This window comes from Solanum lycopersicum, chromosome 4, assembly GCF_036512215.1.
Source record: "Solanum lycopersicum chromosome 4, SLM_r2.1".
Classification (NCBI taxonomy): domain Eukaryota; kingdom Viridiplantae; phylum Streptophyta; class Magnoliopsida; order Solanales; family Solanaceae; genus Solanum; species Solanum lycopersicum.
The window spans coordinates 60,792,922-60,853,662 of NC_090803.1; the positions used below are offsets into that span (position 1 = coordinate 60,792,922).

Below are 60,741 nucleotides of genomic sequence, written 5' to 3' on the forward strand. Positions count from 1 at the left end.
ACAATTGAACACAAAAGAAAATTGGGCAGGGGAAGATCCTATTTGTATAATCAAAAATATATAGGACGAAAATATATGCATTTTCATATACAATTTTCTCTCAAAATATACATTTGTGTTTGTATAAAGTGAGAGTGGAGAGCAAGATATGGGAGTGGAGAACGAAAATATATGTTTATATTCAATTTTCTCTCGCTTTATACAAACACAAACACATTTTATACATATGTTTTTGTATAAAAGCGAGACTACCACCTCAATGAGAGTTGAGAGCGAGATTCCACCAGGGAGACAGGCAAAAATAATAATATTTTATTATAATATACAATTAAATCAAACTATATTTATGACATTTAATTTGAATTAATAGTTTGCTATTATATACAATTTTATTTTTTTAACCAACATAATATGTTAGCGGCCCAACACTTCGTCGGCCCATTTGTGTGTCTGTGGAGTGTTCAAAAATATCAAAGGCAAACTGTAAACAGATAACGAAACAAGCGGGAGCAGACATGCCACTTCTTCTTCTTCCATGTAAATCTTTCTCTATTTTCAATCCAATTTTGCCCCTCAACACCTCTGTTATTTACAACACAGCTATCCAATTCTCAGGTTTTTCCCTTTCTCCAAAATACCCACTTCCTAGAACCCCAAAATCTTCCAAGAATTTGTCAATCCATTGGAATTATCAAATAAATTTGCCTACCCATGTCTTGTTTTGCTCTAAAAATGAAATCTTTGAAGAATTTAGGACTACCCAGTTGGCTGAATTGCCTGAAAGTGAAGAGCTTGAATTGCATAATAAGCCATATTTAAAGCAAATAGATAATGGGGTTGTCTCAGATGTAGAGGAGGACCAGAAAAAAGTTAGTAAAGATGAAGTTTTGGAGCCATTTTATAAGTTATTTAAGCCTATAGAGTCTAATGAAGAAGAAAGTGATATAGAACAGGAGGAAGAGGTTCATCCAGTTGTAGAAGAGAGTAAGAAGGTTAGTGTAGAGTATTACGAACCGAAACCGGGTGATTTGGTGGTAGGTGTTGTGGTTTCGGGGAATGAGAATAAGCTTGATGTGAGTATTGGTGCTGACCTATTGGGTACAATGTTAACTAAGGATGTTTTGCCTTTGTATGACAAAGAGATAGGCTATTTGCTGTGTGATTTAGAGAAGGATGCTGAGGAATTCTTGGTGAGAGGGAAAATGGGAATTCTGAGCTATGATGATGCAGTGAGTGGGGAATCAACGCCGGGGAAGCCCGTTGTGGAGCCTGGGACTGTTCTTTTTGCTGAGGTTCTTGGAAGAACTCTCAGTGGTCGACCACTGCTTTCAACAAGAAGGCTCTTTAGACGCATTGCTTGGCATCGAGTGAGGCAGGTTCTTTTCTCACTTTCTGTTCTCTTATAATATGCAAAGTTGTTTAGATTTTCATCGATAGGGGACTTGATTGTTACCTAGTCCAATGTAAGTTGGGATTAGCTTTATGTTTTACCTTATTAATGGAACTACTAAAGTACTCTATGTTTTATTAACTGGATCTTACCACAAATTCTTCTAGATAATTGTTATTTCCATACTATTATTTCTTCACTTGAATTGCTTAAGGTGTAATCTTGCCCTGCAATTTCATCTTGGAGATATTAGAAACTTGTTCGAAAATGTACTTAAAGCTTAAAATTAGATCACTCTGTCCATTCTGAGAACGATTATACTTTGATCTTTATTGCTTAGTTGTCCTTTTTGTTAAACTGCTAACTCGAGGAGGCACCTATTATTCGTTCAGGAATTGTTTTTCCTTAACAACTATTACAAAAGGTCATGTTTTATTCTCCTAAGTTTTGAGCCTGAGTAGTCATCAATCAGTCAATTTGCGTCAATTCCAAATTGGTTGAGGTTGATTATATGATATAATCCTCTGTATCCATTGCGCTCTATTCAGGTCCATTGCATTCCTATAGTAAATAGAGCCATAAACTCTATGAACGTTCTGAATGTTGTAAAAAGAACACTTAAATCTGGCTCTAACATATGCTATTGATAATATTATTCCTCAGAAGCACTAAATGTCATCATCATATATTCTTTATTTCTAAATTCGGGACCTAAAAATCAGCATATCCTATTCACTAATCTCTAATAGTTTTCGATTTTAGATAGTGAATTGGGAGAATATTTTTGGGTACTGTCGTTTGAACAACTTGAGTTGCTCTATAATTGATCTGTTTGCATGTGCAACTTATGCTGATAAATAATATAGCTCTAGGAAAATTGGTTCCGGTTATACTTTGAACAAAAAATGGGGCTGGTGGAAGATCAAACATAAGGAGGAATGATGAGAAAATATTGAAATTGAAGGATGAGTGGGCTCTGACAGAGAAGATGTAAAAATACATACTATTGCTATGAAAGACTGAGGAAGTTCTGTGTCACGAAGTACTGGCTCAAATTTGATGATACTACTTAGTTCTCAGTTCTTTTAGGTGTTCCTATTCTAGTTTTTTTTAATCCTAGTTTATTAGCACAATAACTTAGCATTTTAACTAATTTATGCCACAGATTAAACAACTAAATGAACCTATTGAGGTGAAGATAACAGAGTGGAATATTGGTGGTCTTCTTACAAGAATAGAGGTAATCCAGTCACCCCTTTCCTCCATGACTTCACTGCAGTTCTACTTTTCTGTGTTAAACAGGTTGAATGTTGTTATGCAGGGCTTACGGGCTTTTCTTCCAAAGGCTGAATTGATGAACAGAGTTAATAGCTACACCGAGCTGAAGGAGAATGTAAGTTGGAACCTTTATACGATTGATCTGTATCTTTGAACTTCATTATGAATTTCTTCTTCTGCATTTAAAACAAGCGACATTCTATCCTCTCTCACAATTTAACTACTAAAATAAAGTGCTTTGAAGTGCTGCTTTTTTTGGTAGCAAATGAAATCACATTTATTAAGTTGTAACAATAGATATGTAGGAAGCAGTGTGACTGAATCTGTTGCTGGCCACATTCTTGTAAAGCTCACTGCGTGCATACCAAACTGTAAATGGCAAAGTGCTGCTTCTTTGGCACCTTTCCCAAAAATATAAAATTGTTATAAAATACAAATAAAGGAAACATGCAATTTTTTTGGTGGCCAGAATGTGCTCTGCTCTATGTAGACATTTTGTGAATCTCCACTGTATGCATCTTCTGCTCCCATCATGACATGGATTGCTTTTATATTTATGTCTGCTTGTTATATCTATTTTTTTGTTATTTCAGGTGGGGCGTCGAATTAATGTGCTTATTACCAGAATAAATGAAGAAACTAATGACTTGATACTTAGTGAGAAGGAAGCTTGGGTTAGTTCTTCTCACCATGACAACCTGGTTTCTTGTGCATCATGCTTTCATTGTTTTTGCTATTTATTCTCTTTATCACTTTTTTCTTTTGGTTGGGATGGGTTCCTTTCTTCCGTTGCCTTTTCCTCTATCAAGATTTTCCCCCTCGAATTATTTATTGTTTGAGAACCTCTCTTGATTATTTTCTTTTCTTACTTTATTTCTTTTCCTTTTGAATGTTGGATTCCACAGCAAATGTTAAATCTGCAAGAGGGGACTCTTGTGGAAGGAACAGTGAAAAGACTTTTTCCCTTTGGCGCACAGATAAGGCTTGGTGAAACAAACCGAAGGTAATTTACACTACTCTTTCCAGTGGAGAAAGTCGGGCTTAGCTGTGGTTACTGGCATGTAAAATTAAGAAACTTAATAACTATTGTCTAGAATGACTTTGAATTTGTGCATAATGTGATGGACATGTATTTTCTCATTTTTATGCACAAATAGGTAAATACAAGGATGCAGAGTAATGTAAACCACTATAGTTGTTCAAAATCATGTAGAAATTAAATTGTTTCAAGGGAAGAGGTCCTAATATTGCCCATGTACAGCATGAAATTGCCCAACTTTGTCCTCCATTACACTTTTGGTTCGTCTTTAGCAAATTGTCCATATTTACTCTTGCCATTAATGGGAACTCCAGTGTGCAATGGGTGGCCTCACGTGTCCAAATTCTCTGAGAAAAAAAGGTTCAATTTTACCCCTCAACTATGCAAAGGTTTAAAATTACCATTAGGTTGTAGCTCCATTGAGGTCAAGGCAAAAATGAGACTTTTCCTAGTGTGGCAATATTGGGCCAAATTTTAACGTAGCTCGGAGGGTAAAGTTGCTCAATTTTGGATAATACAGGGGCACATTTGACCCTTTCCTTGTTTCAACTAAGAGAATCTATTATTTCTATATCGCGATTAAAGAAAAAAGAAGCTATTCTTGTTTGGTGTTTTGAATCTTATATGCTCGTCTTACTTTCAATTGATTGAGGTGTAGAGTTGTTTTTTTATCATGAATTTGAAGAAAAAAAAACTAGCAGGATAAATATCTTCGGGTTGCTAAGCTTTCTGATGATTTGTATATTTCTATTAGTAAAGATTTTGGATCACAATATTTTATGTCAGATCTATACTTGTATTGGATTATTATATCTATTTCTTTAGTGTCCTTACGATGGAACTCTAGATGCATCATGCATGTGCATATGTCTACCTCCTGTGTTAATCAATTAAATATCATTTATTTGTTGCTCAGATACTTTATGGTGCCATTCAGGTGTTTTAGTTCATGATATGTTTAGGTAGTAAGAGGAAATAAAGTTTTGTACATTCTTGGACAAGCGAGCCATGCTCCTTGTTCCACCAGAAAAAGAAAGTAACTTGCTCAAATTTTTATATGGTTTTCCTTTTCAATTCTCAGTGGCTTGCTACACATCTCAAATGTCACCCAAGCCAAGGTTACTTCCATGAGTAACTTGTTAGCAGTTGATGAGAAGGTGAAAGTTATGGTTGTGAAGTCAATGTTTCCTGATAAAATATCTCTCAGGTATGTGGTAACGATAATTTGCTTGATTATGCCCTATTTAATGGTAGGGATAAATTGCACCTATATGCTGATATCAGTTGTGGCTCGAAGGATTACCTTAATACATTTTTTATGCATGCCCTACTATGATTGTTTATGTTTCAACTTTTTGAAATTTTGAAATGGGAAGTTTTCAACTAGTGGCGTGTTGCTTGTATTTAGATCTTCTAAAACTATTTTCAACTACCTAATTTATCCATGCCCTATTAACTTCAAATTAATATATGTTACAAACTGTAAGGAAATAGATTTTGGGCTTAACTCAAGTCTCAACCCCAAAATGTAGCTTATGAGGGGTGGATTGTCCAAGTCCATAAAAGGACTCCAACTTTTCCTGATCCCACCGATGTGGGACTTAACAACCAGTCTCACATCAAGATTGGACATTTGGTGTATGAACAATTTAATATGGTGTCCCAACATCAGTTAAATTGGGATGAACCTAACTCTAATACCATGTAAAGAGGATCTTGGGCCTAACTCAACCCCAAATCTAGTGACGAGGGGAGAATTGCTCAAGTCCATATAAGGATTCCACTTCACCAAAAAAAAAGTCCATATAAGGAGTCCAACTTTTTTCAATATCAGATGAAAAGTATATGAGTTAGTTTCCCTTTAATGATTTTTTTTTGGAGATCCTAGGCTTATCTCATTCACCCCAGTTCTAGAGCCCAAACTACTGTCCCTCCCCCGGACATACAACAGGCGAAAAAATACAATGGAACAACTGTGCCTTAAGTCTTTTTAGTTAGGGTCGCTATACAAGTATTCAGTATCCATTTCGCTCCATTTGGAATGAGGCAGCCCTTGAAGTCCACTACTTGGTGGCCATAATAAATCATAATAACTCTTAGCTCAAACCTTGCTCATTATGTACGTTGGGTCGTTGAACAGCTTTCATTGTTTTTAATATCCTTTGCCAGGTTACTTACCTAGCTTAGCTAGAAATAAAATTTGTGACTCAAATTTTGAACTGGGGTAAAAACATGTGTTATAATTCTCATGTGAGTTAAGACTGCGCATGGTAATGAATGTGCACGGTAATCCAGTTCAGTTCAAAAAAACAATTTCAGAATTTCCAACTCAAGCTCCATTTTTGTCCCACCTCGACTAATTTCATGGCTTACTTGCTACCTCCCACCAGTTCAGCTACATGATAATCTGTCCACCAAGACTAACAAATTGAAAAGAGATCATCTAGTGTGTTTGCTTCTGCTGAATTTGAACCTGAAAAAATCCTCATTGTTCTCGAACTATTTCATTGACCACTGTGGCCACCACCTTTGGTGCTTGGACTAGACAATCTATAACACAATTGATATCATATGGCTCCAAAGGTTTTACGGCATGGAACATGATATTTTATTGTTTAGTTTCCAATTCCTTGTTCATGTGCGCATCTCGTTGTAGAAGCCTGTCCTACTTAGCATGTTGCTAACAAGACCTGGCTAGATAATTTTGTAGTGGTGAGATGCTAAGGCTCTTGCCAATGGATTTACTATTTTCCTGCTTATTCTCAGTTCCACTCCTCGCTTTCCATATTAAATTTCTGAACGAAAATCACACCAAGGAATTGTTATCTTGATTTCCTGTGTAACAAGCAAATTGTTTGTCAATTTGATATCCTCTTGTTTTTGTCAAATGCAGTATAGCAAACCTTGAAAGCGAGCCAGGGTTATTTTTATCGGACAAGGAGGTTTGTCTCTCTTAAATATTGCTCACCTCATAGCTAGTTATAATCAGCCATCTTTGCTTGTATTAAACACTACCATCTTAATGGACCATTTTAGACTCCACATAACGTTATAAATTACAGATACAATTGCATAACAAGTGTACTTTCTTCACTGCAGAGAGTATTTTCTGAAGCAAAACAGATGGCGAAGAAGTTCAGACAGAACCTACCAACTGTTTCAGCAACAAAGAAACCGGAACCCCTTCCAACCGACAGGCTACCATTTGAAGATGAAGAAAATATGTATGCTAATTGGAAATGGTTCAAGTTTGATAGGGATAATGTAAACATGGAATAACCCTCATCACTAAAAATGTATCGAACTGTATATCCTTTCGGCACGTCTTTAGGTCATTAGATAGCATCCATGACAAAGTACCATTGTTCAAAATCCCAGTTATGTTCTTTACTGAACTGTGTAAAAACTAATAATTCACATTTTGTTACTCAACTTTCAATTTTGACACAATTTTTAAGTTTCACATCCCTTTTTGACATATCATGCTTTCATAAATGAACTCTGTTTATAAAGTTTGGGCATTCAATCAGTTGGCTCATATAATTTCATTGGCCTCCAATATGCTTTGAAGCCAATTTGTAACCTGTGTAATTTTTTTAATTTTTTTTTTCAATTTCTTGTAGGAGTAAGGCTGCTAAATGCAACCAATTGAATTATGATGGGATTTTTACACAAATAGCCGATTAGATTAACTGTTAAATTTTCTTAGTTGGTATACATAAATTATATATCGCCTCCGTCCTACTTTTACGGACACCTTTTTCTTTTTAGTCCGTCTGAAAAGAATGTCACCTTACTATAATTAAAAATAATTCAACTTTGACATACTCAATATACTGGGGTTTAAGGAAGGTAGGTTGTATGTTGACTTTATCTCTATCTCAAATAAGTTGTTTTTGATAGACTCTCGACTTTTCAGATTTCGAATGACTCTCAAAATTTTCATTACTGAAAAATAATAGTACTACCTAATTGAATTAATCCAATTTAGAATTACAATATTTGAATATAGTTTGAATCTGGGATCTTGAAGTATCTCATCACAACTTTATTTATTATTTACCAATCTTTTCTTTGATTTGCAAGCAAATGCTTTAAAGTCCATAAAGCCTGGAGCCTCAAATGGGATACAAATATCATCTACAATTAATAGATCCCATAATACATGGTGTGTGTATCACTTAAATTTTACTCCATATCAACAAATGTAATGTAATTCACATCTAACAGCTTGCAAAAAAGTCATATAATTTACTTGGCTCAATGCAGATTCCCATAAAAGATGCCTCCTTCATTTAAGTGAACCCTTTTATCTTGTCTTATTTGATTGTAAAATTAGGGTAAAATAATAATAATAAGAAAACAGGATAGTCCTTCGAGGTGGCTCAGCTGATTTGGAGGATCGTTATCCACACAAATGGCCCATGATCGATCCCCCTCAATGTGTTCTGAGTCAAATCTGTCGCATAGGGCCTATCTAGTGTAGTTTACATTCCCTGTATACGATCTGTCTAGTGCAGTTTAAATCCCTTGTATGATTTGCAGGCTATTAAATAATAGGACAAAAATTGTGACAGAGATTGTAACGGCTGCGAATTATTATGTAATTTAACAAAGAAGCTAAGTAAAATAAACTATAAATTTAAATGCATGCATATATTAGTTTGGTGTAAACAACCGTTGCTTACCTGTTATAAAGAGAAAAGAGGATAGTGTAATTTATACACCTCATAGTCCTAGCACAAACTATATTTTTTTTTCTTTTTTGCAAATATAAGGAAAATTTTGAGCTTATGGTTAAAATTATATATAACTATTTGTCCTTTTCATGTCTGCTTGAATGATTTTGTCTGAATGTACTTTATCCAATTCTGTTTAGAAAATTAATTTATAGTAGTCTAATGGAATTTAATTAAGTGTGTAATGAGTTGGGTCAGTAGTGTACCTATTTCCCTAATGAAATTAGGTTTGGGGCTCCATGAATACAAACCAAAATTAAATATAGGACTATGGTGACCTAAAGTCAGTGTATAATAAATTAATAATACATTAGGCTATGTTTTGGCTGCTGGAATTTGGGTCACTAATCATTTCACGTTATGTAGAGTTTGGAGAAGAATCGCACCTCTAAAAGATATAATATAAACAGTCTATTTTGATACAAATCAACTTCAAAAGGAGAGAAGAGAAACATATTTTTCCTTTTTTTTTTTCAAAAAAAATAAATTAAACAAGAACTTAATTAAAAGAGTTGTTTTGTGTTCCAAAAAAAATAGAGAAACCATTTCTAGTTCATTTATAAAATATGAAGAAAAAAAATGTAGTGCTTTATTAAGGCTGTATAAAACCAAAGACATTTGAGAAAATTAAGGTCGAAGCAACAATTGTTTACCTATATGTCAATAAGTATAACTAGTATATTAGAAGCAATGAGATCAAGTAGCCAGCTCAGAGTTACTGTTATTATATATATAGCGCACATCAGAAAAGAGAGTATCTTTTTGTTATAAGCTATAAGCACTCACGTTAAAACGTTGATTGTTACAATTCGTGTGCTTGCTTACTCGTCTTTCACAAGTCAAAGTATCCGATATATTATTCATTTTAAGATAAAGATCATTTTTCATTATTGATTAATTAAGATTTGATTTTTTCTTTTCACATCGTTGTTGTTGTTCCCCACAAGTATGTGCAAATATTTTCGAGAAGCTTGTAAACCAAATTACTCATTAGAACGTGGTCATCATGATTAAGGAGTTACTTAGACCCAAATTATTTTTAGGGAACTTCCATAAATATATTACAAATAAAAAATATTTACCATTTATAGCAATAACTTTCTTTTTTTCACTTTATCACTTTTAGTATATTGATAGTAATATATACACTTTTAATTCATATTGCAAAAAAAAAATATTTTTCACATATAATACAAATTTTATTGATGGATAATACATTTATCACACATTTTAATACACTTATAATACAATGTGTCAACTTCTTACCAAACAAACATAATATATTTTTAATTAGTTATAATACATATAGATTGCATACTTAATTCACTCTTAATACTTATTGCAGATTTAATATAGTATTGCTATAAATGATAATAAATAAAAAATATCGATAAAATTAACATTTATTTATTAAAAGGCATTCATCCATAATTTTTCCATATTTTTATTACTACTTTATTCATACAATCATGAAATGATCAACCCTCAAGGAGAAAATAAAATGAAGAGACAAAGGAACTTGTTTTGAGAACCCATATAACACCTTTTCAATCAAAATAATAATAATAATAATGCTAATTGATTTTTAAATAAATTTTCTAATATATAGATAACATATAGTACTAATAAACTAGGCATCTAATAATAAAAGCATGACCAACATAGAATTAAAGAGACCTATTTTCCGGTTCATCAGCCTAAAAGTTGATTTTTTTTTTTAATTATTAGGATATTAGACTTAACAAATGTATCAGGCTTGAATTTTAAAATAAATAATATTCTAATTGAAACTTTTTTTTTATAACTATAATTTCATCTAATCAGATTAGTAAATTTCAAATATTATATATGAAAATAAAAAAAATAAAAAATTTAATTCGAAAAAAATAAAAATAATGTCACACATGTAAAAAATCAACAAATTAACAAGTAGTGGGAGTATATGTAAGTTGGTGCCGTTTTGAACCCCTACTATCCGACTTTTGTACCCTTCTAAGGGAACTTGTTGGATTTATATTAATAAATAAAAGACACACCAACTGTATATTTTATATTTTAATTTGATTTATCTAATCATTATAAATATCAAATCTATTTTAAATTGAATTGAGGTTTACGTTTTACAAAAGGAACTCTAATTAATGAATGTATAGAACTATCATTATATATTTTGATTTTGATGATATTATATTATATTTACTACTATATACGTCAAGCTTAAAAAATGCAGATCCATTTTATCTGAATCTTCCAAGACCATTATAATTTGTTGACATTCTTTTAGGCTCATTTTGACTTGTTGATTGAGTCCAATTTACTCAATTTAGCTATTGCCCCTGCTAATGACTATCATGTGACTAAATTTTAAACTTTACTATAGTTTTTCCTTAGCTTTTTCATAGAGTGGACCAATCAGAAACTTGTACGCGTGAAAGTAATATAAATGAGAATATTGAGATGGTTGTGAGATATATTATAGAGAGAAAATTAAGAATGAAGATATTCAGGATAAAGTGGGAGTGGTTCCATAGTGGACAAGATGCAAGAGGTAAGAGTCATACGTGATGCTTTAGATATGTGAAGAGAAGATGCATTAGTGAGGACGTATGAACGGTTGGCGATGAGAGATATTAGACGGAAAAAGTATTGTTGAGAGTGATTAGATAAGACTTGATAGCTTACTAAAAACACGACTCAAGATATGATCAAGACATATATAGAGGTGAATGATTAGAGTAGAAAATTAATTAGTACACGGTCAAACATTATCTAGCTAATTTCACTTATAGTTACTCATATGTTATCTTGTTTTTCGATATTTAAACATGCCCGCTTCATTGTTATATTTTTTTTTCCACACTAATTCTTTTATCATGCTTTACTTAGCCAAATAATCTATCGAAACATTATTTTCAATCTTAGTAGCAAATTTCAAAATAAAAATAGTAAATCACCACTCGTAATTTAATTTTTCTTTTTGAATCCGCTACACTAATTTACAGTGCAGTAAACTTTTAGATAGTGTTATAGGCTGTTACCATAACAATTATAATTAATTGAAACAAATAATAACATTAACTATTATCCCAATCCTCAAAATATTACTAGTGAATTAGCTATAAACAATATGTTCAATCATATATACCTGATATATGCATATTCTTATCGTTAAATAAATATATAAAGTATTACATACGTAGTAATTATAATTAAACTTTGATTTACAAACCATAATCAATAACATTAATTTAGTAAAAAAACAAATTCCTAATAAATTATATATCGAGAAAAATAATTACGAAGAAACAGAAGGAATATTAAAGCTTTTCCCACAACAACATATATATACCCCGTAGATTTGATTTCAGCATGCAAGATTTAAGAAGTGAAATCTACGAGACAAAAAAGTTATTTTTGATTATCCTCAATTTAACGTTAAAAGAAATCTAGTGTGAGTGAAGAGTAAAAAGCAGAAGCAAAGACTGTAAAAATAAAAACCCTAATCGTTACTTGTGCCTTAATATATTTATTGTGTGTGTCATGTGATTACATTTTTCTTTATCTCTACTCCCAAAACACACCCACTACAACTTCCTCGATAACAAAATCACTCTTATCTTTTACTACATATTTTCACCACGTAGACATGTAAAAAACAATTAAAATTTGAACTTACTGCCTTAAAATAAATATAAATAAAAAGGGTAGGAATAAGATATATAACAACCCTAAAGAAAAGAGATGCTCTAATTAAAATTTCCTCTAATTAAGTACACGCCCTTTACTTAAATCATAGTCATCATATTAATATTTGAATATTCATTTGACGTGGGAGAAGTACATAGTAAAAAATTTTTACCTAAAAAGTGTTAGTAATATATGTTTTTCTCGTTTTAATTTATTTGTTTGATTTTTAATTTAACTATTGAATTTAAAAATAAGTAAAAAAGATATTTTTAAATCTTAATGATTTTTGAAATTAAAAATATACTAAAATATTTTTTTACCTTTGTGTCATTAAACATATCATGTGTAAAGTTAAAATTACAAAATTATCAATAAATAAAAAATATTTTAAGCAAATTAAAGAGAAAATAAGACAAAACACATTCAGATAGAGTAACTAATTAACTATAGTAGTATTATTTTTGTTTAAAGAAAATACACAAATTATTGCATAATCCAATTTCCCCTCTTCAACCTTTCGTAAAGATTTGTGTTGGTTGTGAAGAAATTGTTTGTATTATGTCAAAAAGTTATATAAAAAATAAATCAGTTACTACGACTATTGAAAATATATATTATTTAACATATTAAAATTATATATATATATATCATAATTATTAATTTGTATCTTATTTTTATTAATACTTTGAAGGAAATATTGAATATTTCTAGCATGTCAACAAAGTAGGATATTTTCCATTTAAAAGGGAATTTCAAGAAGTATCAAAAAGAGAAACAGGTCCATAATAATATGCCTACAGCAAATGATCTTAGAGAATAATTAAGCAACATTAATCCATCTCTAAATAGCAATTTTATAAATTAAACTTTTATTGTTATCAATTCAATCCTCTTTGGAATTTAGTCCAAAACCAAAAAATTAAAAAATAAACAAGTACAAATTATTTTGGTATTCATAAATTATTGTGGCGCTACAAATCACTTTGTTCAATAGAAACATATTAAAAAATAAACTCTTACCTATTTAAATGTATAGTTTCATTTGATTGCTCTTTAGTTTCTCAAGAACTGTCACTCTCACCAAAACCTCTCCGCCACCGTCCACCGCCGTCAACCACCGTCCACCGCCGTCATGAAAAAATGCAAAATGACAAATGTGTTTGGTTCATGATAGTGACCATTTATCTTCACCTCCTTCATTAGTAAGCTACTAGCTAGCGCCGCCGTGTACGGCGGAGCAAGGAGGTGCTGATTTTCTCCGGTAAGAGAACTTTAGTAGTTGCAGTTTAGTAAATGTTTCAGTAAAGATAAACAAGAACTTTTTAGTTCACATGCATGGTAAGTAAATTTTTTGAGTTGGTGTGAGTTTGAAGCAAACCTCCATTAACACCCCCACATGTATGTTGTCTTGTTAGAGTGAACTTTCAAACACTATTACTATTTTTTCTACAACCCCATTTGTTGATTTTAGTTTTCACTCTGTAATGGAGAAGAAAAGCTTCCATTTTTACACTCCCCCTTCATGTTATTTCTTGTTTTTGTTGATTTCTTGGTTAAGTTTAAGTCCAAAGATTGTATTTTTAGTGAGCTCTGTTTCTTCTGATGGTCAAGCTTTGCTTTCTCTGCTTAAAGCAGCTGACCCTTATACTAAATCATCATCTTCTGTGCTTTCTTCTTGGAACCCTTCAAGTTTAACTCCATGTTCTTGGCAAGGGATTACTTGTTCTCCTCAAGAAAGGGTTATTTCCCTTTCTATCCCAAATACATTCCTAAATCTCTCTTATTTGCCTTCTGAACTCTCTTCCCTTTCATATTTGCAGCTTCTTAATCTTTCTTCTACTAATATTTCTGGCACAATCCCTCCATCTTTTGGTTCTTTTTCTCATCTTAGGCTTTTGGACCTTTCTTCTAATTCACTTTCAGGTTCTATTCCATCAGAACTTGGTGGGCTTAGTTCACTTCAGTTTTTGTTCTTGAATTCAAACAGATTGACTGGTAAGATTCCACCAGAGTTAGCTAATCTTTCTTCATTAGAAATCTTTTGTCTTCAAGATAATCTCCTTAATGGGTCAATTCCATCACAGTTAGGGTCCTTAGTGTCACTCCAGCAGTTCAGGATTGGTGGAAATCCATATTTGAGTGGTGAAATTCCTGCACAGTTAGGCCTGCTCACCAATCTTACCATGTTTGGTGTTGCGGCGACTGGTCTTTCGGGTGTTATTCCGCCATCGTTTGGGAATTTGATCAATCTTCAAACACTGGCAATTTATGATACTGAAGTATTTGGCTCGATACCTCCTGAACTTGGGATGATTTCGGAGCTTAGGTACTTGTATCTGCACATGAATAAGCTCACTGGTTCGATACCTCCTCAGTTGGGTAAGTTGCAAAAGCTTACTAGCTTGCTTTTATGGGGAAATTCATTAACTGGACCTATACCAGCTGAGGTTTCGAATTGTTCGTCCCTTGTGATTCTTGATGTTTCTGCAAATGAATTGTCTGGTGAAATTCCTCGTGATTTGGGCAAGCTATTGGTTCTTGAACAGCTTCATTTGTCTGATAATGCACTTACCAGTTCTATACCGTGGCAGTTAAGTAATTGCACTAGCCTGACAGCTCTTCAGCTAGATAAGAACCAATTATCAGGGCAAATTCCTTGGCAAGTTGGTAAGTTGAAGTACTTGCAGAGTTTTTTCTTGTGGGGGAATTCGGTTTCAGGAACCATTCCGGCTGCTTTTGGAAACTGTACTGAGCTATATGCACTTGATCTTTCGAGGAACAAGCTCACCGGATCAATCCCTGAGGAGATATTTGATTTGAAGCAGCTGAGTAAATTGTTGCTTCTTGGGAATTCGTTAACTGGACGATTGCCTCGAAGTGTTGCGAGATGCCAGTCTCTGGTGAGGCTGAGGCTTGGTGAGAACCAGCTTTCGGGACAGATTCCTAAGGAGATTGGTCAATTGCAGAACCTCGTGTTTCTTGATTTGTACATGAACCATTTCTCTGGCGGCTTGCCTTCTGAAATTGCCAACATTACAGTTCTTGAGCTGTTGGATGTGCACAACAATTACCTAACTGGGGAAATACCACACCAGATGGGGGAGCTTGTGAATTTAGAGCAACTTGATCTTAGCCGGAACAGCTTTACCGGTGAGATCCCTTCGAGTTTTGGCAATCTCAGTTACTTGAACAAACTTATTCTCAGTAACAATCTGCTTACTGGTCCAATTCCAAAGTCTTTTAAAAACTTGCAGAAGTTAACTCTACTTGATTTGAGCTCAAATACTCTTTCTGGTGAGATTCCATCTGAGCTTGGCTACGTCACAAGCTTAACAATTGGTTTGGATTTGAGCTCGAATCGTTTCACGGGTGAACTTCCTGAAACATTGTGCAGTTTGTCACAGTTGCAATCCCTTGATATTTCTCATAATTTGTTGAGTGGAAGGATCGCAATTCTAAGCTCCCTGACCAGCCTTACTTCCCTGAATGTTTCAGACAACAATTTCTCGGGGCCTATTCCTGTCACACCATTCTTTAGAACTCTCACTTCAGATTCTTTTCTGGAGAATTCACTCTGTCAATCAGTTGATGGTTATAGTTGTTCTTCACATATAATGGGAAGGAATGGGTTGAAGTCACCGAAAACCATAGCTCTGGTTGCGGTGATTCTGACTTCTGTAGCCATAGCAGTCGTGGCTATATGGATTCTTGTGACGCGAAACCACAGATACGTGTTTCAGAAGTCCCAAGGCCTGTCAGCCTCTTCTGTAGGGGCAGAAGACTTTTCCTACCCTTGGACTTTCATCCCCTTTCAAAAGTTCAATTTCACTATAGACAACATCTTGGATTGCTTGAAAGATGAAAACATCATCGGGAAAGGATGTTCTGGTGTTGTATACAAGGCAGAAATGCCTAACGGTGAGGTAATTGCAGTGAAGAAACTTTGGAAAACAAAGAAAGACGAGGAGCCAGTAGATTCTTTTGCAGCAGAAATTCAAATTCTCGGACATATTAGGCATCGAAACATTCTGAAGTTATTGGGATATTGTTCAAACAAAAGCGTTAAGCTTCTGCTCTACAACTACATTTCAAATGGCAATCTCCATCAGCTCTTGCAAAGTAACAGAAATTTGGACTGGGAAATTAGGTACAAAATCGCCATTGGATCAGCTCAAGGCCTTGCTTATCTTCACCATGACTGTGTTCCAGCCATTCTTCATAGAGATGTCAAATGCAACAATATACTGATCGACTCCAAGTTTGACGCATATATCGCAGACTTTGGACTTGCAAAGCTAATGAATTCGCCAAACTATCACCACGCTATGTCCAGTGTAGCAGGATCTTATGGATATATTGCTCCAGGTATGCAGACACTTAGAATATTTTCAATTACTAATATTTCAGCATAAAAGCCAAAATCAATCATAACATCTTTTGGATATTTACTTTATGAATCATAGTTCGGTGAGTGTGACACAAATATTTGTTAACTATGGATGCAGAATATGGGTATACAGCGAATATAACAGAAAAGAGTGATGTCTATAGTTATGGAGTGGTGCTGCTGGAAATACTTAGTGGACGTAGCGCTGTTGATTCTCAGATAGGTGATGGGCTTCACATCGTCGAGTGGGTAAAGAAGAAAATGGGAAGCTTTGAACCAGCTGTTACAGTTCTCGACACTAAGCTACAAGGTTTACCGGATCAAGTGGTCCAAGAAATGCTGCAAACGCTTGGAATAGCGATGTTCTGTGTCAACTCATCGCCAGTTGAAAGGCCAACGATGAAGGAAGTTGTGGCACTTCTTATGGAAGTAAAGAGTTCACCTGATCAAGAATTTGGGAAAACTTCTCAGCCTCTAATAAAACAGTCCTCAACTCAAAGTTGATTAATTTTGTAATGTTTTTTGCTTTTGACTAAGATGAGTAGGAATTAATTTTCTTTAGTTCCCAAGATATGATCAAGCCAACTCATAGTTCCAAGCATTGGATAATGTCTTGAGGTCCATTGTGTACATATTTCAGAAACATTTATGTAGTTTTTCTGCTTCTTCATTTCTTCATATCCATCCCTGTGCTGAGATTTTAGCTTTCAAAATGCTTGTTGTGTACACCATATGTTATATTAGTTTACCATAGTTTCAAAAAAGAGAAATATAGTTTTGACCTATTCAGAAAAATTGTAATGTGGTTTCAAAACCTTCTGGTGATTGTAGTTTCAGAAAAGAAAAATATCGATAGAAGAGTATCATATAAGAGGAATTTTGGAGTAGCGATAAAGTTATTTTCAGGGTTCAAAACGTGGATGCAGACATTAATGCATTAAATTAAATTGTCTACAATCATAACCTTTGAATGCTTTGTGCACTTAAACTTTCCGTAGTAAAAAGAAAACAGTCAACTCTGAAAATCAGATATAATACTCGTGTGTAATGCTTTAGTGACTTTTACCATCGGATATTAGTCTAGTGGTTAAAGTGTAGCGTGTAATGCATGGATTAGTTGTGCCTCATGGCTTTCATCTAGTCGTAGACATAAGTCTGGTATTTAATCGCCGAATGATGGAGAGGAAGGAAGATGAATTTTCTTTATAAAAACTTAGATAAAAAAAGATAATGCCTACTTATTTTTCATGATTTTTTTATCTATAAAACAAAAAATCTACAAGATAGTAGCCATGGGTACCTTAGGTGACCCATATTTTTTGTTTTTGTTGAAATTTTAAGGCAGGATTTATGGCATAGTTCATTGAAAGGTACTCAAAGTCAAGATTCTGTAAACAAATGAACACTCCATCATTTGGACACATACTAAACTGTCTAATAGTTGTCACTATAGAGACAAAGCAAAAAAAAAAAAAAAAAAGGAACAAAAAAGCCATGTTATGTGAAGGAAAAAGTGGAGGGAGCATTTAGACCACTCTACCATTTGACCTTGTCATTTCATGAGTCTTTTTCTTTTTGCGTATCGCATCGTCACTCTTTTTGGTGATATCTGCTAATAGTTTTAATACAAAAATAACTTACATTACCAATGATTTTTTATGCAAATTCCCAAGAAGTCCTGCAAAATAATTTTTTTTGAATCATGCCAAAAAAAAAACATCATAACCTTGATTTCCTCCTTTTAGATTTAACTTTTGGAACTCGTATAACTAGTATGTGAATAAAAAAAAAGTTATTTAATAAAACATAATTGGTTAAGGAATCGTTATTGCTACTAATTGAATCAAATGGTGCTTATTTGTAGAACATAATTGAGTTTTAGAGAACCTATATAATTAAATGACTCTTAATATTATTGTGTTTTAAACTTAGTATAACTAGTATCTAAACCAAATGTCGTCTTTTAGTAGAACATAATTGAGTTTTGGAGAATCGACATATTAGTATGTGAACCAAATGACAACTACTAAAAGCACATGACAGAGTTTTAGAGAATCAATATAACTAGTATGAGAACCAACTGACGCCTATTAATAGAACATAATAGAGGTTTAGAGACTCAATATAACTGGTATATAAATCAAATGACGCCTACCAATACAACATAATTGAGTTTTAGCGAATCAATATAACTAGAATGTGAATTAAATAAAACATTTTAAAGTTTTAGGGAATCAGTATAACTAGTATGTGAATCAAACAACGCCTACTAATAAAACATCTTTAAGTTTTAGGAAAAATCGGTATATAACACCTACTAACAAAACATAATTGAGTTTTGGAGAACCGATATTAACTATATGTGAACCAAATAACGCGGACATAACTGGAGTTTCAAGAAATCAATATAAATAGTATGTGAACCAAATGACACCTGCTAATAAAATATTATTGAATTTTAGAAAGTCTATAGTATTGAAACCACTAATATAACATTATTAACACAAAAATGATTCTTATAAACAACCACAACTAATTTGCATATGGAGTTTAGTTGATTAATTGTAATATCTCGAATCCATTCCACCCTACTCATCAATAGTTAAGTAGGCCCAAGTGAGCACAAACAAGGGGGGAACAAACATATGTAGACCATGCCTTCAGACTTGAAGATAGGATATATATATATATATATATATATATATATATATATATATATATATATATATATATATATATATGGTAAAAATATTTTTTAAAAAAATTGGTCAAAACCAAATCTATAATAAGATCCTGGAATTCAGTTTTAGCTTCTTATTTTATTTTGTCATCTTCTCCCCCCATCACCTCTTTCATAATGACATTGTCCATATGCAATGTATATACTTGTGGAAACAAAAATGAGATGACAATAATTATAATTCTAGTAAAAGGGAAATATACTTCAACAGAGACAAGTATCATCCGCATTGGCTTCATCATTCATACAAATTCATCACTAGTTCAATATGGCAATGGATAAAAATGCTTCAAGACACGAAAATGATGATTCTCTTATGATCACTTACAAATTGAATAGAAAGAAAACGACATTTTCAAATCTCTGATGTGTAAACATGAAGATCTCTCGTAAAAAAACACTATCAATACTCTTATCTATATGACATTGCACAAAATTGGAAGATTATACTGCCTCTGATTCACACAGAACACACACACATCTGAAAGACTTTCGCAGTTTCATATATTTCATGTTAGGTGGTTGTTTTGCTGGTTTCTAATACCGAGATACCTAACAAGAATCTGCAAATCTAACAAAGGAATGAAGTTAAAATGACTCTGGTTACCATTTATAATGAATATATCGATCCCAACAACCTCAGTACAGCAGTGATTGTAAGACTAACAAATCAGCTCCTATGTTCATATAATTTTAGCACTTGGGAAACAAGCTTCAGATGTTGATCACAGCTTTGGGATATTCAGAAAAGAGACGAACATCCATCTTCATCGACTGCATCATTCATACAAATTTGCTTGCTCAATTCAGCAAAGAAAGGAAGAAGTACAAAAATCTAGGTCAATGAATGATATTTCTAGGACAAGCTGATGGCAATTATTAAGATTTTGACAGACAGAAGACGAGTGCCTTGGCATAAAGTAGCTCGTAGACTTGAAACAGTTGCAAGCTCATACGGTTATGCTGAAGGCTCTTCACTTATTTAGCACGCTAACATTAATCCTGCAAAGAAAATGATTTGTCTTATATCAACTCATTCAAATCACCTTGCAAAATTTGTGACACTCCGTTTAAAAGGAATATATATCTCAATTCTCAAGATGCAAGCATAGCTTCTAACAGAACTAATGAGCGATGGAAGTTCAATTTCAGGAGGAATCTGAATGTCAGGGAGATGAGGGAATTTTTTGCTGAACTTTTGCTGATTCTAGAACGCTTCCAAGGTTTGACTCAATACCAGATAAGCCTATTTGGAAAATCAATAGCAAATGCCTATTCACTGTTAATGCAGCGAGAATAGCTCTTCTAGCATCAGCATGGATTGACTTCCTGTAATGTTTACATGAATTTGCTGCAGAATTGTTCTTGGCCTTCGTGACAGATCTTGAAAACATATGCTCCCTACAGAGCGATGTGTTTCCCATGGTTGGTGGCTACAACTACAAGGGCTTTCTTAACACAGGAGAATTTTGATTATGCTCTAGATGTTGTTGTTTTTTTGTAATGTCAAGCCAGAAAGCGTAAATCATTTGTTTTTACATTGTTGAATCGCCGATAAGTTATCACAATTGTTTCTAAATATGGTGGGACTCAAACGGTGCATGCCAAATGAAACTGGATACTTAAGGTAATGGAACATAAGGGCAAGAAATAAGCAGCAAAAGAAATAGTGGTACACCATACCTACCAGTATTTGGTGGACAATCTGGAGGAGAAGGATTGTGAGATATTTTGAAGACAATGGAAGCTATATTTATTATGCAGAAGATTAAGAAACTTACCTTTTCTTAAAAAAGAAACCTCAGTGAAGTAGTGAATATCAGTAGCCTACTATAGATCATCAGAAACCAAGAAATAGGAGGTCATGATGAACTAATTCTGCTCCTAGGAACTCATAATCACTTGAGCCAAGATAGAGAAGAAGAATGTAGCACATTCGAGTTAAAAAAACAGACTGTTTTATCATTCATCATCTATTTTTATTTCTGATAGTACTGCATTACATATAATCAATTGTAATGCCCAATAAGTGCATGACAAATAAACGTTTCGGTTCTGTCGGTTGTGTTGTCTGCCAGTGTGTAGGGTGTTGATCTTTTCTGAATGAAGTATCAGGATACAACTAATGTTTTCTTTGACTTATATGGTGAAATAAAATGAAGCCCTAGAGATGCATGAAAGTTTCTGACTAAAGGGGATATGACATGACTACTTCCATCGGACTATCTTTTTAATTTAAAGAAGCAAGTAGATATACCAACGTCAAACGATATAGCTAGACTGCAATACAGGGGCTTCCATAAACATTAACAGAAGTACAATGAATCAGATGATTCCCTTCCTGTGATTCTACATATATGGTAGGAAAACCCAAAGTTTAAGTTGTCTGTCCATATTATTGTCATTGTGTTCATTAATGAAATACTTACACATGCAACTAACTAGGTATGAGCTTCAGCTGAGAGTACAGCATATTCTTGTCAAAATTGACAACCAAAGAAGAAAGGGCATACGTTCCTCCAGTTATATGTAGAGACAGTACATACAACCGATATATAAACACTACATGAACATCAATGTACCGGAACTCATAAGAGCATTGCAAAATTACTCTATCAGATTCATATTGAATAGGAATTTGGTATGCAAATTTATCCACCATGAAAAATTGCTTCAGAAACGCACGTCTTACAACAATCTTCACAACAATCAAACAAAATTCATACTGACAAGTCATAGACCATCATCCAGTTACACACGATTCCAATTATAAGCATTTGCATTTTTTATTGCTAACAATGAAGTTATTGTAGTCATACATTGATCAAATAAACTAAAATTAAGAAAAATAAACTGTAACCAAACTAAACACTGCTCACCTCTCATTCATTCATTCAATTGCTCAAGCTCAGCCTTCAATTGCTCAATCTTAAGCCCCATAGACCTTTGAATCACCCCCTTTTCACTCTCTGTCACCTTTCCCAACAACCCTTGATACAAATCAAGAACTTCCTTAACAGCATCACGAGCACATTCAGCTTCTTCATTAAAATACACAGTCTCTTTAGACTCCATAGCTGATTCAATCTCCTCTCTTGCCTCTGCAAACTTGAGATTGATTTTATCAACTTCCCTGTCAGTGTCAACACTATATCGCCTTAAATTCTGAAAGTTTACGAGCTGGGTTGATGAATTTGAACTCGTCGGACCAAGAAAATGTCGGGTTTTCGTGAGGTTGAAGGATGAATTTGAGAGAGATGTACGAGTTCTTATGGAAAAATAAGATTTGGGTATTGTTGATTTCTCAAAAGGGTGTCTGAGAAGCGATTTACAGAGAGAAATTGATGAACGTCGATGCATTTTGATTGAACAAGCAAGAAAATGGTTTCTGGAAGAAAATGCAGAACCCTTCCTTTTGCTGTACTTGGTGGTTAAACCCCCATATTTGGGCCGTGATCTAGAAGCTAAACGAGGAAAGCCCAACACACTTGTAAAGTCACTTTAGTTATAATTTGTATATTTACGGGTTATAATTACGATTTAAGTTGTCTTATTTATGTAATTTGTGGATATATTTTTATAATTTAATTATTTTTGTATAAACTCAAAATAATAAATTAATACAATTACAAACATCTGAAGTGTAAACAACTATAGAAATTATGAATTATACAAATTCTAAATTATACAAGCTAAAAAATTAAGCCCCTTAATTATAACTAAAAGTATGTCGCGAATTTTAATTAAGCAAAACGATAGCTATGTTAACTAATTAACTGATATATATTTGCTTATACACGTAATTTTTTTAAATATAATACTCCCGTCTCCCTTGATCCCTTTTATACGACTTAGTTTGAGTATAAGAAAAAAAATAAAGAAACACTTTGAATTTTTTATTTATAATAAGTGATATGTATTTACATGATTATAAATTATTTCATTAAATGATAAAATTAATATTTTTAAATTAATTTGTTATTTAATATAGATATGTATCATTTCTTTTAAAAATCGACCAAAAAGTAAAATGAATCTTAAAAACTGGGACAAAGGAAATACTTGCTATGAAAAATACTTTTTAATGTTAGGAAATATTTTCTATAAAAGTAATCATAAATTAAATATAAGTATTTGTCTTTTTAAAAAACTTTTGGCCAAACATGTTATTATTAGACAACTGAACCACACCTAGTTAAACTTCAAAGTGTATTTGAGAGTTGAAAACAATGAACTACATTTAAATGGAATTAAAAAAATTAAAACATGTGAAAGATATTATTTCAATTAGAATTGTCAACATTTAACCAATATTACGAATATTAAATTTTAATATCAGTATATTGCATAGTAGGTGAACTTTAAGGGTATAGAGCCGTCTTTCAATGTGAGATTTTTTGACGCGTATTTGAATTTGATCGGACTTAAATATGAATATCAAATATCAGGTGGGAAACAAAAAAAGCTATCAAATACTTAGAATATTTTTTCGATATAAAGGGAAAACGATAATCATGGATTTATTAAAAGAACTATAAAATTAATATATCTTTTTTTATTTACGTTTTTTCTCTTTACATAGGGTTAATTACGGAAAGATCTTATTCACTTGGATAACTACAGGGTTTGATTAGCCACATACCAACTTGTATAATGATAAAATTAATTTATCGATATTTATATTCAATTAATAGAAATATAATATATATATATATATATCACATGATTGGTTAACTTATATATTCTTTTATTTTATTAAACTACTTAATAATAGTTGGTTGAATCAGTCCTCTTCTCATCTTGCTTCTATTTAGTAGTAAAAGTAAAAGTAATAATATTTAGTATATCTGCAGTATCTTAATCTTTTATTTTTATCACTACTCATTGCATCATTTTATCCATTTATCTTACTATTTTACCGTCGTTATTTTCTAATCCACAAAAATACCGCTAAAATCTGCGTAAATCTTACTATATCCTCAACCGTTTTGCATAATATTATGATTTGTAAGATTGGACAAGTTTAACTGAAACCACAAACTAAAAAAAATCATAACTAATAAATCTCACCAAAACCACTACACTTAATCAACTATTGCAATAAATTACTCCAAATCTTGGACAAAACTACAGTTGATGCAACTGATCTCCAAATTAGTCAACAAACCCCATCTTACCCTGCCATTTATATAAAGCACACACCATATCCCCATAAACCTGAATTTAATACCAGTAAAAAATCTCACCAAGATAGAGTTTAACTATACTTCCTTCATGGCTCGCGCATTATTACTACTCACACAAAATAAGTTCACTAGCGTATCTCAAGTAGGTTTTGCCACAGGAACGTTGCTCCTGTGTGCACTGGCGCTCTTCATGTGCGCCAGCCATTCGAGGAAGTGGAAGCGCAAGTGGAGAGGCTATGGTGATCAACATGACCCTATTATTCACATCAATCATGAAAAGATTGATGAGGATTACCATTTTGAAGGTGATGATCCAAGCACCTGTAGTGGTGAAGTTGCTATTTGGAAGAAGAATATAATCATGGGAGGAAAATGTCAGCTTCCTGAATTTTCTGGTGTCATAATATATGATACTGCTGGGAATTTAGTTGATCCCAAAACTCCAAGACCTCTTGCTCTTACATGGAAAGAATAGTGTTTCTTTTACTTCTATTAATTGTTCTTATAATATATTGAAAATCAAGTGGGCAATTAATAATGATATATGATTCTTCTACCAATGTTTTGATTTTCTTTTAAAAGTCATCTGGTATTTGAAACTCACTAGTCCAGGAACTTCTTCAATTCTAAAGTTGTAAAACCTGAGACCTATGGTTAAGCAAGACCTGACAATGTTACCACAAAATGAACAGGAAGATCCAAGGCAAAAAAGTATGTCTCCCCTTTACCTACTTGACCAAAGTGAACAAACTTTTATGTCATATCAGTAATTCAATTGTCTTGTCAATACTTTCTTAGAGTTGCATCAAATTTCATATCTTGTTATCTTTGTATATATGTCAGTTAGAATAGACTAGAAGAACACAAATTCTAACCATACAGATAAAAGAAGCCACAAAGACAGGAAAAGTAATGAACAAAATTTAGGAAAACATGAGTTCAATTCATAGGAATCTGAGAGTAGCCACATATATAGCTGTAAGTATATTACAAAATAGCTGGAGTATGCCCACCGGAGAGGACGGGAGTGGGGGGGGGGGGGGGAGGGTAAAAAAAATGCTGGCAAATCTTGATCAGCAAAAGGCTGTTTGTATCCAAGAACATCAAGAGCTTTCATTGTATGGAATAATTATTTGCGCCAAAGCAATCAACTGTACATCTCAGGTTTCAAGATCCCCACGTAAGGTAAGTTCCTATAAACCTCAGCAAAATCTAACCCGTAGCCAACCACAAAATAATCTGGACACTGCAGGCAAAGTAAAACAAGAATAAACAAAAGGCTACTTATATGCACCAAGATTCTCACAAGTTAAACCTTTACAACTAGAAAATATGAGTTTCGATAATCTTTCTCTGCTTGAGGAGAAGGGGAGATGCAGGAGCTTTAAAAATACAAGCTACAACATTTTGCTTTCTCGGCGTGTTGTTATTATAAACTGACTATACATTAGAACTAGTAATGGGCCATCTCTAATCTATCATAATGCAATATCTCAAAATTGGATTTGCCAATAGTATCTTTCTCTGAAGTCGATTAGTGCAAATGCGGAGAAATCTCATATTCTCAATTTAGTTATGAGGCAAGAAAACTAAAATGTTGTGATCAATTTACAAAACCCATGCTAGGTTTGCCTTTATTGCATAAATGATCACGAACCAATGTACTACCCGGACCTGACCTCTTTCTCATTTGCAACTACTGGTTACTATTAACAACAATAAATAACTTCAAGTCTTTGTTAAGTTTGACACAGTAAAAGAAAAACTCAAAAACAATCGCAATCTAATATGAGGTAATGAAATATATAACTACACATTAGATGAATAATGCTTAACATGATTCAAAATGCAGCCAGAATGGAAGAGTTTCCTTAGAGCAAAGAGAATGTTAAAGATTACCTCAAAACCACGGTAGAACTTCCCCTCTCCCACAAGTTCGACATTAACCTTCCTCTTTGATGGTTTATCAAAGAGAGTACACACTGATATGGAGGATGCCCCTTTAGATTTCAGGTGTTCAAAGAGGCAGGCCAACGTGTTTCCTGTATCCACAATGTCCTCAACCTAAGGAAATGTCAGAAGCACCATGAATATCAGCTCCGATTGAACACATTTCAGAACAATAATTAATCAAATACAATGTAAGCATGCTGATATACAGGTTAGTTAAATACATGGTCACTGATATGATTATACAACTTAAATACAGGATTTACAACTTCAACCGATAGGATGCACGTAACTAAACTTATACACACGACAACCAAATCTCACACAACACAAAATAGTGGTTCACATTATACATCTGCATATTGGCGAAAGGAAGTAGGGGACTAGGACAACCATTTAGGAGCAGTTATGACAGCAATAGATGGGGTAACAAGTACAATTTAACCAGCCAACATATTCAGAGAACGAAAGCCATATTAGCAGGACCCTATTACACTCGGAGAAGCTCTCCCCTGAATCCTAACATCTACTGGAAACCACGTAGCTTATGTTGAACCTACCAAAATCATAACGTATAAACGCATGAACCTTAGTCAAGTCGTAAAATGTTCCATCTCAATTGTTGATAAACTATCAAAATTTATCACCAAAAGAGCAATTCCCTTGCTCTCACACTAGTTAAAAACAATCTTTCTGTATGTCCATCCACGACTAGACTGCCCCTTTTTCTATCTTTGTACACAAGAAATTGTCATACATAGAAATTAGCAGTTCAAAATCTCAGTTAACAGAGAGAATATTAACCATTTACTGAATAAAGATTGCATTTTTATTCAACTGAATTGCATATGTAAAGTAGTAGCATATATATCAAATTAAAAAACTTCCAAAAGGGAATTCTACCAAAGAAACAGAGTAAAAATCTGCGTACCAAAATGACATGCTTTCCAGTAACATCAATTTTCAAGTCGCAAGAAATTTTGGGTTTTCCACTGGATACAGTACCCGACCCGTAAGATTCGACCCGAACAAAATCAACAGAAACGGGGAGGTTGATTTTGCGAACAAGGTCAGCTAGGAATAAAAAAGCACCAGTAGCAACACCGACAACAACCGGAGCCGATGACGAAGAAAGCAAAGGTGCTCCTCCATTGTTGGTAGATGAAGAAAAATTGAGGGTAATTTGGGAAGCAAGTTCAGAAACTCTTTGAGAAATTTGTTCTTCTGTGAAGAGAATCTTTTGAATATGATTCTCCATAGCAGCCATTGATGCCTTTGAGAGCAGAATCAGCAGCAAGAATATAAATTGTCTGCAACTCTCTTGCGAATAGGGCTCAAGGACTTTTAATTGAAAAAAGGAAAATTACATTAAATATTCATTTATACATAAAATTTTTACAGTATTTCTTTTTAATTTATGAAAATCAATTTCTGTTACTCAAAGTATTTATTTTCTCACAAAATCTTTGACCAAATATCTTTTATATATATATATTTGGACTTAGTGGCTTAGACGAAAAGGTTATAAGTTTTTGTTTTTTTTTAAATTCAATATTATTGATATTAAAGTTTGATTATTTTGTCACGAAAATTAATAAATGTTTTCTATAAAAAAAAATTACACTCAAAGTTTGAACTTGAAATATTTGATTAAATAACAAAATAATCTCATGCACTACATTTTTTGGTGATAAACAAGCTATTAGTTACTCTTGTTATTTTAATTTATTTGTCATACTCTAATTTATCGATAAAATTTAAAAATATAAAAATAACTTTCACATTTATGATCTTAAATTTTAAAAAAACAGATTGATAAACATGTAAAAATTAAGTTGAAATTGAAAATCATAAAAAAATATTAAATAGCTATTTTTCATGAATTGATTAAAAAGCAAAGTAAGGGTTAAAACAATCCAATTGAAAGGAATACTTATTGTTGTTGTTTTCAATGAAATATAACTATTTTAAATTTGTATTACATAATGCTTTATTCAAAGAAAAAAATTTACTATCAAAAAATATTTTTATACTCAAAAACTTTAAAATCTAAAATCTGTAATTTCTATTGTATACGAAATCTTTGCTGACATCCTTTATATGCTCAGAAAAATATTCTTTTGGCAAATCAAAGATTCCTCTAGTATTTTTTTGGGTCTGTCCTTTTTTGACAGTTGTTTTTATCTTTTTATATTGTTTTATTTTCTGTTTATGTTCATTTTTTCTTTCAATTCTTTTTTGTTCTTTTGGTAAATTTATCTTCTTTTTTCTACTTTTATTTTATCTGTTTAAACATACAAACAAAAACGTCACGATCATTATTTATAGACTAAAGTATAAATTTTATTCTAAGAAAAAAATAGAATTCAATTACTAGAAAATCAGTTGAGTTTCTGAAGAGGTGTAATAAGGAAAAAGGTCTTAATGTAATAATATGTTTTTTTTTTTTGTGATTTAAAATCGATATATTCTTTATTATAAAAATAATTTATTATATTTCTATCGCGACACATAAGAATAAAGTTAGCAAGTCAGAAGTGACTCATCCGAACCTTTGTCTTTTGTAATTTAAAATTGGTATGTTCTTTGTTATAAGAGACCGTTTGGTTATTGTATAAGAGACATTTTATTTATGTATAAAAAGTTACATTAGTTTTACTATGTTTGGTAAAAGTTTTATAAAAGTCAACATAATCTATACCATGTTTGGTTGTATTTTTGTAATCCTACATAATCAATACCAACATAACTTATGCGGGAATCTACATATAAAGTTATGCAGGGTAGAAGGTGGAATACGTTAAGTCGGTATTAATTATACATGTATTAAAGTGATAAATTACATATTTACTCTATTAATTTATTTTATTATTTTTAATTGAATTTGTGTTATAAATACATTGAATTAAGTGGATTGTCCACTGAGCTTATCATAAACTTATCCTTATCATGGATATGTATTCCCAAAGTGATATGAACCTTTTTGGGATAGAAATGATTCTACTAATGTGACATTAAACATGGTGACCTTTTGATTGATTTCTCTACCTATAAATAGAAATATCATTCACCATGTAATATACACTTGAATAAGAAGAAAAGTCCTCTTCTTTTATATATTTCTCTTATCTTCTTCTCTTTATGATTATAGTCTTATTAGCTTAATTTTATAACACGTTATCAACACGAGACTCTAGCCAATTGAGAGTGAGTTTAGTTTTTCTTTAGCTCATATTTTGGTTGATCTCGTTTTGAGAATCAAGATATTATTTGCATAAAATCAGGTATGTACTTTCTAAAATCATTTTATGATTTAGAATGCAATAGTATTCAGTCACTAACAATTATCGGAAATCAAAGGCATGTACTATTATTGGTTAAATATGACATGCTATAGAGAACCAAAGTCATATACAACCAGTGTGATTCAGATGATATATGATTTAGAGTTTATGTAGGTAATTGATCATCAATGTTTTTATTAATGCCCTAGGCTTGGCATTCGTAAAGAAGAGATGCCAAAATACGAAGAACAGTTGGAGCTGAAGATTGCAAAGGCACAGTTATAATTTTGCGGGTGAAGTCGTTACTTTCCAAAAAGTAGTTATTTTCCTAACAGATACAATTTTTCGAAAAGTTATTTTTTTTCCCCAAAAGACACAACTTTCTGGATAAAATGGGTCTGAAGGAAGTCAATTTTAGATTTTTTAATCACTAAATTTTTTTTTCTTTCTCTGCATTTATTTTTCTCTAAAACAAAATCAAAGTGTCGATCGACTGAGTCTGTGTGACTTGTTATTGTTCTTCAGTTCGTTGAAGTTAAAGAAGTTTGAGGTACCGCTATTTCTTTAACAGGTTTAATCCGTTTAATCTTGGGAGAAATTAATCCATAACCTTGGGTACAATGAGGGGATTAAATTTCTTAAGGACACACAGTAGTTTCTTTTTGTTTTGAATTTTCTTTCTTCATTTTTTCATTGATCAATTTGTATAATAATTTAAAAATTAATTCATCTGTTTACAATTTCATGCTTCCTAATTTGTGTGGCTTAACCAATCTATAAAGTAACAAGTATCTATGAATTTATTGGATGTTCATGTGACATTTTGAATTTTCTCCTTTTTTTTTACTAGTATATCTTGAGTTAAATAAGTTGATGTTCATAGAGATCACAACAAAGGATAATGTGGCAATATAACCACCAATTTGATAAAACTCATACATATCTTTCAGAATTTTTTCTTGTGTTATATTAGTCTAGCACAAATTCGGGATCAAGATTAAAAAAAAAAAGGAAATCTACTAACCCTATAAAATTCTTCAAAGAGAAATGATCATATTAATTTGGTACAAAATTATTGTGACCTTTTCCACTTACTATTTTCTTATGTATACTTAGAGCTGTCAAAATTGATTGATCTAATCCTATCAGGCTAAAGAGTTAAATAGGTTGTGATGGACTGACCTTAATTAAAAAATCTATAAAATAGCATCTCAATCCAACCCTAAACGGGACACGAGTTTGTGAATTACATATATTTCAGTGAATATTTACAAAACAAATACATAAAAGCCAATATACAACATTCAAAAGTTTAATTCGAGCAAAAAAATATTACATGATCATTATTTTCATAAACAAGACAATAAAAAAGAAGCGAAAAATTAGGCATAACACAAAAGCAAAAGAGATCAAAGATTCTTAGTTATAATGGAGGAATGAAATTAGGCTAATTAAAAAATTTAATGGGCTAATAACCCTAAAATGTAAAAGATATGCAAAGAATATAATCTTGATTTTATATTTGATATTTTACAAATATTTATTGATAAAATTTTAACAAGTAAAACACTACTTAATATATAAATAAATATGTTTAAAATTCACGGCTCGCGGGCTGGCGTCAAATGATTGCGGGTTGATCTACGAGGCCAGCAGACCAAATAAGGTTGGCTAAATAGCCTCATTTCTAAATGGACTGAAAAAAATTAAGTCCAACACCATTTACTTCAAGGGTTGGATTGGACCAGCCTAACGGGTCAAACCCATTTTGATAGCTCTATGTATGCATATGCAAAAAAAAATATCAAATAAAATTACAATTTCTCCACAATTAAGATATCCCAAAATTTTAGAAATTAGATTTACTTGCCTTCAAGTTTAGCCCATTTTTCAATTAAGTTATCTTTCTTTCAATTTGTTTGTGTTACTATTCTTTTTATTTCGTTTATAAAAGAATGTCTTACTACTTCTTAATAACTCTTCAATTATAATTTTACACATGACACGTTTAAAATCACAATATAAAAACGAAGAAAATATATATTTTTGCTAGTTACAAATAATTAATAAGTTATCTAAAGACTATTCCAAAACGAGTTTTTCAATACAAAAAATAATCAAGTAGACATTTGAGCCCATATTTTGGGCGGGCCAAGTTATAAACCCAAATTTGAAGTCTCATTTCCCGCCAGTTCGATATACATCACTGTTTTGACGGAAAACAATCTCCGGCAACGGAAGGATGCCGACGGTTTTTATCGCCGTTCAGTGTTGCGAATGCTCCACCATGCAGGTATCTATCTCTCTTTCTCTGTCTGTACATAGATAATGATGCTGTAACGATAAATCGAGGATTTTCAGGTAAAGCAGCAGAAGAAGAGTAGCAACAAATGGACCTGCGTGGTTTGTAATCAGAAACAGTCTGTTCGGAAAGTGTTCGCCCAGGGGTATAAGGCTAAGGAAATTCGCCTATTTGTTCAGAGTTTCAATATGTCTCGCCAATTTACGGATCAATTGCCTGTGATAGACAGAGAAGAAATTGAAACCCTAGATATCGAAGAGCAGAATCTAAGTCATGGAAGTTTGAAGAGAAAGGATTGGACAGAGTACCTTGATCCAGAAGAAGATGCAATTGGAACTGATGAAGTTTCAGGTAACTTAAATTTCTTATAGTACTGAAGATTTAAGAGTCTGATGAAGTTTATTATAGGTTTTTAAATTGTTCGATCTGGAAATGCAGGAGACGTTGTGGAGCCGAAGATTGTGACGGAGTTACCCAAAGAATTATTCAGAAGGCCTAGGTTGAACAACTACTCTGCTGTTGCAGGTAATTTCAAACCAGTTTTCTCAAAGCGGAATGCCAGAAAACAAAGCACATCTCAAGGTTACCGGAATGCACAAAACACAGGTAAACTCGATGGCTTCTTACATAGAGTAATTCAGAATCTAGAATTAGTGGATTCGTGAAACAAGTGTGATTGTATATACTTATGCATAATTTGAGCCAAAAACAATTAGTTCAATTGAACTCATAGAACCTGTCCTGGACCCCCCTATGGGCTATGGCACCTTATTTTAGTGCCTAAGCATAAATACGATGAGTGATTTTAGAACCAAATGATTGTAGAACGTACTAAGGTTGGAAGAGCTTTGAGTACATATAACGATTGGCAGGTGTTAAAGCAATTTGTTGAGTTGGTATTTTGAGAATGAAGATGATCATAGTTACGTCTTACAAAGACCTTCACCGTTTCCATCCAATTTTCCTGTTGGGAAACTGCATTTTGGAATTTAAGTAAGCCTGTTTTATGTTAAAAGACTGTAAAGATGTAGCCCCTTTCTCCGCGAGTAGTTCATTCACTCCTAGTGCCTACCATTTCTACATACTATTGAGAAAAGAGAGGTGGATCTAGGAGCTCAAAATTGGAGCTTTGACTTGCAGAAGTTGAACCAAGCAAACATCAGGCAACAATGGCATCGGTGATATCCAAGTGGGGAGATAATAGAACAACTCCACTAGACGTGTCTGCTCAGCCAGCAGCAAACAGTGTTTGCAAACTGAATGAAGGCATCAACTTATATGACAATGACAATTATAGAAATGAAGGAGAACTTGGTTATGGAATGTCAGTACACAGAAGTCAGCCAAAGACGGCCAACAAAGTCTCCAAATGGGCCGAGTACATAACTGAAGATGAAGATGATTGTCTCTCACAGTTTGCTAGTGGGAGAGGATTCACGTCTGAATTAAATGAATATATCATCCGAAATGACCATGACGATTATATAAATGGTGAAGGAAATCTTGATTATAGCAAGTCAGAAGAGAGATGTAATCCAAACACAACCAACAAAGTCTCCAAATGGACCGAGTACATAATTGAAGATGAAGATGATTGTTACTCGAAGTTTGCAAGTGGGAGAGGATCCACATCTGATGTCAACAGATGGAGTGGCAATACCTTTGAGACCTCATTGAAGGATCAAAGACTAGATGACGAAGAAATCCACCCCGATTTTCTCTAGGCTGACAGCAAGGGAGTAGTTTAGTTTGATTTAGTGTTGTATCTTTTTTATAGCACTGTGTTAATACAGTGGACTGTAAGACGTTTATAAGCTTGAAGTATGACTATGAAGCCGCGAAATACTGCAAGTTCTCGACATGAAAAGGAGAAGAGGAAATGCCTGAAAGTCTTCTAAGTAAACTTCATAATGTCAATTATCCCAGGTAAAGAAGGGACAGACACAACACACCTTTTACCAACAGATCATGTTTAAGATCAAAGGAGCTTTGTCATGTCCTTGCACATTAGACTGCATAAATATTATCCATCAGTGACCCTAAAGTTAGCACCAAGTTTCACTTAGACATGTTAGCAAGGCTGTTTATTTTAGACACCTCATGTAAGGTTTTATTGTGTCATTTTAACACTTTTTGCGCAAGAGTATGATACACTCGTTTATTGCGCGTGAAAAGCTTATTTAGCCATTTTTTAGTTATTTTTCTTCTTCTTCCCCATTTTCGGCCATAATTTTCCAAAGTTTAACTCCATGCATGGCGGATGCTACAAAATTTAAGAAAAGACGAATTTTAAGATTTAAATATTGAAATAATGATAAAATTCTTTTCTGGAGGAATTTAATATCGTCACATGGAAGAAGAAGATTTGATTTTTCATGCCTTCTTATTTTTTTCAGTTAATTTTAATGATTTCAATTTAGTTTTACTGCTTTGTTGTTGATTAAGAAGTATCCGGATTCATAATTAAATTTATTGTTCCGTGAGGAGTGATTTGGTGGGTTACGTCTAAGCTATTTGAATCGACCCAGATTGAATATTTTATTTTTTAAGAATTTCAATTTGATGACTTAAAGATTTTTACGGATATTATAAATATCCGAACTTTCATGTATAAGTTGAAAAAACTTTATGCCTGATGAACTGGGCTGCAAATTAATTTTTTTAATTGGTTAAAGATTCTTTTTGTATTTATATGGGCAGAAATGTTATGTATCATCGATTTGTTGGCTATCTATTTTTTATTTTTTTAAAAATTTATTATTTAATAACAATTTTAAATTTAAATAACAAATATCATCATTTAATGGAGCATTTTACATGTCATCCCTCGTATAACTTCGTTATTTAACAATGATTAAAATATTTTCTTTTGCAGGTGCGCATATAAACTCATATAACTTCATTATTTAACAATGATTAAAATTCTTTTTTTTACAGGTGTGCACTTAAAATAACTTGACCTTTAATAGGAGTTTTTGTATAGCCGTAGTGTTTGATATATTATAGTAAAACTTGATGAAATTAAAAATAATTAAAGGGGATTTGTCTATCACAAGTCTAGAACCTAACGATTATATTTATATTTGAAAAATATGAAAAAAAATATATTTATATGGTTTGGTGAACAGGGAGGTTGTTGCGGCCGAGGAGGCGCTGCTTTCTCACCTAAATAAAAATCTACGATTTATCTAAAAAAAGTAGTTTACAACTGTTCAATCAGTTTTTCATAATGTTTTATGTTAAAATAAGATGTGTTACAAATTCAGGTGCTAAAGGGTTAAAAAAATGTCGCAAAATCGGGTGCTGAAAACAGAACTGTAATCAAACAAAACAAATCCATCAATTGCAAACATGTCTAGAAAGTAACAAAAGATAAAATTAAAACATAATCAAGAGCAAAGTAAACTCCTAGAAGAAGTGCTCTTTGCTAAAACTTAAAAAACCTACAGAAAATGTCATTTAATACCCCATAACAAAACCAGGCTCCCTAAGTCACCCACCATCACCCCTTCCAAAATACGGGCCATTTTAGGGACGCTGTTGCTTCATTCATTGAGGGTGAGTGATCCAAACTTGTCACCAACACTAGCTGGCGCTACGCGAAGAACATTCATAGCCTCGGAGACTTTCTCCTTAAGATCATCAGGGGACTCAATGAGATGAAGCACCTCAGTCTGATCCATCTCAAGCAACATTCCAGTAACTTTACCAGCATGATCGCGTTCAATGTGTTCCACTAGTGGAAATAACTGCTCTCCAAGCATCTGCAACACAATGCCATGGTTAAGCATTTGGAAACAAGGAACAAGTAGGCTCAAGTTTGACGTACCGCATGCTGATCTTCTGGAGAAGCAAAGGCCAATGAAGAAGCAAGTGTTGACGGTGGAACTGGGTTAGAGCGTTGAATATCCAAGGGAGGAGCTGTCATAGCAGAAGAAGCATCAAATGGTGCTTGCATAATTGATCCCATCATACCTTGAGAGATGCTAGGATACATGCCATTTCGTCCGTTTGGATTGAACCTTCCGGGGTTCCACTGCATAGATTAATAAAAAGCTTAAACAACTCAACTATCAGCCAAAATTTTTATCATAATAATCTTTTAATCTAGGGATATACGCATGAGAAGTTTGCGCTTACTTCACTTTGAACTGGCATTTGGAAGTGATTGTTATAACTCTTTACAAGAAAAAACAGTTTGAATACGTCCTAAATTAAAATGTATGAAGTTAATAAAGAGAAAGAATATGCACCTGCTGCTGATGATGAGGAGTTCCTCCCCTCCTTCCACCAATACGTCCATGTTGTCCTTGACGCTGAAACTGATAGGGCAAGAGGAAATTTGGACCAACACCTGGACGAAGTCCGGGCATGAATTGTTGCTGGTAGCCAAATCCAGCAGCTTGAGGTGCTACAGCTTGACCAAAGTAGACCTGTGGAGGAGCAAGTCGAGGTGCCCCAGTGTGATACCCAGGCATACCTCCAGGAGGAGGAGTCATTAGCCCAGTTGGTCGCAGCTGAGCAAAATGTGTCTGCTAAAAAGTAAACATCAAATTAAGCAATGAACATCCATAATCCAATGATTGTAACATAAGTTGCAAAGAACATGTCCATGTAATATCTATCATATTAAAGGCACGATGAACTGGAAGATGCTCTCTGTGCTTAGAGCAGACTCTTGAGTAATATCTACCTAGAAAAATACATTGAAGCATCTAAAAACTTGAATCTTATGAGAAAAAATCTGGTGTACGATACCTGTAGCCACACTCTTCTTTCATCCTTGCGCTGGGCAACAGCGACAAATAAAGGTTTCCTTCCTATCAACTTGCCGTTCATCTCATTCAACTGAAACAATAATAAAAACAATTTAAGCATACATACATTTGTCTCTTCAAAAGCAAGCAACACAAGGTAGATTAGATAATTTGGACAACTTACTGCTCGTGTGGCTTCCTCTGGGGTGGAGAAGGCAACAAATCCAGAACCCTTGCTACTCCCTTTTGCATCGCGCATCACCTAATAATAATTTCAAATTGATATGAGAAACACGAAAACAAACTTTTCCATAGATGACAAGTACTTAAAAAAATTAACACGTTAGGCACATACCTTGCAGGATGTTATGGTTCCATACTCTACGAATAGTTCTTTCAGATTTTCATCATTCACAGTGTCATCAAGATTTTTCAAATATAAGTTAGCACCTTTTAGTTTCTCAAATCGACTAGCTCGTTCTTGTTCAAATTTGGCTCTAAGATCTGCTTCCCGCTCTGATTTCTTCTGTGCTTTGCCAACATACAGAACATTTTCATTCAATGAACTACCATTCAGTTCTTCAACTGCAGATGCTGCAGCATCCCAGGTCTCAAAATTAACAAACCCAAAACACTTGGATTTCCCACTAGAGTCTGTCATAACTACAGCACTGGTGATGGTGCCGTACTTTTCAAAAAGTTTCTTGAGATCTTCATCACTAGTAGATTCAGGTAAGTTTTTCACATAAACATTTGTGAATTTTTCACAAACATTTCCTCTCCTTTCTTGACCACGAATGAAGTAGCCAACATACACTTGCTTATCATTTATCAACATACCATTTAATCGATTGATTGCTTTCTGAGCAGCTTCATCCTGATCAAACTGTACAAAACCATAGCCTTTTGATTGACCATTACTATCCACAGCTACCTTGCAGGACAGAACTGTTCCAAAGGCACCAAAAGTGTCCTGCAAAGCCTTGTTATCTATCGACGAGTCCAGGTTCTTAATGAACACATTAGCATAGCCGCTCTTCCGCAAGCTAGGATCTCTGTGAGAGAACATTATCCTCATAGGTTTTCCATTCACTTGAGTAAAATTCAACAACTCCCTTGCAGTAGTAGCTGCAACAAACAAATTACAAAAACAAAAACTCATCAACACCCATAAAGTATATTAATATAAAGTATAAGTAGACAATAACCTTTACACATCCCAAATTAGATTGCTATTTAAAGACATGTACATTTTTTTGTGAACTCAAGTGAACTTTAACAGTGTTGGATGAACTAATGAAGGTACAAATTGACCAATTTAATTCAATTTCCATTTGAAAGGGTGCAAAACACATATTGCCTATAGTCTTTATAATTTATAAACTAAATCAGACAATGCAGTAAAAAAATATAACCTATGCATAATTAATGCAAGCATTAGAAATACACTTTATTTAGCTTTAGAAAAAGAATAATAGATACCTTAACTTTGTGTATTAGTTTGTTTGGTACACTTTTTAAACACTATGTATAACTAATACACGAAAAATTCATGATATTAATTATACAAAGAGTATTAATACATGCATTAACATGAATAAATACATATTTGCCAATCAAAATCTTTTTTACTGTACAAACAAATATTCTTTTAGAAATTATTTTATAAGTATTATTTAACTATGTACAACTAATACATGAAAATTCATGGTATTGATAATACAAAGAGTATTAATACATGCATTAACATGAATAAATACATATTTGTCTATCAAAATCTTTTCCACAGTATAAACAAATATTCCTTTAGAAATTATTTAATACATAGTATTTGTAAACACAAAAATCAACACAGCATAAGAAATAATAAAAGATAAACTAATATCAATCTTACTATATTCAGCACAATTCTTATGCAACTCAGTAATTATAAAAAGGCTGAAAATCATAGCATAGCAAAAATATAAACTCATCACCACTAATACACATATTAATAGTTCTAATATGTATATTGAGCACAATTCTTATTGAGCACAATTCTTATGCAACTAGCTAAGTTAGTAGTTATAAAAAGGCTGAAAATCATAGCATAGCAAAAATATAAACTAATCACGACTAATACACATATTATTTGTTCTAATACGTATGAATAATGAAAATAACGATACATGCAAATAAACAATTCAGTGTATATAGATAAAATAATATAAAATAGAGAAAGAGAAAAAGCTGTTATACCATCTTGTGTGGAAGTGAAGTTTACGTAAGCGTAACCAAGGGACGCTCGCCGTGATTGATCTCTGCAAACCCTAACAGACAACACTGGTGCAACCTGATTAAAAACTTCATACAATTGTCCTTCATCTACCGCCGTATCCAGATCTCCGACGTACAGCGAATATTGACCAGCACCACCACTACCCGTTCCTCCCACCACATTCGGAGAAGGTGGTGGCGTTACTCCAACAGCCGCCGCCGCCGCCGACGCTGTAACAGCCGCCGGAATTTGTACTGTAGCCGGTAATTGAGGAACCGCCGCCATATCAATACTGATTTTTATCACCGATCGAAAAATCAGATGAATGTGCCCTAAATAAATAAATTGAGAATTGAGTGAACAAAAAAAGAGAAGAAAAGATCGCCGCTAAGCGCAAACGATGAGTGATAAAATAGTGGGAGAGGGGTTTATATATGAAAAGAGATTGTGGGCCCCAATTATGAACCGGTATTTTAAAGGCAGCGATTTGAGGTGGGGCCGCACGTGCGCATCTAAAATATTTCATGCTAAAATAAAATTTAAATATTTAAAACTTATATAAATAATATTATAAATTATAATTTTTTACATACAAATAGAATGAAAAAGATACCTGACAGAGTATAAAAAAATCCATAGAAAAATTGAAGGAAAAATAAAAATTACCTGATTAATAATATATTATATGTACAAGTGAAAGATCGAATAATGTTACAATGGATTACAAGAAGAGGGTTTACAAAGAAGAGGTTGGAGACTTTGTGTAATTAAGTTAATAATTCTCTAACTAAGCCACGCTATTTATAATACTAACCAACCAAATTAAACTAGAATTAGGAATTTCTTTAACTAATATAAATCCTAATTCAACACAATTAACTAAATACCATAAGTAACCAATTCTAGATTATTAAGAATTCCTATAATTAAATTACTATAAGTAATAAATCCTAAACTAGTAAGGAATTCCTGATTTATCTTCTAAGTTTTCTAGCTATAATATACGCTATCTTTTGAGTAATATTTGATTTTCAAAAAATATTTATATTGAATTGAAATAGCTAAATAAACTATAAATTATATTCATTGGGGTAATTTCTTAATGAATTGTGATTTTTGTTAAATAGATGCTTATTTTTGTAAAAGACAAACAAATTTTATTTTGATATTTAAACTTAGTGATCTTAAAATAAAAAATATGTGAAATATATTAAAATTATCTTTTATTTTGTAATATTGAAATAGCGTCCCTGAGTTGCAAAAGAAAAGAAGTGAAAGATGTACTTTCTTAAACAATTTTTTTAATTAAAAAAGTCAAGAAAATTAAAAGAGAAAGAGTGTGTTAATACAGAAAACAAATTCGAAAGAAACAATATGCACACAACTCTATTTTTCCCTTGAGTCAGAATAATTCGAAACAAAAAAATTAAGCAAAAATATGGATTAAATTATTACTTGCCATAATAGTTATTTATTGTACTATTTTGAAATATTTTTAATAAAATTTATTCATTTTTATAAAATTAATAAATGATTTCACACTTAATTCATGATTTACCTAGGATTGTTCTAAATCGAATAGAAATTGATAACTTGAATCGAAAAAAAGTTATTAATTTATCAGTATTGGGTTATTAATTTAGCGGTTTTAATAATATTTTTATTATTATCGGGTTATCAATTCTTAATGATTTGGGTTTTTTTCTTTACGGGTTAATCGATAATCGGATAGTAAATTAAATATAATGTCCTTGACTTATAGTTTGGTTTCCTACTTTAATTTTTTGTTGTCTCAAACACTTGGTTATTCTACTACGTAAAAATGTTTGTTTTAGAGCATGATGTAACTTGTGAACTCATGTGCATGGTTTATTTTGGGTTGACACCTTGTTACTAAGTGATTTTCAAATATATATATTTTTTTATCAAATTTTAATGGTTAAATCGATAACCGAACCGAAAACGATCAGAAATTGATATATCAATAACTGATAAGTCAATGTCTTAATGGTAATATAAGGATTTAGCATCTCTACAAATCGATAATCAATAAACCAAAACAATAACCCTTAAAAACGAACCAACCGATACACAACCATAATTTACCTTATCATTAGTTATAATTATATCCTACCACATTTTATAAGATATTATATCTATTATATTTAAAGAGTGATAGAATAAAATTACTCTTTTATTTGATTTTTTTTAAAAGTGTGTAAAATTAGTAAACAAGTATTCCCTACGTTTAAAAAAAATGATCTCCTTTCCTTTTTAGTATGTTTCAAAAAGAATGATCTGTTTCTTTTTTTGGTAATAATTTTTCACGTGACATTTTAAGATCACAATATTAAAGGGCAATTTTTTGTATTTGACATAACTTTAATATAGTACCACATGATCAAAAGTCTTTTTTATTTTTTTAAATTTCGTATCAAGTTAAACTAGATTATTCTTAATAAAACGGAGGAAGTATCATTAAACATTGTGATAATCTTTTTTTTATTTTTTTAAAAAAGTCAAAGCGTGTTCTACTCATGGATAGAAATAGAATTTCGAGCATTTTGTGATTATATGCACCCGTTTTGTGTAGCTCCTTGAATTTGTGCTAATAATATACACAATGTTGACTTTTCGATAGTTCTTTAAATTTGTGTTAATAATTATAAATTTATACTAATATTTGTCCACTTTTAATCTTTATAATTTTTAATTTTAAAGTTAAAGTATAAAATTTTTTATTAACATTTTATAATATATATTTTTATCATATTGATATGTAAAAAAAATTATAATTTGTAACACTTTTTTTTATAGCTTTTAAATATCTAATTTTTTGTTTAATATTATCGAATTAATATAATTTAATTTAACTTTAAAATTAATTAAATTAACTTTCGAAAGATACAACATGAAAAATAAAAATGAATGGAGAAAGTACCATTTGACTTTTTGATAGCAATGCAAATTTTGTGCTAATAATTATTATTCCTTTCGTTCCGTATTAAATAAATTTTTTATTAAAAATACTTCGTTTATATTATTTGACCACTTATTAAATTAGAAAAGAATTAATTAGCTTGTTTTTCATTATACTCCTACTATTAATATGGCCTTTGTAAGTGTAAACAAATTTCAAAGATCAAAATATTTTTTTTCAAAAGGTCAATTAATATGAACAATAGATAATATAGTAAAATTGATCGATCTATCAATGATTTATTAATTATCGTGTAAAATAGTAAGTATTCATCTAATATGAGATGGAAGGGGTATAAATTTATATGTACTATCAATAATTGTAAATAAACCAAATAACAAAAGACACGTGAAGACAAAATTTGAATTTAATTTTGAATTATTCATTATTGTTACTTATAGTATTTTTTTTACGTAATTTTCAAATATATAAATTTCATTTAAAAAATTGAAGAGTCAAAGCGCAAAATTTTCCATCAAACTTAATCTATTTGACCCTTAAAACAAAAAGTGTCACGTAAATTGAGTGTATTACTTGTACGATTGCATAAACTTTCTTTCTCTTTCTTTTTTTTAAAAAAGAGTTAGTGTACAACATGAATCTTTCGAGTAAATTGTATATTAAAATTCTCAAAATATCAAAAAGATTTTATATCTAAAATTTGAAAGTGTTTAAAAAAAATTTTGAGTAGGTCAAAACTGAATTAGAAAGAAAGCAACTGTCCAATCCAATGTGAAGACAAAATATGAATAAATTTTAGTAAATTACGTTCAAATTTTCTTCAGATTGACTTTTCTCCGTTTAATTTGTCATGATTTTATAATAATGTATTATCTAGTTTATTAAAAAATAATAATTTTATATTAAATTTATAAATATATATATTTTTATAGCATTCAAACATTGTATTAGTTTTTCCCACTTCATAATCTTCTAATATTCTACAATAGAATCTGTTAGATAATATATTTTTAAAATTTTTACTATTCCAATATCATACGATTGAAATTAGTAAGATATAATGATTTGAATGTATTTGTTGTACTTTATATATAATATTTTTACGTGAAATCAATAAATATGATACATAAATTAGTAAAATATAATGATTCTGATATGTTCAAATTAACCTTCATTAAATCTTATAACCATTCTTTAAATTAATAAATTTTAATTTATCAATTAAATAATATTTTTATAAAATAATAAATTTTTGTGGTCCCCACTATATTAATTTATATACTCCCTCCGTTTAAAAAATGATGATCTAGTTTGACTTGAAACGAATTTTTTTTTAAAAAAGAAAGACTTTTTATTCTTATGATTCTAAATTAAAGTTATGTCAAATGTACCAAAATGCCCTTTAATCTTGTGATTTTAAATATGTCACGTGAAAAAATAAAATTAAAATATTACCTAAAAAGGAAAGGAATCACTTTTTTGAAATAAACTATAAAAAAATAGGATTATTTTTTTAAAGAGTTTAACTACTATCCACCGACGGTGGACAAAAAATTATACGGGCATATTATTTTTGGAAATATTTAATTTTTTTAATTAATATATTTTAATATTATTAATATTAAAATAAAAATAATAACAGAGTGTTATATGGTAACTTGAATTATAAATTAATTGTACAAATTTAATTAGGATTCTTATTTGTCTTACCAAAAATAAAAAATACATAATTTCTTGTGTTTTCTTATTGGAAAGCACTTCAATCCTTCAAAGAAAATCATTGCCAACATATTTTTTTTTATAAGAACCTGTACTTGTTGCCATTGAAGCAATACTAGCAAAATATTAATATGAAACTATTCCAGAAACATAAAGTGCAACAAAATCAACATATTCAAACTTATAAGAGTAAGCAAACAAAATCAAACACTATTAAATACGGCCCATGATTTAATCACAATTGCATGCTTGGTTACAAATTTTATTCTTTCGGTGAAAATTTTTTGTTGCTATATGTTGTTATTGCTGCTGCTATGTATCAGAGAGTGGAGTATCCTTGCTAACATATATGAAGGCATAAAAGAGTAACTAATTCACTATGAATAAAAACACAATCAACAAAAAAAACTAAAGCTAAAACTCTGAATTATTGTATGTAAACTTAAAAGAAAAAAAAGTCTTGAACAAAAAATATCCCTGGATTTATATTCTGCCAAAGAAAGAAAACAGAACAAAATGAATTTTGAATAATTGTCTCTCTAGACATCCTTTATAGTTTTAAATTCCACAAACTCCAAGTCACCTTGTAGATTAGAAACCTCTTTGATATGGATACGAAGTTGCTCTCATCAAATCCTGAAACAGTAATTGTTTACAAATGCATATATGCTATAAATAAAATACATACAAGCGCAGTAAAATAAACCCACTATAAATGAGGTTGGATATGAATCAGCACGACCACTTTGCCCTTCAAAAGGTTCTGAATATGCTGAGAATTCCTTTAAAAATGATTAAATAAAAGAAAAATTTGTTAGCTAAAAAGAGAATGATACATAAGAATAAGTCTTAGTCAAAATTCACATAATTTATCAAAATAAAACCTTACCATTGTAGGATCTGCATTAATGATTGTTTCCCTGCTATTGAATTCCTTTTCAACATTAATGTGTGAACTGAAAATTAAGCAAATAATTGAAATATGTGATTTATTCAATGAATTCACATTAAATTAAAGATCAAACTATAAAATTACCTTACTCCTTTGCCTTTTTTTCTGATTTTGGTTTCTCTTTTTGATTTCAGCGAAGAGCTTCTTTTAACCTTCTGAGAACTTTCTAAACCACTTTTCATTCTCAAAGAACGAGGACGTCCTTTAGTAGCCACGCATGGAGGGTCAAGCAAACTAAATTTTTCTCTTTGTTCACTTGAGTTCAAATCATTATTTGACTCGTTAACTTGATCATCACAAACATTATCATTATCCTCATATGGAAGTTCATCAAGTTCTTTACTTAGTTGCAACAATTTCTGATATGTAAATTTATAATGCTTTTCTGAATGAGTAGCTCGTTCAGAGAGCCCAAGAGAATGTGTCATAATGTTATTAAACCATATAGTAGAAGACTTCAGATTATACGCAAGCGATCCTGCACTTGAAATGTCATTAGCTTTTTCTGTAGTTGCATACCTTGTCCATCGATCCAATAAATAACATGGTGGAAGCGAGTGAATCTGTTTCTTTATAAATATCATAAGCACATGTCTACACAAAATTCCCATGAACTCAAACTTATGACAAGAACAAGTAGCATTCTTTAATTCAAGATTCAACCTAACAATATATGTCGGTGTTTCTCTCTGAAACAAATGCACTTTATAAATATGTATCCCATCCTGAACCTCAATTTTTTCTGAAATAAATTTTTGAGATTGAATTAACTCTTCTTGAAATTTTTGGAATATTTTTCTGGTATATATTTTGGCTGCTTCATCCTCCATTGGATATAATGTTTTCAAGATAGCCTTTGAATGCTTTGTCTTATAATCCTTCTCCCTTACTTTGTCATACCTAGCGTCAACAGCTTTATCATATTGCGTCACAAATACACTCATTGGCGTACTAGAGTTAAGATAATCTTTAAAGTATTTATTCATACTTTCACTTCTTTGAGTTGTTGACATTCCAGCACAAAAAGTAGTTCGCACATATGCTGGAATCCATTTCTCGCGAATGGTGTATATCTTACGCAACCAAATATGCTCTTCTAAATTGTACATTTTCATTATATCGATCCAAGCAATTTCAAATTCCTCAGGAGTTGTTGTACAATGTAAACACTTACTAAACTTATTTTTAAAATCATCAAATGCATGAAAAACATGACTTAGATATTCAGGAATCTTCTTCTCAATGTGCCACATACAAAAATGGTGTGCACTATTCGGGAACACCTTTGCAACTGCATTTGTTATTGCAGCATCTTGATCTGTGATTATTGTACGAGGGGAAATACCAAACATTGCCTCTTGCCAAGTATGAAGTAACCACTGAAAAGTTTCTTCCGTTTCATCCCAAAGAAGAGAACATCCAAATAAAATGGATTGGTGATGGTTATTAACTCCGGTAAATGGAACAAAAGGCATCTTATATTTATTTGTCAAGTATGTAGGATCAAATAGGACAACATCTCCAAAATTCTTGTAAGTTATCCTAGACCTAGCATCTACCCAAAAACAATTAGCTAAATGACCCTCCACATCCATTTGTATTGCATAAAAGAATCCTGGGCTATCAGATTGTCGCTTTTGAAAGTATTTCAACATCAATTGTGCATCTCCTTTCTCAAGACAATTTTGCCTTTTAGTGCTCAAATAATTCTGAATATCTCGTCCAGTTATATTGAGATTCTCTATGCCTTCCGCCTGAGTAGTTAACACTGATGCGATTTTACTTGGACGAATACCAGAATTATTTAAGAGATCAATAAGATTTTTTTGAGCCTCTGATTTTTTTCTTTTTGATCGCAAGAATTTCTGACTATTAGGAGAAGCAAGTTCATGATTATGATTCAAGACAAGCCTAGCTATAACCCACTTTTCTTCTTCTTTCTTTGACATATATATCATCACTTTGCACCCCTCTCTAGTCTCATCTCGTTGCTTATTACTCTCAAGACATTTTTTTGAACGAAATCCTTCTTTTGAACAAACAAACTCTTGACCAATAATGGATTTATCTTTTCTTGATCTACTAATTCGATTTTTGCGCACACTAAAACCATTACGATGAGCATAATCAAGATAAAATTTAAATCCAGTATCAAGTGATTGAAATTCCATACCGATGTAAGGCTCTCTTAATTCTTGCTCACCTAGTTGAGGAACAAAAGATACAACTGCATTCATGTTGCTTTCTATATCCTCCAAGGAATCTTCAATTCCTTCTGCATTTTGCTCTTCTAAATTAGAGATTTCAAAAGTTTCCTGCAATACACAATTATTAGATATTAGACTGATAGGGTAAGTTAGCTTTAAAATTTTAAATATTTTTCATGGCTAATGTATTGAACTTCTTCAATTTGCTAAAAAGTTCTTAAACGTATTCTTTAAATATCTTCATCACTACAAAACATAAATTTCTTCATACATTAAAACAAGAATATTTCTTTGAAACGTTTATTCATGTTGCGAAAAAGACTTAATAAGTTATGTAAAAAAAGATATACGAGGAAAACGCTACCATGATAATTGTTTCAAATTGCTTCAATGGTGGATAGTTGGTTGCTTCAATGGTTTATGTAGAAAAAGAAGAACGTTAATACAACTAAGAAAACACAAGAAATTATGTATTTTTTATTTTTGGTAAGACAAATAAGAATCCTAATTAAATTTGTACAATTAATTTATAATTCAAGTTACCATATAACACTATGTTATTATTTTTATTTTAATATTAATAATATTAAAATATATTAATTAAAAAAATTAAATATTTCCAAAAATAATGTGCCCGTGTAATTTTTTGTCCACCGTCGGTGGATAGTAGTTAAACTCTTTTTTAAAATAGTGGGAGTAGATTTTACTGTAACAGTACGGAAAAAAACCGTACCAAAAATTGCTCTATCAACTGTCCAATCCAATGTGAAGAGAAAATTTGAATGTAATAAACTAAAATCTCTACTAACGTTTTTCTTGTTGAATGAATTTTCTTCGGATTGATTTTGCTTGGTTTTATTTGTTATGATTTTTAAAGACAATTTTTACATATAACAAATAAAAAATTTATATTTGTATGCTATAGTAAAATTCGTATAATTGTGCTCCATAGCAAACATAGAAACTGTATAATTCGCTATACATATACATTTGAAGCAAATTGTATAAAACGAAGTGTATAAAACAAGAAAGAGAAAGACATTTGGGAAGAGAACTGTATAAAAATGAAGTGTATAAAACGAATGGTATTATTATAAGTATAGAACGATCATATACAATTTGAATTTCTATAAAATGAGAAAGTAAAAAAGACAAAAGAGACTTGACAAGGAATATATAAATGAATTGAATTGTATAAAACGAGAAAGAGAGAAATTAGATACAATTTGAAAATTGTATAAAACGAGAAAGAGAGAAAGACAAAAGAAACTGGGCAGGGGATTATTTTTATTGTATAATTACAAGTGTATAGGACGAAAATATATGTACTTGCATGTGTATGTACAATTTTCTCACGCTTTATACAAACAGAAACACAATTTATACATTTCGCTTCTGTTTGTATAAGTGAGAGAGGCGAGGGTGGCGAGTGAGATTTGGGAGAGTGGCGAGCGAGGTCTGGAAGAGGGGAGAGAGGGAAACAAAAATATATGTATTTATACAATTTTCTCTACTTTATACAATTAGAAACAATTTTTATACACTTGTGTTTGTATAAAAAGTGAGGAAGTGAGCGAGAGATTGGAGGAGAGTGGCGAGCGAGATATTTGGGAGAGAGACGCCTGACAATTTTTTGCAAACGTTTGCTATGGAGCACAATTAAATCAAACCATAACTACTCCATTCATTTTAGGTTATTAGTTTGCTATTATACAAAATTTTCTCATTTTTAAATAACTAGATATGGCCCGTGATATCATGGGCCAACAAAGTAGTTATTTTTTTGATTATTTGAAAATATACTCTAAATATAAAGCATGTTAATACTATATTTGCATAAAATACTATTGAATATCGAATGTAGAGATTTTATTTTGAATTTCATGCTCTGCAATTACAAGTAATTAAATCCATTTATTAGTAAAGTATATCAATTCCCGCACCATCGAACTCCCATAGTAATTAAGAATCGGATTTATTGGATAGAGAAAAAAGGCAATATGGTAGATAACACTGTTTTTACAATGAAAATTTTTACAAAATATGATTGAAAATGTTATGCTATAGCCGTGATTCAACATTATTTGTCAATGTTAAATGATACAAAAATAAAATTTTTGGTCCGTAATGTTGTTACTTTTATTTAAAGGTTGGTCCGCCCTTCGTCTTCACCTTTCTATACTCTTGCCCATGTAGAAATGGGTCCAACAATCAACAATTAATTAAATTATACGTCATTTGTAATAAAAGATTAACACATTTTTATTTGTTTTCTGATATTCTCCCTTTATATTAGTAAAGTAAAGTAAAGATAAAACAAGCCTTCAATGCCACAAAGTTAATTTAATCGAGATTTAAATATATGTGTGAATTAATCACAGATTTACATGTATGAGTTTTGTATGATCTATTCCATCAACATATGCATTTGATACTGCTATATCAGTGTAGATGATCAACTATTCAGTTTTAGACAGAAAACTATGAAGCCTATTTCTGCTTTGTTATATTGTAGATGGAGACAATATAATCAGCACAACTGAAACACTGAAGGTGAAATAAAACATAGCGAAAAATATTAATTGTAATAAAAAGATCATATAAGTCGAATAAAGAAAATGAAAAAGCTTCAAATTTCTACAACTACGGCCTCTAAGAGCCATAGTAAAGAAAAATCACCGAAAGCTATTGTCTATAAATAGTTGTATTCTTCACAAAAATAAGAAGAAAATAGTTTGACATATATTTTCTCTTAGTTTGTTCATGTTCTTATTTTAGTTTACTGTTATAAATTAATTAGCTACTTATTTTATAACAATTTTAAATATATATATAAATCGTCATAACATAAGTTCTCCAAATTTGATAGTAAAAGGGATATAATATAATATGTGGTCTAATCCTACCCAATTTAGAATTTTAAGAAAGTAATCCTATTTCTTTTCAAACTTGTTATTGACATCTATATATACATACGTTCACAATTTATTAACCCTTAGCTAAACCATAAACACAATACATCTTTCATTGATAATTGATCATGGCTGGTGGGAACTTTATGGGTGCAGATGAAGGGGGTTCTGAGTACCCTGGGAAGTTGACACGTTACGTGGCCCTTACTTGTATCATGGCTGCAATGGGAGGGTTGATCTTTGGTTACGACATTGGAATTTCAGGGGGAGTTATCCTTTTCTCAAACTCTTCTTCCCTTCTGTTTATCGCAAAGAGGCTCTCGATACCTCCACCAATCAGTATTGCAAGTTTGACAGTCAGTTGCTCACTCTTTTCACTTCTTCTCTCTATGTGGCTGCTCTCATCGCCTCCTTTGTCGCTTCTTTTGTTAATAAGAAACACGGCAGAAAAGTGACCATGTTCCTTGGAGGTCTCTTCTTCTTGCTTGGTGCCCTTCTTAATGCTGCTGCTGTCCACATTAGCATGCTCATCTTGGGTCGTATCCTTCTTGGGGTTGGAGTCGGATTTGCTAATCAGTCAGAACCTATTTATTTATCTGAGATTGCTCCCTACAAGTACAGGGGTACATTCAATGTTCTCTTCCAATTGGCAATCACCATCGGGATCTTGATAGCTAATATCGTCAATTTCCTTACTAACAAGATCTCTGCTGGTTGGGGCTGGAGGTGGTGCAGCTGTGCCAGCATTAGTTATTTTGATTTCGTCCTTGTTTCTAGACGATAGTCCCAGTTCGCTCATCCAAAGGGGTAAATCAGAGGAGGCAGAGCAACTCTTGAAAAAAATCAGGGGAGTTGACAACATCGATGCTGAATTGAAGGACCTCGTGGAGGCGAGTGAAGCATCTAACAAAGTACAACACCCATGGAAAGTCCTTCTCAGAGTCAGAAAGTACAAACCCCAGTTGATTTTATCGACTCTGATTCCGACATTCCAGCAGCTAACAGGGATTAACGTGGTCATGTTCTATGCTCCCGTGCTTTTTCAAACGCTAGGGTTTAAGGCCAACGCTTCCCTCATGTCCGCTGTCATCACGGGGGCTGTCAATTATTTCAGTGTACTGTACAGACAGGTATGGAAGGAAAGTACTTCTTCTCACGGGTGGCGTGTATTCCAAGCATTAGTAGCAGGTGGAAATTCGGAACTACAGGGGTGCTAGACACTGTTTTGCCTCAAAGCTACGCAAAATTAGTGGTTCTGTGCATATGTGTATTCGTAGTTGCCTTTGCATTCTCATGGGGTCCATTGGCATGGTTAATTCCAAGTGAGATTTCTCCGTTGGAAGTTCGATCTGCAGCACAAAGCGTCACTGTATCCATGAACATGTTATTCACGTTTGCAGTGGCACAAGTTTTCTTGAAGATGTTGTGCTGGATGAAGTTTGGGTTGTTGCAGTCTTTGTGTTCATAATGACTCTGTTTGTCTACTTTTACGTGCCCGAAACGAAGAATATACCGATTGAAGAGATGTCTCGAGTGTGGGGAGAGCATTGGTACTGGAAGGATTACATGGATGCACAATCACCTGCAAAGGAAATCGTCTAGGATTGCCACATAGTTTATTGTTTTAGGATAGCCATTTTTTTAAAACTATAATATAATATTATCTCTGTTTTTTTATGTTGTTGAATTTCTTGTTAATTTTACATACGAGTGTTCTTTATGTGCAATATATTCGAGTTTTTTAATTTCTAATTACCTACCGTGATAATGGAATATGGGTATATAATATATTAGTTCTGGACACTTGCCTTGTAGCAATATACTTGGCATTCATCACTACCAAATATGTAGCAACAAAAATTTATTACTTACATGTTAATACATATTCTAAAATATTAAATATATAACACCATTTTTATTGTAATAAATATATGTTAAATCAATTTTCGAGAGAAGCAAACCCCATCCCTGACGTACCTCACGAGTCTGCGCAAGTGCCATCAGATAGATCGAAGATTGTCGTCTTTATCATCCGTGAAGGTGATGAGGGTTGAATATGTCAATTATTCTGATATCAATGAGAGTTGAATAGGTGTTATAACAGTAACCTATTACTGATATTTCAAGGACAATTACTTGTAAATTTACAAATTTCCAATATTATAATATAAGAAAAAGAAGTTTATTTAGAGAAGACCATAAACTGTTGAAGCAGAAAAAGCATGCAAGCAATGACAACGAGCACAAGAAGAGTAAAGCCATCACAAAAGCATCAAAAATTAAAACATTTGATACAATCATGTATCTTAAGTACAGAGTGCAAAAAACAACTGACCAAGATCAGTTGCAAAATAAGGAGCAGAGATAAAGATGCTCAGGCCCCAAAATTATATCAAAAGCTAATTTCTTGGTCAGAACTCTTATTATTCAGAAAGGCAGCCTCTTGGATGTGTCTGGTACAACTACATTTTTAGGGATATTAAAATTTATGTTCAAGGGTAGCACAAGATCAACAAGGTGCAAAAGGAAAATAACAAATGTCATTTTCTAAATGAAGTTTCTGATGTCCAAAGACTTCACAGTGGGCATCTCCTCATCCTTGAACTCCTCCCTGCGAGTACAGAGGATTCAAATTCAAAATCTGCAAAAAACACAAATAACACAACATACATGTAGAGGTAAGAGAATGAGCAAGCAAAGCCCCATTTATTACCTCTTCTTCTGAGTTTCCATAGCTTCAAGAGCATCCTTTTTCAGTTCTTCTAACTGTGCCTTTGCAATCTTCAGCTCCAACTGTTCTTCGTATTTTGGCATCTCTTCTTTACGAATGCCAAGCCTAGGGCATTAATAAAAACATTGATGATCAATTACCTACATAAACTCTAAATCATATATCATCTGAATCACAGTGACCTGCTGAGTAAAATAGGCCACAGGTCTTTAGGATGCTAGTTTTGATCATTCACAAACGAGCAACCAACTGCTCCTCAAAAGTTAATAGAAAATTAAAAATTTAAACACTTGAAAATAGAATCAATTAACGTCTGAATACGGAAGCTTACTTCTGGTTGATCTTATCAAACTCAGCTTTAAGAAGAGCTATTCCCTTTTCGTTGTTCCTCAGCAGTGGTTTTTTTAATTCTTTCTCAACTTTATCTAATGCTGCCATCTGCAAATCCTCTATACCTTGAGAATCAATGAGGCCTCTCCTGCGCAAATAATAGATGAAAAAGAAAGGGGAGTGAAGAAGTGCTGATGCATCTTGTGCCTAAAGGACGAATAAAATGTCTGTCTATGAGAGGCATGGAACAAGAGAGGAAAACACAATTACTCAATAAAGCAATAATTACTGGTAATATGAGAAAGCAGGTTTGAAATTAAAGCACATAGCCGCTTTCTTGCACCAAACCCATTATTGAAGTTAGTAAAATTGCAACATTAGGAATCATGTTCAGATTTCAGAATTCATGGTAGGATACCGCCTCATTATTTATTTACTAATTGATAAAGAAGCATACCATCTTATTTTTGTAAATACCAAAAGCATGTTACTTGATAACTCACATAACTCATGAAATATTATACTAGCAGGTAAAAGATAAGCATTAAAATGCATACTTCACACGCATCTCCTTCAGTTTCAACAAATATGTTCGGGCATCTGGAATTTCATGTGTTTCTACTTCGATGTTGAACTTAATAATTTCAGACTCTGATAAGAGATTAGCCCTGCAAACATGGGAAATTATAACATAAGTAATTGATCAAAAAAATATGGAAACTAACCAAATAATGCAGCATGCATATCGATAAATTAAACTATGTACTGTTTGGCCATGCAATAAAATAGAGGTTACTACCTTCAGGTACATGAAAATAACATGTGATTCTTGATGAATTAAGGTAGTATAATGTGGATCAACGTAAAAGAATTACTGGGACACCAAACAAAATAAACAAGGACGGACCTATTTTCACATTATTAATAGATGGTTTACAAACTAAATATGGTCCATCTCCAGCAAGCATCAAAACGTAATGGCAAAGCACATTAATGGTAACAAGAACTAAATTTAGGAATAGCCAGCGTTCAAATGAACAGCTGAGTAGGATGTTCAATATGAATCCTGAGCCACGTGCTATCAGAGTTTAGGTCAGCCACCAAGTGCTGAACTGTTTCTCTGGTATTTACAAACTAAAAATGAACTTCATAAGAAAAAGTTAGATATCCTACTTTTGTCTAACAGACTTCATGACTTTTGCATACTCAGATACAGCAGCAGGATCTTCTGGATCTATGGTGATCTTCTCCTTTCGTAGGACACCAATTGCTGTCTCAAGCTTGTTCTTAACCTCATAAAAGATGTCCTTCAATACCTCTTCATAAGCACACAGAAAGTCAGTGTCACAGCAATGCAACAATACACAGATTCAAACAACATTGCAATAGTACAAGCCCAGTTTGATTGCCAGAAAAAATTCAACATACTATTACCAAGACAGACAGAATTATTAGGTCAGGTGACAAGACACTAAGAGGACAGTTTTGATCAGGCCTGACACGAAAAAGAATATAGCATTTCTAAAACACTAACCCATTAGGGATTTTCTGGCACAAGATTTCCCTAGTTAGTCGAAACAAATAAATGAAGTTGAAGAAAAGCTATCTGAAAGCATACACTATCAATGGAGAGACAGGTGAATTAGATACCAAGACCAAACTAAAACTCTATATTGGTACTTTTTTTTAAATAATGGAAACTTAAACTCTATATTGGTCCTGCAAACACCTATCTAGGAGCATAAAGTGTCTTAGTGTTGAACTACTTCATTGAGATAAAAAGGATACCAGATGCGTCTTACATACAACTTATAATGAGGAAAAGCATTATGCTATTAGAAAAGTAGATGAGACTTAACTCATGCAGCTAAAGGATGGTGTTGGCGGCAATACTCAATCAGAAAGCAACAATTAAGAGCAGAATATCCATACACAGCATGCACATGCATAGGCATTCTTAACAAGTTCCAAGGTAACAAGAATCCATGATGGTGTTCCTTAGTCATACTTCCACCTTATTTTAGTCTTGTTTATGCTATTAAATCTAGGTTAAAATACTGAAGTTACATTAAAAAAAATACCAACAGAATTACCACATAATGAACAAAGCAGAAAATATATTAAAGCTGATTCCTTCAAAGTTTCTGAGTTCTGATACACAGACAAGATAAATGAAAAACAAAATGAAAAAGAAACTAAGTCAGCAAAAAAAATCACGATCATCAAGTTTCAGCAAAGGTTGTCTCTTCAAGCAAGTATCAATAAAGAACATCCTGAAATACTTACGGTCTCCCTTCAGTGTAGTGGGGGCAGCAGCTTCTTTGGCAAAGGAACGAATTGGAACTGCATGCTCGGGTCGAAGAACAACCTGACCAGCGCATAGCTGCAAAACTACATTTATTAATCGGAGTAGACATCTGGACAAGGTACATATTACACAAGCATATCCAATCACATCTACATCCCAACATTTTACTGAAAAATTCTGTTTCAGACCTAGACACATCCTAACAGCTCAAAGAAGGTGTAGCCTAAATTACTCAAAAGCTAAATGACCACATAGAGCAGCAGAGGTTGTTCTCCTAACCGCCACTTCCTTATGGACGCGTGCTGTTCAAAGGAACAACATAAGTAGGCAATGGTAGGAACATCAAATTCAGCTCCTAAGTGATAATCGACAGATAGAATCTTTCCCCGAAGAAAAAACACAACAGGAGGAAAATAAAAAACATAGAAAACCAAATTTATTTCCTAAAAGCAAAAAAGAAGGTGATTAAAAACCAACCAGTAATGAAAACAACAAATATTCTTTTGAAAAGGGTTATTCAATCAATCATGCGTCAATCTCAAGAAGGCAATAACAATCTCAATGAAACCTAAAATGTGCTTAATCCTAAGGAACCACAATTATAAATCCGATTACATTTACTGTGCCAAATGCATCTCTCTTAAATCCAACTAAATTCAGTTCAACCGGTCAAAAACTACACTCCGCACACAACAAATAATGAACATTAACCCTTTAATCCGCAATCAGATCAAACAAATCATGAAACATAACCATTCGCCGGATAAAAAAAGGGGAAAAAATCGATTAGATCCAATTGTACCTGGCGAGTGGATCTGGATAGCAAGCGAGAAGCGAGTGCCATTGATGAAATTCCAAGTGAAGCGATTTCTCTATCGGAGTGTTCGTTCACCTCTTGAGGAGAAAGCTCTCTGTTTTCGTTGAGTGTGGCTTTTGATCTTGACCTAGTACTGCTTCATTTCAGCTTTCAGAGGGACGAGGGCAAAAGATATTCTACGACGTCGTTGCTCTGTTCCTACTCCTTTATTATTGTTTTCCCCCTCTATACTTTTGCCTTTCTTTCACATTTGGCACTCAACTTTGTATTCTCACACTTTTCATCCCCACTTTTGGGGTCGTGTTATTGGTGAGATGAGGAATTACTGTTTTGAGATATAGATTGGAAATTAGTTTATTCTAACATTTAGATGGATTTTTTTATTTTGAGATTAGTTAATCTCATAATTAGGTAGTATTATTTTCTCATTTTGAAGTTGGATAACAATTTCAAAATTATTATTTCGAGGATTGAAGACAGAATGATACATTTGCCCTTCTTTAATATTTTTCTCCCAAATTTTTTTAACAAAGACAAGATTAAAATGGATAAAAAAAAAGTGTTGCCAATTTATCTATTTTAAACCAAACATGTGTTTTATAGTATATATCATTTTTAATCCAATGAATTGACCAAAAATCTATAAATAAAAGTACATACACCAAATAATTTCATTATTATTATTATTACATTGGGGCTTTTGAAAACAACCTCTGTATCTCCACGAGGTAATAGTAAAGTATGTTAGATTCTACCTATCTCATATTTTACTTGTGGAATTTCTGTATGTTATTGTTGTTGTCGTTGGAAGTCCATCATTATCTATTCTAAGGTTGCTTATCAGACGGACCCGACGAATAATTTCGCTTAACAGTCGATCTATCGGATATCGATTTTAAATTTACTAATTCAATAGACAATCTATATGATATTGGTTAGTTTAGTAACAGATTATCAATTATCAAATGGTTATCAGGCGATGTAAGGGTCCTGACCAAGTAACTCGACATAGGCACGGTGGCGACAAAGAATTGATATGAATAACTTTGTCAAGGGCCAAAGTGCGGATAGAATCAATCATGCCTTGCGTGGTCAAAGTGTTGGAATGGTATAATGGTACCAAATAATGCTGGAAAGGCAATGTCAAAACATGAAATGGATGTTGACAAGGCAACATACCATTACATGGCTTGGACACTGACCTGCATTGATTGTGGACGAAGTTTGCATGCGAAAAACACCTGGTCTGATCAACTGCGGGGAAATTGAGCTGAGCTAAATTGAATCACATGCAATCAAATGTGAATAAAACGCAACAAGAAAACAAGGAATGACACGAGTGGGTTAAAATTTAACATGGCCAAAGCAAGGCAGCGACAGAACGTCGATAGTGCACAGGCATGCAGGTGGATTCTGGTGGACTTTGATGAGGCAATGACTATACAATATTTAGACATTGTATTGGAGCCAAAAACATGGAGGGAAAATGCAGCAAATGATCGAAATTCAGTCAACCAAGTCACGTGCCAAGCACATGCGGTGGTTACCTTTTTGTAACCGCTTGTGTCCAAATTTGTTGTATCTCTTGTATGCTTTTTGAATTCGAATCTGAATGTTTCTTATCAGTTGGGAATGTCAATTGAATTATACTTTAGTGGGATGATTGTTTGACAAGTGTTATACATGTGTCACAACACTATACAATGTAAAACACAAGGCTGACACATGTTCTATAAATGGACAACCTAGTGTGTTGGACGAATATAGAAACTAGGATAGAATTGTTATCCTAAGGGTGAAATAAGGAAGATTAAGTCTGGAATTTCACCAAGATACTAAGAAGAAAAAACGTGAGGATTTTGAAAAGGTACCTAAGGCAGCAATCGACTTATGATTGTGCCTTAAGTCGAAGTCGAAATCAAAGTTGGACAAAATTGTTGTTCCGACGTGTGATCCTTTGTATTGATTTTTGATTATTAATATAAAGATTGGGTTTACCCGTATGTTTATGTGTTGATTTCCTTGTTAAAGTTCTGAAAAATAATCTAAGACAGAAAACAGAAAAACGTCCTTGAACGTTAGGCAGAATAGGCTGCGAAAGGGCTGAGTTGAGTGAGACTTGACTGCTATCACATTGGGCTAACCTCTCACGAAATTTAGGTGAAGTAATTTGCCCGTGTGACAGGCGGTATAACGACAAACCTTTCATTTTTTTGGTACATTTTTTTTATGAACGCACCTTTTAAAGAGGATAATTTTGAAGCAGTAACAACAACAAATAGATAAATTTATCCATATTTTCAACTGGTTGTCCCATTTTTATTGCCCAATGAAAGCATCTTTGTCAATTTTTTGATAAATTGCTACATACTTTTCATGTACATATCCTCAGTGATTCTCTAAGTTTGGTGACTCGCTCTTTATTCTTTAAAGCAAAATAGATAATTATTGAGAAGCATATAGGTTTTCATGGTGCTACGACTTTAGCTTATAGGAGTTAGGAGTAACAAAGAAAAAAATATTTATTACTTTTATATAGGTAAAATATAAAATGAGCCTAATATACCAAGAAAAAAAACGTAAGTCTCAAAAATCTTAACGGGTTAACGATTTGCACATCAACACCAATAAGCCGTAATTGCAAAATTTTAATCTATTTCCCAAAAGTTTATGGAATAACACAAAGCCAATAAGCCAATTTTGTGGTTAGCTTATCATTATGGTTCTATTTTGAACACCTCTAATTAATTGGGTTAGTTTCAATTATACACAATAAAATAATTAGTTTACAATAACATAGTCATGTTTTATTTACATTAAAAAAGATAGCCAAAAGTCATTCGAAGTATACATTAAGTATACACTATAACTTGTCAAAAATCATAGAAACTATACACATAGAGTATAGACCTAACTATACACTCATCATACATTATAAAAAACTATACATGAAGTATACATTGATATTTAATCTCGATCAACTCAAAATCAAACTAAATCGGAAAAAAAAGTGATTTGATTTGATAGTTAGAATAAAATTGTGTATCATTAGAGGTTTGATTTGATTTTAACCAAAGTAAAATCAAAATATCAAACACATTCAATATTTATACTAATTTATGGAAACATGCGTTAGATGTTTATCTCTAATTGTTAGTTTAAATTTGTATCACAAAATAATGAATTGATAGCTATATCTCTCGAGAAAAAATTACTAGAAAATTTACACATATATTTCTCTACTACAAAATTTACACATATATTTCTCTACTACAAAATTTACACAAATATTCTCTACTAATCAACTACACAAATATAAGGAATTGCAAGAAGCAACATTTTTTTCTACTACAAAATTAAAGAAGTCCATATATAACTATTTCAACAAAACATGACTCTTGCTCTCCTCTCATAAGCACAGTGGTGGATTTAAGATTTTCTTTCAGGAGGTTCAAAAAATAAAAGTATAAATGTGTAAGTAAGTCTTTCGAATAGGGTCCCTTGAATTTTTTTTTGTTTAAACCATACTTTTATCACGTTTTTAAAATAAAAAATAAAGCTAAAAATGCTTCAAAAACATAACTGATTTTTTAAAGCAAAAATAAACTAAAACTATAGAGGAAATAACAAATGTTGTCTCAGAGATTCGAACCGTAGGCATGCAGCTTAATATTCCCGAGTTTTATCACTAAGCCATCTAATTTTATTCTTATTAAGAGGGTTCAAATTATATACATCTACAAAAATATAAAATATTTACCTTATATATATCGTGTATTTTCTTGCCAAGGATATTCAGGTGAACACCCTGGACTCAACGTGGGTCCGCCCTTGCTCATAATTCATAATCATATACATGTATCTTTTGCCCTTTTCTCATACACATTTTCAAGCTTATATTTCACTTGTTTTCGAGCTTATTTTTCATTTAATGATTGTAGCTATTATATGTCAGTAATTATCATAAAAAATATTTAGATTTTTCATTGTTACAAAGAGGATAAGTATACATTATAAATGCTTACTTTCCAATTAGTTCTAATAAGTTGAATCTCTAATTTCAAATACTAGGAAAAGGTATTTTCAATTAGATAACACAATTTTAAATATAACAAAGTTATAAAGTAACAATAATTAATAAGAATAAACGTGCAACACATTTTCAGTTGATTCCACATATTTAATCATAATTTTCTTCGATAAAATTATTTCAAACTCTCACTTTTCAAATTTTAAATGGTTCAATTGTCATATATATTGTGTAGATTTTTTCTCAATTAATGATAATGCTATTTAAGCTATGCGTCATATTTTTATTTTCTTTTAAGTTTAAAGCAAAATTGAGGAACAATAACGTATCAAATCTAATTCTTACCTTGTGAGGGTGATGTATACGTAGTCTTATTCTAATTTTGAGCTGAGAGTCTATTAGAACAATTATTTATTTCATCTCGAGGTAAAAGTAAAGTTTGTGCACACTATATCCTATCTAGGCTATTACTTCTTCCATTTTAAAATAATTAAATTGTTCCTTGGTTTGAGAAGAAGGCTAATTCCCCTGCATCCACTTGTAATCCCTCACATGAGCTTTGGTCTTGTTCACCAACAATATTCAATGTAAAAATTATTTTTGTTACAGTGCGTCTATATATTAAACTTCAAGTAGTTCATATATTTCACTAACTCAAATTTTAGGTTTTCTTTCCAGGACCATATATTGTGTAGCAACATCATCCAAATTGTTGTAGCAAAATGGATTTCTTTGCATGGACAATAGAGGGATTACAAAGGAGGAGGCCACCATGAGTATGTTCTAAATTAATTAAAA

At 32.3% G+C, this 60,741-nt stretch overlaps 9 protein-coding genes and 1 pseudogene across 10 annotated transcripts; 5 read left to right on the top strand and 5 right to left on the bottom strand.

The window, feature by feature from the left end:
* The first annotated feature begins 449 nt into the window (after positions 1-449).
* Positions 450-7,170, top strand: LOC101263198 (protein PIGMENT DEFECTIVE 338, chloroplastic). Its single transcript, XM_004253217.5, has 8 exons — positions 450-1,376; positions 2,556-2,630; positions 2,712-2,783; positions 3,262-3,342; positions 3,574-3,671; positions 4,789-4,914; positions 6,601-6,649; positions 6,807-7,170. Exons 1-8 carry the CDS (start codon positions 516-518, stop codon positions 6,984-6,986), a joined length of 1,542 nt encoding a protein of 513 aa, XP_004253265.1. The 5' UTR covers positions 450-515; the 3' UTR covers positions 6,987-7,170.
* Positions 7,171-13,080: 5,910 nt separating this feature from the next.
* Positions 13,081-17,198, top strand: LOC101262905 (LRR receptor-like serine/threonine-protein kinase RGI5). Its single transcript, XM_004253216.5, has 2 exons — positions 13,081-16,498; positions 16,639-17,198. Exons 1-2 carry the CDS (start codon positions 13,618-13,620, stop codon positions 17,022-17,024), a joined length of 3,267 nt encoding a protein of 1,088 aa, XP_004253264.1. The 5' UTR covers positions 13,081-13,617; the 3' UTR covers positions 17,025-17,198.
* Positions 17,199-22,146: 4,948 nt separating this feature from the next.
* LOC101262605 (embryogenesis-like protein) lies at positions 22,147-22,620 on the bottom strand. Its single transcript, XM_019211724.3, has one exon. It carries the CDS (start codon positions 22,618-22,620, stop codon positions 22,147-22,149), a length of 474 nt encoding a protein of 157 aa, XP_019067269.1.
* A 1,914-nt stretch (positions 22,621-24,534) lies between these two features.
* LOC104645259 (uncharacterized) lies at positions 24,535-24,921 on the top strand. Its single transcript, XM_010316605.2, has one exon. It carries the CDS (start codon positions 24,535-24,537, stop codon positions 24,919-24,921), a length of 387 nt encoding a protein of 128 aa, XP_010314907.1.
* A 447-nt stretch (positions 24,922-25,368) lies between these two features.
* LOC101262298 (uncharacterized) lies at positions 25,369-27,854 on the bottom strand. The gene is made up of 3 exons (XM_004253214.4): positions 27,328-27,854; positions 26,346-26,510; positions 25,369-25,692 (listed from the first exon to the last, which is right to left on the bottom strand). Exons 1-3 carry the CDS (start codon positions 27,661-27,663, stop codon positions 25,594-25,596), a joined length of 600 nt encoding a protein of 199 aa, XP_004253262.1. The 5' UTR covers positions 27,664-27,854; the 3' UTR covers positions 25,369-25,593.
* A 3,952-nt stretch (positions 27,855-31,806) lies between these two features.
* LOC101264413 (uncharacterized) lies at positions 31,807-33,849 on the top strand. The gene is made up of 4 exons (XM_004253220.5): positions 31,807-31,973; positions 32,042-32,333; positions 32,421-32,588; positions 33,123-33,849. The coding sequence occupies exons 1-4, from the start codon at positions 31,923-31,925 to the stop codon at positions 33,704-33,706; spliced, it is 1,095 nt and encodes a 364-aa protein (XP_004253268.1). The 5' UTR covers positions 31,807-31,922; the 3' UTR covers positions 33,707-33,849.
* A 1,451-nt stretch (positions 33,850-35,300) lies between these two features.
* LOC101264108 (polyadenylate-binding protein 3) lies at positions 35,301-39,790 on the bottom strand. Of its 2 annotated transcripts, XM_026028835.2 has the most exons (8): positions 39,663-39,790; positions 38,978-39,328; positions 37,095-37,867; positions 36,924-37,001; positions 36,741-36,830; positions 36,236-36,517; positions 35,812-36,018; positions 35,301-35,746 (listed from the first exon to the last, which is right to left on the bottom strand). In XM_026028835.2, exons 2-8 carry the CDS (start codon positions 39,279-39,281, stop codon positions 35,528-35,530), a joined length of 1,953 nt encoding a protein of 650 aa, XP_025884620.1. In that variant the 5' UTR covers positions 39,282-39,328; positions 39,663-39,790; the 3' UTR covers positions 35,301-35,527. The 2 variants fall into 2 exon arrangements, with proteins under 2 accessions (XP_025884620.1, XP_004253267.1); XM_004253219.5 differs by lacking the exon at positions 39,663-39,790 and having other exon boundaries at positions 36,236-36,514; positions 38,978-39,407.
* Positions 39,791-44,116: 4,326 nt separating this feature from the next.
* LOC138347922 (protein FAR1-RELATED SEQUENCE 5-like) lies at positions 44,117-47,395 on the bottom strand. Its single transcript, XM_069296533.1, has one exon. It carries the CDS (start codon positions 46,843-46,845, stop codon positions 44,689-44,691), a length of 2,157 nt encoding a protein of 718 aa, XP_069152634.1. The 5' UTR covers positions 46,846-47,395; the 3' UTR covers positions 44,117-44,688.
* A 2,315-nt stretch (positions 47,396-49,710) lies between these two features.
* Positions 49,711-51,414, top strand: LOC101263801 (sugar transport protein 12-like; annotated as a pseudogene).
* Positions 51,415-51,980: 566 nt separating this feature from the next.
* LOC101262000 (probable ATP synthase 24 kDa subunit, mitochondrial) lies at positions 51,981-56,186 on the bottom strand. Its single transcript, XM_004253213.4, has 7 exons — positions 55,899-56,186; positions 55,075-55,171; positions 53,962-54,106; positions 53,346-53,456; positions 52,790-52,936; positions 52,441-52,563; positions 51,981-52,338 (listed from the first exon to the last, which is right to left on the bottom strand). The coding sequence occupies exons 1-7, from the start codon at positions 55,938-55,940 to the stop codon at positions 52,275-52,277; spliced, it is 729 nt and encodes a 242-aa protein (XP_004253261.1). The 5' UTR covers positions 55,941-56,186; the 3' UTR covers positions 51,981-52,274.
* Positions 56,187-60,741: the final 4,555 nt, after the last annotated feature.

Excerpts from the sequence above, each read along its gene's own strand:
- LOC101263198 (XM_004253217.5), top strand. The coding sequence starts at position 516 with ATGCCACTTCTTCTTCTTCCATGTAAATCTTTCTCTATTTTCAATCCA. Across the intron at positions 2,631-2,711 it reads GTCTTCTTACAAGAATAGAG|GGCTTACGGGCTTTTCTTCC; the intron begins GTAATCCAGTCA and ends GTTGTTATGCAG. Across the intron at positions 3,672-4,788 it reads CTTGGTGAAACAAACCGAAG|TGGCTTGCTACACATCTCAA; the intron begins GTAATTTACACT and ends TTCAATTCTCAG.
- LOC101262905 (XM_004253216.5), top strand. The coding sequence starts at position 13,618 with ATGGAGAAGAAAAGCTTCCATTTTTACACTCCCCCTTCATGTTATTTC. Across the intron at positions 16,499-16,638 it reads TTATGGATATATTGCTCCAG|AATATGGGTATACAGCGAAT; the intron begins GTATGCAGACAC and ends CTATGGATGCAG.
- LOC101262605 (XM_019211724.3), bottom strand. The coding sequence starts at position 22,620 with ATGCATCGACGTTCATCAATTTCTCTCTGTAAATCGCTTCTCAGACAC.
- LOC104645259 (XM_010316605.2), top strand. The coding sequence starts at position 24,535 with ATGGCTCGCGCATTATTACTACTCACACAAAATAAGTTCACTAGCGTA.
- LOC101262298 (XM_004253214.4), bottom strand. The coding sequence starts at position 27,663 with ATGGCTGCTATGGAGAATCATATTCAAAAGATTCTCTTCACAGAAGAA. Across the intron at positions 26,511-27,327 it reads CTGGAAAGCATGTCATTTTG|GTTGAGGACATTGTGGATAC; the intron begins GTACGCAGATTT and ends ACATTTCCTTAG. Across the intron at positions 25,693-26,345 it reads AGTTCTACCGTGGTTTTGAG|TGTCCAGATTATTTTGTGGT; the intron begins GTAATCTTTAAC and ends CTTTGCCTGCAG.
- LOC101264413 (XM_004253220.5), top strand. The coding sequence starts at position 31,923 with ATGCCGACGGTTTTTATCGCCGTTCAGTGTTGCGAATGCTCCACCATG. Across the intron at positions 31,974-32,041 it reads GCGAATGCTCCACCATGCAG|GTAAAGCAGCAGAAGAAGAG; the intron begins GTATCTATCTCT and ends GAGGATTTTCAG. Across the intron at positions 32,589-33,122 it reads CCGGAATGCACAAAACACAG|AAGTTGAACCAAGCAAACAT; the intron begins GTAAACTCGATG and ends TTTGACTTGCAG.
- LOC101264108 (XM_026028835.2), bottom strand. The coding sequence starts at position 39,281 with ATGGCGGCGGTTCCTCAATTACCGGCTACAGTACAAATTCCGGCGGCT. Across the intron at positions 37,868-38,977 it reads CTTCACTTCCACACAAGATG|CTACTACTGCAAGGGAGTTG; the intron begins GTATAACAGCTT and ends TGTTTGTTGCAG. Across the intron at positions 36,831-36,923 it reads CAGAGGAAGCCACACGAGCA|TTGAATGAGATGAACGGCAA; the intron begins GTAAGTTGTCCA and ends TTATTGTTTCAG.
- LOC138347922 (XM_069296533.1), bottom strand. The coding sequence starts at position 46,845 with ATGAATGCAGTTGTATCTTTTGTTCCTCAACTAGGTGAGCAAGAATTA.
- LOC101262000 (XM_004253213.4), bottom strand. The coding sequence starts at position 55,940 with ATGGCACTCGCTTCTCGCTTGCTATCCAGATCCACTCGCCAG. Across the intron at positions 53,457-53,961 it reads ATGAAGTCTGTTAGACAAAA|GGCTAATCTCTTATCAGAGT; the intron begins GTAGGATATCTA and ends CCATGTTTGCAG. Across the intron at positions 52,564-52,789 it reads TTTGATAAGATCAACCAGAA|GCTTGGCATTCGTAAAGAAG; the intron begins GTAAGCTTCCGT and ends TTAATGCCCTAG.